At 40.7% G+C, this 72089-nt stretch overlaps 2 protein-coding genes across 2 annotated transcripts; one reads left to right on the top strand and one right to left on the bottom strand.

The window, feature by feature from the left end:
* Positions 1 to 16700: 16700 nt before the first annotated feature.
* Positions 16701 to 37451, top strand: NTSR2 (neurotensin receptor 2). The gene is made up of 4 exons (XM_053460449.1): positions 16701 to 17336; positions 23317 to 23602; positions 34314 to 34404; positions 37238 to 37451. Exons 1-4 carry the CDS (start codon positions 16701 to 16703, stop codon positions 37449 to 37451), a joined length of 1227 nt encoding a protein of 408 aa, XP_053316424.1.
* A 3448-nt stretch (positions 37452 to 40899) lies between these two features.
* Positions 40900 to 71606, bottom strand: GREB1 (growth regulating estrogen receptor binding 1). The gene is made up of 31 exons (XM_053460448.1): positions 71450 to 71606; positions 66525 to 66638; positions 65760 to 65936; positions 62580 to 62756; positions 61670 to 61801; positions 60554 to 60679; positions 59868 to 60008; positions 59498 to 59683; positions 58515 to 58865; positions 57761 to 57889; positions 57561 to 57656; positions 55497 to 55694; positions 55051 to 55231; positions 53236 to 53428; positions 52132 to 52268; positions 51286 to 51625; positions 51054 to 51169; positions 50397 to 50596; positions 49701 to 49790; positions 47909 to 48498; positions 47639 to 47741; positions 46868 to 47026; positions 45902 to 46044; positions 45501 to 45662; positions 45001 to 45205; positions 44288 to 44462; positions 43420 to 43638; positions 42883 to 43018; positions 42418 to 42618; positions 42155 to 42293; positions 40900 to 41321 (listed from the first exon to the last, which is right to left on the bottom strand). Exons 1-31 carry the CDS (start codon positions 71604 to 71606, stop codon positions 41158 to 41160), a joined length of 5637 nt encoding a protein of 1878 aa, XP_053316423.1. The 3' UTR covers positions 40900 to 41157.
* Between the last annotated feature and the right edge of the window lie 483 nt (positions 71607 to 72089).

Raw genomic sequence — 72089 nt, 5'->3', positions numbered from 1 at the left:
TGGTCCATGGTATCTGTCCAGCTCCTGCTGTCAGAGAGGAGACCAGCCTGTCAAAATACAGCCTTCTCCATGCAAGAAAAACATCTCTGGTCAGGGTATCCAACCAGCAGTGAAGCCATTCAAATACCAGCTACTTGACAACTTGCCGTCGCCTGTGTATACAGATCTGATAACCGTGTATATCAAGCATACTTATAGCGTGTTTAAAGACAAATTGTCATTTAATCGATCCTTTATTTTTTGGATGCATGTCTGTCTAACACTTGTTTAAGTTGTTTGGACTCTCATGCTGTCACACTCTTGGCACTTAGACGGGGACACAGATTGGCTTTTATAGCACTGACTTAATGTTCTTCCAATTTTGTCATGTTGCATCCAGTAAAATATTCCACTCGCTCATGACCACCAGTCTGGCGCTGATGGTTACTCTTAACTTTGCACTAGGTTTCTGATAAGCATTGTCAGCAATATTTCAGCCAGGTGCTGGCAACGAACCACGGACTTATTCTAAGCATCTGCTAAGAGGTTATGACCAATAAGTAGTCTTAAATATAATGGATCCACTAAGATCCACTAATATTTTTCTACCTTAAAGACTGTTGGCTTTAGAAAAAAATGGACTCACAACAGAAAGTTCTGCACAAAATCCACTAGTGTCTTAATGATAACGAATATTGAAACTCCTCTTGTGACATTTCCCTTTTTGATGCTGGCATTCCAGGGTCTATAAATAAGTATGGTATCAACGGGGCTGGAAATTTCCACTAGCAACGGATGATTTAAATCAAATCCATTAGATGAGTGAGGTGTCCAGTGTTCTAGATATTATTAGAGGTGGCTGCATCAAGGTGCAAGATACAGCCGTACAACTGCTATTGAATAAAAATGCACTAATATGTAATTCTCATTGCTGCTCACCAGGTGTTCTTTCTTTCTGCTGCTTCTTTTGTAGTCTTCTGGCATACGGGCTCATACTACAACTCACCTGCATCTCATTGGGTTTTTTATGTACTTAAACACAAGAAGCTCATTTTTGTGGGGCACTGCCCTAGGTCTGAGAAAGGACAGATCCCCGGGATCTACCCCTGTGTCTGAAGGCACAGATATTGGGCTGAGGAGGTTAAGAGGAGCAGTTGGGGTTTGCTCATTTCAAGGGCACCGGGGGATCCAGCAGAATACCCTCTCCCCATTCATGTGCTTCGCAAACGGTATTTGGCTAAACACTTCTCTTGGTTGCCAAAACGCACATTCTCTATACCCACCAACCAGCTACAATGCTGGCTAGCATGAGAGTTCCAGAACCCACTTCACACATGATTTCAGTGGGGCTTCTTTTCTACCACTATTTACATAAAGAATCCAAAAGGGGTGTAGAAACTGCACTATTGGGGTGGTGCAGTGCAGATCTGGAGCTGCAGCTTCTCTTAAAGGTATGTATTTTATTTAGTTTTTCCTATGTGCAGCAAATGCATATTAACCTACTTTTCATTTTTAAGGGTGTATGGGACACTAGACTTGCCCTTTAAGATCCAATAAACATGCATCAAATTCCTAGGAACCGCATCATATGCTGTCCTGGTCTTTTCTTTTGTGACAATCCATATTGTTGATGATTGACAGCTCATCTTCTGGAAGACAGCTAGTGAAGATAACTGGTCAACAGGACAAAAGGCGTATAAATGGCAGCTAAAATGTTGAAAAGCGACTACTTTCTAAATCAGCGTTGAGATGGCACAAAAGACAAACCTAACTTTAATTTATTTATCGTGAAAAAGTCACAAAAGAAAACACATCAGAAATGTGAAAAAGGTGATTTGTTTCTTTTCTTTTATCTGAAAATGATCTGTCATGTATTAAATCGTTATTTATATGTGGAACCCTTGTACTTTTGTATTGGTCACTATGACTTGGAACATTTAGTACAGTCATAGAAAAACATGATTCACCGGATTTATAAAGTTTTTATTCTTATTCCCTTCTCACCTTTTGTTTCTGTAAATTCAAATTCTTCGGTAACACACTATTTGTTGTGTCTTATTTAAACATTGTACAGGGCTACGGAATATGATGACGTTATATAAATCAATACATTTATACAGGGCTGTTTGATCCAAATTAAATTATGTTTTAAAGTTATTTTCTTAGACTCATGTTAAAGTTTAGGTTTTAAGAATAGGAAAAATAGTAGAAAAACGTTAAGCTTAATCCTGTTATCCCCAGAGGACCTCTATCCCAACCTGTATGCATGTATTCAAATTAGAGCATAAATAATGTTTCCAACAAGAACATTTTAATCAATATAATTAGCGGTATTGTGTATGCATGAACATTTTTTAAATTTTTTTAGTCTTTCTACTTAACAAACACAATAAGTATTTTTCTCCAAGGAAGAAAAAAAACACGTTGGCTGTTCTCTTTAGATTAAAGAATTCTACCAATTAATTAATATATAAATACATTTATGTTTAATCAGGACATTTATTTAAATAGAGATAATTATTTGTGGTTGGCAGACAAGAGAAAACATGACCGGTTATTTCTATGACTCCTTAGAATCAGGATCAGTCGTGGCTCGTTATACGTATTACACGGTAGGCTTTCAGAGCCCTCCTTCGCCTGGGGGCATGGCTTTGTGAGGGAGGCAGAGCTAGGCACAAAGGGGTGGGGCTAGCCCCTGACAGCCTTTAGTAGTTGGTGGGTGGGGGAATGGGTGTGTCCAAATGCGGTTCACCTGTGCAGAGAAAGAAGAAGACTCAGGAGACTCAGGGAAGCAGAACGTCACTCGGAGACTCTGATCAAGCTTAGATTGCTTCCAGGTATGATTATATTGATAGAATATTTTAACATAATTAAAATAAATAATATATTGCAGTTTCTGTTAATACTTTTGATGGGCATTTAGTTGTTAGAATGATCTCTTGATAGTATCACCCTCCCATCGTATGCTGATGAATTTGCTTACATTTTTTGATTTGTATACATTTGTTTTGTGGTTCATTTGTTTACAGAAAACCAATTTCCTGCCCTTTTTGCTCAAAAGAAAGAGAAGTGCAGGATACCGCTTTTTGCATTATTCTGGTCACTTGGAGTACTTCTGCAAAAGGACAGAGCCATGGAATGCCCCACAGCGACAGCCTCTCCCTTATTGCTCCAATTGGGGAATTGTGTGCGGAGGCTTTTCCCGTTTGAGCAAGCTCTTCGGGAGTCCGGGTAAACGGTGCAATTAGCAGGGAGAACCGGACCAAAAAAGAATACAGAAGAACAAGAAAAGGCAAGACAAAAAGCAGAGCTGGAGAAAGGGACACCGGTACATGGAAATAGTTGGCAGAGAAGGTAGGGCGACATTGAGAGGGAGCATGAGAGTAAAAAAAACTATGAAATACAAATGCAAATTTGAAGCGCCCTGTTTTGTTTGTTTCACTGGTAGTCCCTTTTTGTCCAGGGGGCTTGAATGCCCCCAATTTTGTACCAGTGGGAAGCCAGGATACATCTCATCACTTCTCATCCTAAAAATTAAATGTTCTAAAAAAGCCATTATACATGGTTTGCTTCATCGACTGGGCAGTCTGTAGGAGAGGGACATCTTTCTGAACATGTACAGTCCACAAATGGAGCCAACTAAGGTGACCACATCGGCCATGTTTTCCAGGACACATATCTTTTTTACATATTCCTGACCAGCCCAGATAAAACGCTGCCCTGCAGTATGGAGGGTAGCTGACTAATGGGTTCCCTTCCATGAGTCTTTACATCACCCATATGGCAAGGCAGCACTTTGTCCATGGGAAAACATGGCTGACGTGGTCACCCTAGACCCAACAGCACTACATCATACTATCAGGATGTTATTCTCATTGAATGAGTGAAGCCGACCAGTTCTGAATACTCTACATAGGACAGAAAGACTGAGAAGACTTGGACTTTTTAAATGAACAGCCAGTCAGGAAGGGTAAGGGAGACAAAATCTGAACAGCAATGGAAATCTTATACAATGCATCGGTAATGTTTACATTCTATTGATTAATGTCACCATTCTCTTGACAGAGCTGCTTTAAATTACAATCATGAATAATTCCATACATGTATTTTATTTCATAGACTCGGGATGCCATTGGCACTGTCAAAAGCAGTGCATATCCTGTAGCGTACAACTCTCATCACTGCTTGCCAGTAATTAGTCCCTGATGTCAAATTTGCTTCCCCAGCTGCTTCCAGGCAAAGTAATAATGGGCTTCCTACACACTTGTGTCTTACTTTTGCTTATTGGACAATCTAGGGGTTTGGTTTTTTTTTTACAGATGATTTATTTCTAGATAAATTACAGATATTTCTTACTGTGCCAAGATATAGAATCATCCCAGAGGATTTGTATATTAAATCGTTCCAAGGAAGTAAACACAGCATCGTTATTATTAGCCCCCCTACAGGCACATCATATTTCATGCTATACGCAATCATCATCCTTGTGCAATAATGTCATTTTCATGGATATTTCAGCCCCGGTTTAAGAATTTAATAGTTGCTTTCTAGGAAGCTGTAAGTGAACTGGAGATGTCACTTAGAAAAAAAAACATAAATCATTTTGCATCAAATACAGAAAAAATATAATTTAAAGAAAATGTTAACTTTCATCTCATGTAATATACAAAGATGTCAGACTAGATTTCATACATTTTGTTATCATTACTTTTAAATGCATGTACTTCGTTTTATAATGTTCTATGGTAATTAATTCAAATTACCTAAACATATCCTAAAGAGTAGTTGTATCACCTGTAATTATTATTTATTGTTTTCTATAGCACCATCATATTCCGTAGCGCTGTACAATAGTTAGACAAGGCATAACAAGTATGGTAGTATATAACATAACAATTTGGCTTACAGAAACAACTGAAAACATTTCTAAACCCCTTAAAGACCAGAGCTATTTTAAATGTAATTTTGATATTTGTCTTTATCCAACTGTAATGTCTCCCTTTCTCATTATTGAACCCACACTAAATAGGATAACTCATCCCTCATTTCAAGGGTTTTGTAATTACAATGGCATTATCATGACAGTGGACCCATTCCTTATTTGTGGGCACTGCTGTAAACTGGCCACACATCTTCTAATCTGGAGCTCAGATGACAGCAGTGTAAGCTCTTTAGGTGTCCAATTTTGCATTAGTCCCAACATGGACCCGTTTTAAACTACTACTTGAAGTTCTAAGTCAGCCAAAAAATCTAATCTCAAGCATTATGGAGACTGGAGGAAATGTTTTTGTGTAAGTCCAGAAAAATCAGAAAGTGAAGGACACCCTTGCAACACAGTAAGTAGGTAACTTTTCTTTTCATAGAAAACGGCTTAGAACGCATTGCTGGAAAACTACTACTGAACATTAAACTTGGGCGCTGGCCGAGTCTTTGTGTTCGTCTTCGTGTGCATCTTTGGGGAAAAACCCTCGTACTCCACAAATATTCGCCCGTTCCCGTGTTCGTTTTGGGCAAATATTCGTGTACGTTCTTCGTGTTCCTTTTTTTCCGTTTTCAGACAGTTTTCTAGCAGGGGTTAAAGTACGGGGTTAACACTGTAACAGTTAGCAGCAGCTTTGGTGCCAGGATTTTAAAGGTTCGTAAGAGCGTATTGGTCGCCGGCAGTGGGCTCCTCTGGCATCAACCAATGAAGGGCAGCTGTTCTTTGCCATAGGAAATCAAATCCCTATTCCACCGAGGCCAAGTTGTACAGAGCAACTTGGCTTACTGAAAATCCATATCGTCTACTACTATAAAGAAGGGAATAAAGGTCATACTTCATTTTTAATAATGTCAGTGTCCACCCCTAATCACAGGGCATAAAAGCATTTAAGTACTCTCAAGAGAACATTCCATTTAGCTAATTTTGCTTCCCTACGTCTCAGTAATTGTCTTAAGTGAAGTCACCACAAGTGGGGGGAGGACCAGTTATTTCTGGTAAACAGTGAAGAGGTATAAAGTATGGCAAGCTTGTGTATGCAAAGCCATAACCATACCTGGGAAGTCTCCATCTTTCGACTGGAGACTCTGGGTGCAGCTCCGGTTCTCCGGGTCATAGTGCTCAATCTCCGGCTTTAGACACGCCCACTTCCGTCCCTATTCCCCTCCCACGCCGTATGTGTTGGAAGCCTGGAAGCTCCCAAGTATGACCATAACTTGGTCTCATCCTAGATACAGGATATCTGTATACCTATACCAGGCATGTTTAAATTCCCTCACTGTATTAACCTCTTCCACTTATCTAGCCCCCTTACTAGTAAACCTCTGACCCTCTAGTCTACATTATGGCCTCTTGTTCTAACGTTTCTCCTCATCTGTAGTTTATTAAATCCTTGCATGTATTAAAATGTTTCTATCACACCTCCTCTCTTTTTCCTTCAAGCTATACATTAGTCTTAATAACCTTTGCCTCACAAACTATTCTCCATTTTAGTAGCCCTTCTCTGAACTCTCTCCAGCATGTCTATATCCTTCTGGCGATGGGGTCTGGGGATGGAGTACATATAATAATTGGTGAGGTCTAATCAGAGATCTGTAAAGTGGCAGAACCACCTATTTCTTTCTGCTTCTTATGCCTCTTGCTATAGAACCCAGAACCCTGCTTGCTTTTTCTGATGTTTTTTTGCATTACATGCATTATCTGCTTACCTTTAAGTCCTCAGAAATAATTATTCCCAAGTCCCTCTCTTTTGTTGTCACTGAGAGAACAGCACCCCCCAATTATATACTTTGCCTTGGGATTTTTATGTCCCAATCGCATTATTTTACGAAACTGTAGCTGTCACCCCTTGGACCATTCCTCTAATCAATTGCCATTTTTCTTGTTCCTCCAGGAATGTCTAATTTGTTGTAGACCTTTGTATTACCTGCTAAAAAATTACCGTTAAGACCTTTTGTAATATCACTAATAAGAATATTAACAAGTATGGGTCCCATAACGTGAATTGTATTGTGGGCAGTCACAGAAATCTGAGAGAAGAAATTGTAAACTTGTAACATTTGTCTTTTTAAGCTCTGTATCATTAAAGCATCAACACCTCATTGATACTGTACAAAGCAACTAGTGCAGTGTGTGCTTTCTTTAGTTATTACACAATAAAAGTACATCCCTCTCCATTTCAAACAGCTTGCATATTTAGTAAGTCCTGTTAAACATCACCTAGGACCTCTCTCCAATTGATGGTGTATTAATATTGCCTTTGCTGGGGAAAATTACTGTCATATTCATAATAATGGAGTTAACCTTAGCCCTGTGCAGACGGTACAATAAATCAGATTTCATTTTAACTTCTACTCCCTATATCATATTTTTCATTATGCAGTGTTATCACCGTGGCGACACACAATTGGTTTCACCTCCTACTATCTTGTTATTGTATCCATGCACCGCATTGCAATTACTTACGCTTTATAATGAGAATTCTTAGCCAAATGCAGCTACAAACTTTTAATGTATGAACCACTCTTGCCATAATTAATTGGTGGGGAGGGGTTGTGAATGGGCGACCTATATTCTGGTAGCGTAGGACCTTCTCAAGAGCCATGAAGCCAACCACTTACAAAGATAAGTAAGAATAAACAGACCGATGCCCCTATAAAAATAGAGCACAAGTTCTATAAATAAAAGGAGCTATATGCTCACGTACTGTAAGAAGAATGCCGAGTAAGGGACTCACGCTTTCTTTTATTGAGAAACGGCTTTAGAATAAAAACAGGCGTTTGGCTTTGTATACACAGCCTAATGCTCTAGTTAGTAAAATATTCATGTATGCTACTGAGTGAAAACAGGGTTTTGGCAGATATTGATTTCTTTATTATCCAAAAGAACAATAATCAGAAAATGTCCATGTGAGTGAAGAATAAAATGCATTCTATAGCATGCTGGCAGGGTCACGGTGCAACAAAAACTGCAAAGCATCAGTTGGATAGCAACAGAATACAACAGATACAGAGTATAATTATAATCTACAGTTATAATGGTCTTATACAATGCCATTTTAACTTTTTTACCAAAAAAAAAAAAGTATTTACTTTTTAGGAAAAACACTTTTAGCCCCCTGCATGTCTCACCAAGCCAGCCAGTCCATGCGGAAGGATATTGAAACATGTATGAGATAGGCATTAAGCTATCCAAGGACTCATTAAGGTCTGAGTCTCCCGGAAGCTTCCCTTCATTGGTTGATGCCAGAGGAGGCCCCTGCCAGCGACCAATAGAGTCACTCGTACGGACCTTTAACTCCAGGAGATCAATGGTGTCCCCAGGCCAAGTCAGGAGTTAAAGGTCCATATGAGCAACTCTATACAGGCTGCTCATTCTGTCTCACAAACCACTGCCCCTTTAGCCATAGCCGGGCAGAAAGTGCCCACTGCTTCAAGATCATTTTCATATGGTCCACTCACTGGAAATGTCCATACCTGGGAATGCTACAGGTTTCGCCCGGAGACTCCAGGTGAAGCACTGTTCTGGGTCACTACAGGGAAACTCCAGGTCACAGGTGCGGCATTGCAACGCGCTTCACTCTCCAACGACTTATTTTTCACAACATTAGTGGGCAGTCCTTCTGACGTCAGTGTGACATCCTACCCACATCCAGGTTGCCGGAGCCAGAAAGTATTGTGGAGCAGGGTCTCCAGAATACTTTGTGCTTACTGTGGGGTGACTTTTTGGCTCCGGAATCCTCTTGAAGACTTTAGCGGTCCCTTTCCTTGCAAGCAGGGACCACGGAGATTCAGCCCTCCCTTGGTTCTACCAGGGAGGGAAGGAAGGGGCTAAATATACCCTTGGGGGGTGTAGACATGGAAAAGCAAGACTGGGGACCTGGTGTACTCTGTGGCCCTATACGGAGCACAGCCATTGTCATGTTTTCCTCATGTATTAGAAAAATGCATACAGCTAAGTGATTTAGGAATCTGGTCTCCATTGGATGCAATGCTAATGTATGATTTTTGTTTTTTAGAAAGGAAAACATACCCCGGTCAGAGGAATATCATTTGATTTTTCAACTACTGAAATAAATGGTTAAAACAAAAATATCAGTTAACCTAAAATCATAAATACCTGGTTCACATAAAAAAAATCAATTTCAGGAGAAAAAAATAGGCATCCATATGACATTGAAATAAACCTAGGACCTGTCGAAATATATTGCTAAAATGTAAATTAAAATTAAAATAAAATGTAAAATTCAGCATCAGAAATAAAATGTAAAAAGGTCGTATTTTGGTGATCAAAAATAAATCACCAAAGGCTTAAAAACTGATTTTTTTTCAGGCCCTGGTGTGCTGAATGAACGAAGCATCTGCGAGGAAGAGTATTGAATTAGATAGCATTATCTCAACAGGAACCAATTATCTTCGACAGAGCTGTCAAACCTTTCCGTGTAGTGAGCCTTTGGACTGACAGCTAGTTAAGTCTAGATATAATATTAATATTTTAAAAAAATCTGTAATTTGCTTAAAATACCATACAACAAAACTAGTAATGTTGTTTAGACTCGTAATGGATTAAAAAAAGCTGTCACAAGTAATTTCTATGGTTCATTATAAATAAGGCCTAAGGTGGAACCATGATAAACACTTTAGTTATCCATTAAATCTGTCAGAAAGAAGTGTGTTGCATTAAAGTACTTCCCTTTAGACACACAGGAACCACAGGTGTTGGTGTTCTCATTTTTGAACATTTCGTTCCAATATTGCAAAAAAACAATTGCAAAAACAAAATTGAGCTGAAAACAAGAAAGGAATATTCTGATTTAGACGAATACATTGCTCAACATTCATCATTATGTAAATATCTCGTTGTGAGACAACCGAAGCCCCACTCTCCATGTGTCGTGTGAGAAAAATGACTTTTCCTCCACCCAATAGCTAGATAAATATATAATTATATAAATATATAATTTACAAAGTTTCTGTCAATTGAGCCTACTAAAAATTTCTATTAAAAAGAGCTTACGGGAAATAGATGGACTGCTCAAATATAAGACTTCAGAGAGCCTTCTACAACTACTCACATCTATAGCATAATAATATACGTCTCGGGACCCTCGGGGTGTCTGGTGCTGTGAGAGGGAGTCCAGTATACAGGGGGGTACGCAGTAGTAGGTATCCAGTACCTGTTTTTTCCCCTCATATTTATGCCTTCCATTCTCATGTTTGATAACGTTCAGTAACTGCCCTTGCAATATCCTGGCCCTTTATACTCTACCCAGTGCTATTTATTGTACGGTATTATTATGGTTCCTTGGCGGCACATGGTACTGAAGCTGTGGCTGGAGATTGATGTCTTACAATTTCCTTTAAAAAATATTTTTTCTTGTTGGGTGTTGTGAATATTTTTTAATATTGTGCTATTGATTCATGTATGACCCACATTAAAAATACATTTTCATTCCAGTTTAAACCCTTTTTTGTCAGATCTCCAAAAATACTTTAAAAACTTTAAATGTTTCTAATTTAGTTGTTAGAAACAATTGTAGGGATGTCTTGAGTGAATGATGAAGCATTTTTATTACTATTATCTATTTAACATGCTTGTAGTTTGCTTACAAAAGGCTTCACATGATTTCTGCATTTTTTGTATAACTATGTATTATATATGGATATTTTATATAATATCCATATAAATATAGAATCACAAAATCTCCAAACATTCAGATACATAGACAATCACAGTTGGATCTTTCCTTAGAAAAGGTGGGCACAGGTCCTTTGAAGAAGGAGCACAGGCTTAAATGGGGCCAGATAATAAGAATGTCAGGAAGAAGATGGAGGTTGGTAAGGCTTGGGAGCTAAACTTTACCTCCTGTGGCAACCCTTAGCCATCCCACCCAAAGCATTTGCACAGTGAGGAGTCCTTTCATGGTACCGCCTGACCAACATCATCATGAAAGTGAGCTCTTCATAGCAGAGTGAAAAATATAAATCAAATAAATATTTGGTGTGACCACCCTTTCCCTACAAAACAGCATCAACAGTTCTAGGTTGAAACACAATCATTAAGTGAAATAGAAACAGCTGTGTACGGGGAATAAAACTGGGTGAGGAACAGACAAACTATACCATGGCAAGACTCAGCACAGAAACAATACACAAGGTAGTTATACCGCATCAGCAAGGTCTCTCCCAGGCTGTCATTTCAAGGCAAACAGGGGTTTCCAGATGTTCTGTCCAAGCTTTTTTAAAGAAGCACAAAGAAATGGTCAACCAAGGCTGCCTAAATCCACAAAACTGTATCAGTTCCCCAAGATGTTTGGAACAGTCTAACTTTCTTTTGTGTGAGCATTCCTAGAAGAATTGATATATTGCTTTGATTTAGATCACTCACTGTAAGCATTTTTCACACCGTTAATCTTTGGCACAGTACTGTGTATATACATATACATATATATATATATATATATATATATATATATATATATATATATATATATACAGAAACAGTAAGCTGTTTACGAGGCTGTTACCCAATTGTGACTACAGCAAAACTGTGAAACTGTCCAGCCTCCTGTGTACTGTATATTAAACTAATAGCTCGTGATTTGATCTATACATCTGTAGCACATGTCAACAGGCAGTCATTCTTGCTGGCACTGGTTAGTTCATGGGGATGAGTTATAGACAAAAAAAAACCTGCGGGTCCCTAGGGGCATGATGATTAAATGCAAAACTATAATTAACCAAGAGGAGATTACGGATTCAAACGGCAGCATGGCTGTGGGTTTAGTCAAGGCGTCTGTTTCACACAGCGTTTATACTAACTAAACAGAGCAATCTCCTTCTTAACAGCAATTCATTTCAATCCACAATAGACAGAATCCCCAAATATCTGATTATCTGCAAAGCAAAAACCTTATCATGACACATAACAGGCCTGCTGCTATTGATTTAATTATCACTTATCACTTCATTAATTTGCACTACATCCCCATGAGATGGGGATTTAATAAAATTTGATTAATACCGCCACTAATTTCGTTTTAACCCCTTTGGTACTAGAGCTGAGCAGCAGATTGAAGTATCCAAATATTGTAAATTAAATAATAAATTGCTATTTAACCGATTGATCAGAACATGCAATTTGGGCAAATGAAGGGTTACATTTTATAATGGAAGCTAGTCACAGAGGGTGGAATGAATTTTACATGTTTGAAACGCCTGTTTTTTTTTCACTGATTGCATTCTACTGAATGCGAATTGCTTCTAAAATACAATAAGCAGTAAGGTTTGTTGAGTGGAACAGCGGGGTAGCATTCAATAATTTCCCAATCATAACTTATGCTGCAAGGCAACTTGATTACTTATCAATGTAAAATAACTATATATTGGGAATGCAATCTTGTCAAGCATTAGGGATCCCATAAATTGGCTTTCCTGACCAGAAATTTCCTTCTAAATAGACAATTAAATACCCAAGTCAGGAACAATATTTTTTGGGTTAAGGAGGATGAGAGGATACAGAAAATAAGATCAGTGAAAGGTTGGAAAGAAGCTGCTGTCAATGAAGGATTGAATCTCTGGTCTTAGAAGCACAGGGGCACAGCTTATTACCCCACATAAATCTTAATTCAAGTTAGTTGTTGAAAATGCGTGGTTTGTGATTTAATTGCAGCGTTCCTGTTGACATTGCAGGAAATACCCCCATTTAAAGGGGAAATGGGCTGCGAGTGGGGCATTCAGAACCACACTCACACCACCCAGGAGAACCTGAGAAATGGCGCAGAGGGTTCCCAGGTATGTACATCAGGCACAGGTGATGGGTATTAAAACCCCCTGGGAGCCTGACAATCAGAGAGACTGTGGAAGGTAGAGGAAGTTCTCCTGTGCTCCCAGGGTAAGGAGAAGCCCTGAAGAAGATCCCTGAGCCAAGTGTGGCGTTACCTGCCTGGACCTGTCTGTTCTGTCTAGGAGGATCCAGAGCCTGACATAGCTGGGTCTGGCAGGGAAGTGAAGTAAGTAGCTGGTCTGTCAGCAAAGTATAGTCAGAGAGGACTCCAATGGGAGCTAAGATTTTCTTTTATGATTATGACACATAAAAAGCAAGCCACTAGTTTATGGTAAGATATATATATATATATATATATATATATATATATATATATATATATATATATATATATATATATATATAGTTAATACTTAACTGTGTCAGTTTCTAAATTATTTTAGCTGCAAAAGCAAAATAAATCACACTAGCAGCTATACCACATTGGTTGCAATGAGCTTCTGCTGTGGCAAATAAAAGTTTAACCTTTCATAGCACTGAGTAAACCAGGGGTGTCCAAGTTTTTTCTGCAGTGGGCCACTTCATCAGAATTGTATACGTGCGCGGGCCGCACTCATTTTTCACTGTGACAAAAAATATGGCCTTTAATAAAATATGCAGATTAAAATAAAGTAAAATGACACAAAATCTTTACTCTTCCTCTCACTGATTTCTGGGCCTAGAAAGTTTTGCGACTACAAATTCAGGATTCCCTAGATTTATTCTAGGGATGAACTAAAATGAAAATTCTGGACCAAAACATTCAGGGTTCACTTAGCCAAAACCGAAAATGACACCCACCTTTAAAACTAATAATAAAAACTCACATTTTTAATAAAAGTAGGTAACACACAACTGGACAAAATTAGCAATATGACTTGGCAACCAGTAAATGCTGGCAACCTAGGCAACCAGTAAATGCTGGTACCTAGGCATGATGGGACTGTGCTCGCTGTGATTGCTGTTAGCAATCACACTCCTATCATGCCAAGTCAGCCAGTACATGCTGCTACAGGGTGGCTGTAAGTGATGTGGAGACCCCATACTGCTGGCAGCATCACTACACAAGGGGGGCAGCTAGCTAGGTTTCAGCATGTACTGGCTGACTTGGCATGATAGGAGTGTGATTGCTAACAGTAGTCACAGTCCCATCATGCCTAGGTTCCAGCACTTACACATCCATCCAGTAAATGCTAGAACCTAGGCATGATGGGACTGTGCTCGCTGTGATTGCTGTTAGCAATCACACTCCTATCATGCCAAGTCAGCCAATACACGCTGGTACAGGGTGGCTGTAAGTGATGTGCAGACCCCATACTGCTGGCAGCATCAATACACAAGGGGGCAGCTAGCCAGGTTTCAGCATGTACTGGCTGACTTGGCATGATAGGAGTGTGATTGCTAACAGCAATCACAGTCCCATCATGCCTAGGTTCCAGCACTTACACATCCATCCAGTAAATACTGGAACCTAGGCATTATGGGACTGTGATTGCTGTTAGCAATCACACTCCTATCATGCCAAGTCAGCCAGTACATGCTGGTACAGGGTGGCTGTAAGTGCAGACCCCATACTGCTGGCAGCATCAATACACAAGGGGGGCAGCTGGCCAGGTTTCAGCATGTACTGGCTGACTTGGCATGATAGGAGTGTGATTGCTAACAGCAATCACAGTCCCATCATGCCTAGGTTCCAGCACTTACACATCCATGCTATCACACACACACTCATTTATTCATATAATCATTCATTCACAGATTCATTCCCTCAATCACACACACTCATTCAAACACCCTCCCCACCCCCTTACCTGCACTGCAACTCCTCGATGCCGCTTACAAACTTCAGCAGGGGGCGCGGCCTCCCTCTGCCTTCTCTGCTAAAGCACAGAGGAAGTAGGATGTCACGTGAACTCCGCTTCCTCTGTGTGCAGTCCAGAAGACCCTCCCACAAGTAAGTAGCAGGGCTTGAGGTGCGGTTCGCGTGAGATCGGTTGCCCTGGCTGCCGATCTTACGCGGGCCGCACCTCGAGGTCTCGTGGGCCGCATTTGGCCCGCGGGCCGCATGTTGGACGCCCCTGGAGTAAACTGTTGGCACTATATAAATAAAAGATAATAATAATAATAATAATAATAATAGACGTCTAATTGTTAGGACATGGACACAGCTCATGCTTGTCTGTGGTACATGTGCTAAAAATGTACACAACTCAACTTCTTCCTGTTAGCCATACATTGCACAGGTCCAACTTTGCTCACTGGGGCTGACCCTTCATAATGCATTGTGTTATTAGGGAGGTGAAACGGATGGGTTAGTAAACAGACCCACGAGTATCTGCCCATGCCCTTCCTATGCAATGAGTACTGGTAGGGAGCGCAGCCCCCAAGCTGTCACAGCACTGCGCTAAGAGCCTCAGACTCGTCAGACAGGCAGTGTATGTGACTGTTGCACTCTCTTGCAGCTTACACGTGCTGTCACTGTCTAACAAAATGGGAACTAGCTTAATGTATGGGTGTAATGTTTGTGTGTATATAGACATATATATATATATATATATATACTATACATGTACAAATTTTTATTTATTTAGCGCTGGCAGATTAACTTTTCACTTTACAGTATAATAAAAGGGTAAGTGCTGTCATATATAAAATGTACAGAATACCCAAAGTGATCTGTAGTTCTCCTATTTGCGGGGGCCAGTCTTGCCTTGGAAATGCGTTAAAATGTTATAAAATGAATTACAGTGCAATGTACATTACTATTCCCAGAGCCCCACTTAGTTATTCTTTGCAGTGTTTATTTACCAAAATGGGGGGGGGACTTAACAATCAGTGCACAGTAGTTTCACATATTACTGGGAACTACACTTTTTCTACACATTTTCCATCATATGAGTATTTTTCTTGCATTCCCCACAATGTAAATTCATCAGGTTCTGCCCCAGTTATAGGCTGAAGTCATTATGGCTGAGGACTACAAGAGTTGGAATTCAACTAGTGAAGTGCCTCTTGGCTGCTGTAACTGGTAGAGATATTATCCTTGTATTTCAGTTGAGATCTCAACCTAGCAAGCAATCAGCTGCTTTGAAACAGCCATTTATAAAGGAATAAACCTTAGTCCAGTAAGTGTTTCTTGCTACCCTGTGTTTATCTGCTTATTAGTGATCCTAGAAAAGGGAATAGCCCCCCCCCAGCACTTTCAGACATGCTCCACACAGGCAGTGTGATGAAGAGACTGACACCAGGAGCACAGTCTCTTTATGTTCTAGACTGGCATAAACTACCAGCTACAATGAGGATTAGCCATTATGTTTCCAGGCAGGTGAATCGAGAAGATTTATTTATATTTTTTATATATATATTTTTGTATTGAAGCCTAAACGGGTGGCACTATCAACAGATTAAGCAGCTGCTTAGGGCTCCTACAGGTGTGCATTGGACTGTGAAGATAGATCTATACATAGACTTCTAATAAAACTTAAATATCACATTACTTATTTTAAGCATAACTGTTCTTTATATGAATTGTGTTAAAGATGGGAACTCTATATAATCATTTTGCTTAGGATCCCCAAAAAGCTTAACCAGTGCCTGTAAACATATACTGAAGAATTGCATCTAGAGAAGCAAAGAGAGGGAGAGGTGTAGACACTGCATAGGTGTAGTGGTACAGATACCCCTGCCTGTGGTCCTCACATGGTTAACAGTATTGTAAGTAATCTCCGGAGGGAGCCTTGGTTCTAGGTTTAATGAGATTTCTACAGCCACCCCCTGCACATGCCTCCCCTTTTGTAAAAGCAGATCATCACATTGACGTGTTGACCTACCTGATGAAGATACATCCCCCCAGCGCAGAGCTTCCAATCTTTCAGTGACGAATTATCAGGTAGGACTGCTCTCCTCTCTAGAAGGAGATATGGATCCACTGCTGAACTTCAGTTCCACCACAGCTGTGCCAAACTCCACCAGCACCGACCTGTCTCACGAGCTGGATGTGGACACCCACTTCTCTTCCAAGGTGCTGATCACTGTGATCTACATCCTCATCTTCTTGGTGGGCACCATAGGGAATGTGGTGACCATTGGACTGGTGCTGAAGAAGCACAGCGCCCGCAGCGTGCAGAGCACTGTACACTATCACCTGGTGAGCCTTGCGCTCTCTGACATTCTAATACTTCTCATCAGCATTCCCATAGAACTCTACAACTTCATCTGGGTCCACTACCCTTGGGTGTTTGGAGATGTAGTTTGCAGAAGTTATTACTTCCTCAGGGATATTTGCTCCTATGCCACTGTTTTGAACATCACCAGCCTGAGCTGTGAGAGGTATCTGGCCATCTGCCACCCCATGACTGCTAAGAGAATCATGTCCCGCATGAGGACGAAGAAGATCCTGTCTGCTATCTGGATCTCTTCCATAGTGTTTGCCATGCCTATGGCTTTTATCATGGGGGTGAACTATAAGAGCAGATCTTCAGAGGGAAAACCAGATCCTTCCTCCTTAGTCTGCACCAATTTGGTATCTACTGCCACCCTGAAAGTCTTCATACAGGTAATGCCGTTAAGGGGTTTGATCACCCCCTGTCTCTCTTAACCCCACACTCTATATATCTCCCTCTAACTCAATGTTCTCTAAAACAAACCGAAAATGTATCAGAAGGTACACTGATTATATCAATGTGTTTGATAACTGGCACTTAAAGAGTTAAACCCCAACAGTGTCTCTGTCTCTCTCTTTCCTTTCTCTCTCTCTCTCTCTCTCTCTCTCTCTCTCAAATACTCATATAAATTCTCTTTTTTAACCTCTTAATACTCACTACCTGTTTTTTCCACCCTGTTTTTTCTTCTTGGTCATTAAATTCTCTCTCTATCTCTCTATCTCTCTCTCTCTCTCTCTCTCTCAACACTCTCTCACATGTCATTGCTTATATTCAGTCACAAGAATGAGAATGTGTTATATATCAGGGTGGTGAAATACTTTACAGTTTATAATATTAGAAACATAATTTTCTTATTATTTTTAAAATAATGCATTTGCCATTTTAACTGAATAACTGATGGATTCCGGAAAGGCAATCATTAGATCTGTACATAATGTACAATGTAGGGCAGTTTTTCTATAGCAGGCGGTTTTGTAATTTGTAATTTTGTGACTTATGGGATAAAGACGAAAACCAACAAGCAGGAGAAAATAGCCCTAATATCATGCATTTAAGTGTAGTTTATTCCTCTGTGTGCCTATAATATGGACCTTATTAGGCTTCATATGTTGCACTTCGTTGGTGGCACTACCTTTTAGGTGTCTTAAGCAGCCACTCACATTGTCCACTGATCAATAGATACATCTGCTGTATTACCAAAGGTATGTGGACACCTGACCATCACACCTATCTGACATCCCATTCCAAAACCATGGGCAATAATATATAACAGCCTTCACCCTTCTGGAAAGACCATTTTTTTCCACAAGGTTTTGGAGCGTTTCTGTGGGAATTTGTGCCCATGCAGCCAAAGGAGCATTTGTGAGATGATGTTGGATGTGGAGGTCTGGCTCACAATTGGCATTCCAATTAATCCAAAAGGTCTTTCATGGAGTTAAGGTTGGTTCGCGTTCCTCCACACTCCACAAACTATGTGTTTAATGACACATAGTTTGTGACAATGTGTTTAATGCGTTGTACACAGGGGCACAGCCATGCTAAAACCGGAAAGAGCCTTTCCCAAACTGGTGCCACAAAGTTGGAAGCAAACAATTGTCTAAAATGTATGATGTAGCATTAACATTACTCTTCACTGGGACTGAGGGGCAAACCCTGAAAAACAGCCCAAAACCATTACCCCTCCTCCACTAAACTTTGCAGTAGACGCTTTGCATTCTGGTAGGTAGTGTTCTCCTGGCATTCGCCAACCCCAGATTCCTCCATCAGACTTCCATATTCCGGAGGACACATTTACTCTGCTCCAGAATCCAGTGGCAGTGTGGTTTACATCACTCCAGCCAACACTTGGCATTCCACATACTGATCTTCGGCTTGTGTGCAGCTGCTTGGTCATGGAAACCCATTTCATGAAGCTCTTGATGCACGGCGCTTGTGCTGATGTTGCCTCCAAAAGCAGTTTTGAACTTTGCACTAGAGAGGATAGGCGATTTTACGTGCTTCAGCACTCAACAGCGTGGTGGTGGTCTACTGCTTTGTGGCATAGCTGTTGTTACTCCTAGACCCTTCCACTTTAAAATGAATAACTGGAAATAATTTCATGATTTACGTGACGAGCGGCAGTGCATATATTCTTAAACTGACAGACCTGCCTTGTCACCCCCAGTCCAGCCCCGAGAGGGACAGTCCCTCTGTAGGGCACAAATCCTACATGTCCATTTTCTCTCGTTGGCCCTCTCTCCTAGTAGCTCTGAATAATGTGTATGGAAACAGTGAAACAGGTGTTTATGTATTAAAGTATGTACATGTACAATAAAAAATATTATTCTTGTGCTAAATCCCTTACCCAGTTAATTAAATAGATACCAATCTGTCACAAAGCCACATAAAGGGTCTTGTAATACTCCTAGACATCACTCTAATCCCACGATTTAAAAGCACTTGCCACATTTTAAATGTCGGGGTACACTCTCACTCCTACTGAGTACGCTAGTAGCTGTCACAGTATCTCACAAAAGTGAGTACACCCCTCACATTTTTGTAAATGTTTTATTATATATTTTCATGTGACAACACTGAAGAAATGACACTCTGCTAAAATGTAAAGTAGTAAGTATACAGCCTTTATAACAGTATAACTTAACACACTGCCATTAATGTCTAAACCTTGGCAACAAAAGTGAGTACACCCCTAAGTACCCTCTTGGGCATGGAGTTCACCAGAGCTTCACTGGTTGCCACAGGTGTCCTCTCCTTGTGCTCCCCCACCTTCCGTTTGAGGATGCCCCACAGATGCTCGATAGGGTTTAGGTCTGGAGACATGCTTTGGCCAGTCCATCACCTTTACCCTCAGCTTCTTTACCAAGGCAGTGGTCGTTTTGGAGATGTGTTTGGGGTCATTATCATATTGGATTACTGCCCTGAAGCCCAGTCTCCGAAGGGAGAGGATCATGCCAGGGGCGTAACTAGACGCCTCAGGGCCCGAGTGCGAGAATCTGTTAAGGGCCCCCCCACCCCCTCGGCCTCCCTCCGCCTTCTCTGCTAAAGCACAGAGGAAGTAGGATGTCATGTGAACTCCGCTTCCTCTGTGCAGTCCAGAAGACCCTCCCACAAGTAAGTAGCAGGGCTTGAGGTGCGCCTCACGTAAGATCGGTTGCCCTGGCTGCCGATCTTACGCGGGCTGCACCTCGAGGTCTCGCGGGCCGCATTTGGCCCGTGGGCCGCATGTTGGACGCCCCTGCGAAAAAAACAAAAACGGAAAAAAGATTTCGGGCGGCCCCTTGGCTTGGGCCCCCCTGCCGCTGGGGCCCGGTCGCAGTCGCGACCCCTGCGACCCCGGTAGTTCCGCCACTGGATCATGCTCTTCTTCAGTCACAGTACACGTTGCCATTCGTGGTTCCCTCAATGAACTATAGCTCCCCAGTGCTGGCAGGACTCATGCAGGCCCAGACCATGACACTCCCACCACCATGCTTGACTGTAGGCAAGACACACTTGTCTTTGTTCTCCTCACCTGGTTGCCGCCACACTCGCTTGACACCATCTGAACCAAATAAGTTTATCTTGGTCTCTTATCTTGGTTCCAGTAATCCATGTCCTTAGTCTGCTTGTCTTCAGCAAACTGTTTGTCGGCTTTCTTGTGCATCATCTTTAGAAGAGGCTTCCTTCTGGCACGACAGCCATGCAGACCAATTTGATGCAGTGTGCGGCGTATGGTCTGAGCACTGACAGGACCCCTTCAACCTCTGCAGCAATGCTGGCAGCACTCATGTGTCTATTTCCCAAAGACAACCTCTGGATATGACGCTGAGCACATGCGCTCAACTTGACCATGGCGAGGCCTGTTCTGAGTGGAACCTGTCCTGTGAACCCGCTTTATGGTTTTGCTCACTGTGCTGCAGCTCAGTTTCAGGGTCTTGGCAATCTTCTTATAGCCGCGGCCATCTTTATGTAGAGCAACGATTCTTTTTTCAGATCCTCAGAGAGTTCTTTGCCATGAGGTGCCATGCTGAACTTCCAGTGACCAGTATGAGACAGTGTGAGAGCGATAACACCAAATTTAATACACTTGCTCCTCATTCACACTTGAGACCTTGTAACACTAACGAGTCACATGACACCTGGGAGGGGAAATGGCTAATTGGGCCCAATTTGAGCATTTCCACTCAGGGGTGTCCTCACTTTTGTTGCCAACGTTTAGACATTAATGACTGTGTGTTGAGTTATTTTGATGGGAAAACCAAATTTACACTGTTATACAGGCTGTACATTCCTACTACTTTACATTGTAGCAGATTGTTATTTCTTCAGTGTTGTCACATGAAAAGATATAATAAAATATTTGCAAAAAACCCACTTTTGTGAGATACTGTGTATAGATATATATATATATCTATATATATATATATATATATATATATATATATATATATATATATATATATATATAAAATCTTTAGTTACCATAGATACAAAACTGAGACCCACAGCTCTTGCGAAGAGTTCTATCGGGAAGCGGTTATATTTAAATAGCAGAGGCCCATTTTATCCAATAAATGTTTGTCAATTTACAGACGTGAATAAATCCCATGGGCTGTTGATTATCACAGACTGTGCTGGATTTACTAAACAGCAAATAAGATTTAAGTTAAATTTATTAAGACACTGCTGCATTGTTGGCAAAGCTTATTGCACATTAGATATAATCAGATTCCAAACACATGAGCTACATACATAACTGGTTAAACCTTTGCAATACTGTATTTCGCTTTTTCTCCTTTAAAACCAGCCGTTGTACCTACTATATATTTATTACTGTGGTATATGTTGTCTGAGCTGGTGCTAGGATTTGCATGATCAGATACAAAGTAATTTGTTGACCAGTGTTTTTACTTTGTAATTACTAGACTTGGACGCTGGCAAACTCCTCATGTTCGCCTTCGTGGGGAAAAAAAATAGATAAGGTAGGCTAGATGGGGAATGGACCAGGGAGATTAGTACATAAAGACGAAAATTAAGATTCTTCGTGTTGTCTTCGCGTCACCCTATTGAGAGTACTTGGCATGGTGCGTGAGCTTAATTATGCTTTGGCCAATTCATATAGCCAAAACCTCTCATTTATATTATGTTTATATATTTGTTGCCAACTTTATTAGGATCGGAAGCGCAGACAGTTTTTGTTTTTTGTATACATTGTACAGCCGATACACTGTTTTTGCAGCATGCTTACACCTGTTTGGTAGGCCTCGTATTATACATTTGTATTATTTGAGCCTGTGACTAGCTTAGTGCACCGACATTTTTTCTTTTCCCTGTTTGCACATATTTGAGGTTGTTGGCTCCTCATCAGTCTGATTGCAGCTTGCTGTCCAGGAGTTAAATAGGAGGAGGTTTAATTGCACCTCCCCCAACACATTAATAAGGTTTTGGTAGCAGTATAAACTGCTTTGTGTGCCCACTATGTAGGAGGTGAGAGTAGGTTCTCACCCTATTGAGAGTGTGTCTTGACGTGGCGGGTGAGCTTAATTATGCTTTGGCCAATTCATATAACCAAAACCTCTCATTTATATTATGTTTAGGTATTTGTTGCCAACTTTATTAGGGTGAGAAACGGAGACAGTTTTTGTTTTTTGTATTCTTCGTGTTGTTTGTCTTCGTCTTCATATACGTTTTGCTGCCGCCATGTTCGTTTGTTCGGTATTCGGGCTGAACAACGAAAGCTCACCCTTCGTGTTCGTTTTTTCATGCTCATACGAATGCACAAGTCTGGTAATTACCATTATTATTACTTGTTTTTAAGACACAAAAAGAAAATGATTAAAATACTCGACATTCCTCTTGCTACACACCGTTGCTCATTTTTGTAGAAATAGTTCCACAAATGTCCTTGTTCTTGAAAGAAAATCAAATTCTGGCTATTAAAATATCATGAAATGGATCAGAAATACAGCACAGACGGGAGTTAATTTGCAAATGACTGTTGTAGCTGGAAACGGCTGATTTTTAATGTAATATCTGTATAGCCATACAGAGGTCCTGTATCACTCCCATCACTCCTGTGTCCCAATGGCATGTTGTGTTCGCTAATCCAAGTTTAAAATTAAAAGGCTAATTGATCATCAAAAAACCCTTTTGCAGTTATGTAAAAAGAAATAAGACCATGTCTTAATGTTTTTGTTGTTATTGCATAGTCTAAAGAAGTCCTATTTTATACATCTGAAGAATCTCAGGTCTTAAAAGCTTATGTGACTCTAATATCTGATTCTATGAATGTTGGTTTCCCAAAAGCTAGCACAAACTCACACAACGTTCTCAGCACCCCATACCCATTTTTATTGTACAAAATTGTTACTGTTTGTGTGCTTATCGTTACAGGTGAATGTACTGGTATCCTTCCTGCTTCCAGTGACGCTGATTGCCTGCATGAACTGCGTCACTGTGAGTCAGCTGGAGTCGCTGCGCTCCCGTTCCTGTCTATTTTTGCGTTCATCTTGTATGGGTCCTCAGACGTCACAGGAGATTCATGACTCCCAGGCGGTCGTCTCCAATTCTGCCAGTTGTAAAATTGATTCAGTCCGAGGAGCAACATGGAAGAGCAGTCTCACGGTGTCCAGCGAGCCTAACCGAATACATTCACTTCAACACAGCATTTACATGCTCAGTTAAGAGATTATCAGTCTATTTTGTGTTTGCTGTGGGGCGGGGGGGGGGATTATTGTGCTTTGTTTGCATGAGCAGGTTGGCAATTTCCAGCCAAGGGGACAAAGTCAAACCAAAAGACCCTTTAACAGGGCATCATGGGCCTGGTGCTAAGGATTTTGGTGGGCCTTTTTTGGAAATAAATAAAATAGACAGAATGGATAGAATCTTAACTTCTCGACATCCATGTGTACTGAATAAAGAGAACATCAGTGCTCGGCAGATAGTAGAAGATAGAATCTTATGTGATGGGATTGGGAGTACATCAGTACACTAAAAAAAAGTCATCATACACGGGACCCCTGAAGCCACAATTTAGTGCCACTAATCCTTTTTAATAAGATACGCAGGTTGAAATAGAGTAAATAACACAATACCTTTACTTTTGCTCTCACTGATTTCTGGGCCTAGAATGTTTTGTCCTCTGAAGTGACTACAAATTCAGAAGGGCGTTTTATCTTTGGATAAGTAAAATATAAATAGTTCAATTTATTCCTACAGAAAGTAAAGGGCCAGGACAGGCTCTGCCACCCAGACACACACACAAGGACAGACTCTGCCACACTGACACCCAAACACACACAAGGACAGACTCTGCCACACCGACACCCAAACACACACACACAACAGGACAGGCTCTGCCACACTGACACCCGCATCCGGAGGGTTTCCACAGACGGTTTCCCTTTTGTATTGATTTATGTGATGGCCGCAGCTGGCCCTCTTGTGTATTGATGCTGCCAGCCCCCACATGTATTTGTGAACTCCAGAGAGCCCCCCATTGTGTATTTATGCTCCCAGTCCAGTCCTTGCTATTTTTAATAATTTCAGTAGCAGATGAGAGGTTGACCTATGTTCATCTATGTGGAACACTAAAGATTTTTGTACATTGCTGCAGAAATAGATTTAGGATTATCCAAATATCTGGAATTTGGTTATCAGGGGTATTTGCAAGTAAACATTGTAAGGATGTCTGTGTACAGAACTATTGACATCAATCTATCTGTCTTGTTTGCAAAGATAGCTTAACAATTCTATTTAAACTCTAGGATCCTGAAGGATCAGAGATTTTTCGAAAATTCTAACAAAGTCAAGCAGTAAATCCATTACTTTTGGGTTTTTTGTTCCTCGATAATGCAGATGTTTCTCCATCGTCTGATGAAAATAATTCCAGCACACAACAGAAAAACCTCAGAGATGTTGACTGATGGATCTCTTTGACACATTGTTGTGGTGTTTTATTGTTAGAAATTAGGTTTTCCTACCAAGGCAACTAATAACTCCAGCTCTCCGTGGTGTAGAAAGCAGGGAAATAGTACAGGAATAATGTGTGTATGTTTTCCTCATCCTTGTTTACATATTATTTTAGGTTTAGTTGAATTTCATGCTGTAGACTAGCAGCTCAAAACTATTCAGCTCTTCTATTTTCCACAATTATGAAGGTGTTGATCGATGTTTATGATTTTGATGGTTATAATTCTAGGCAAACTTCTTAAATTAATAATCCCTCACTGTGATGTATTGCAATTATTTGTCACATTTAAATGTTTTAAATTAACTAATTTTAATATATGACAAAGATAATCAGAGAAAACTCAAAATGTAGTATTAAAATAATAATTTCATGTATAGAGGGAAAAAAGCTATCCAACCCTACCTGGCCCTATGTGAAAAAGTAATTGCCCCCTTGGTTACTAAATCAACCAATTTAACCTGGGCATGATTACTGCCAGCCCTGCTAAATCTAAACATCGAACCTGTCTTGCAAAGTGAAGTAGATTAAAAGGTATAAAAAGCAGCACACAATGCCACCATCTAAAGAAATTCAAGAACACATGAATATCAGTCAAAGTAATAAGTCTTTGAAATCTATCAGTCCGGTAAGGGTTACAAAGCCATTTCTAAGGCTCTGTGACTCAAGTGAACTCCCATAAGACCCATTATCTACAAATGGCGAAAACTTGGAACAGTGGTGAGCGGGAGCGGGTCGGAACGACCAAAATTCCTGTGTAAAGAACCGCAGGCCTCGCTTGCCTCAGTGTTCACGATTCCACAATAAGAAAGAGATTGCAAAAATGGCATCCATGGGAGAGTTGCAAGGCAAACACATTTTCCAAAAAACATTGGATGACCCCCAAGATGTTGATGGATAATATTCTGTGGATTGATGAGTCAAAAGTGGAACTTTTAAAAGTGTTGTCACATCAAGATAACAGCATTCCACAAGAAGAATATCATAGCAACACTCAACCACAGAGGTGGCAGTGTTATGGATTGGGGCTGCTTCAGGACCTGGGCAACTTGCCATAGTTGATAAATCCATGAAATCTGCTCTCTACCAGAAAATCCTGAAGGAGAATGTCCAGCCATCAGTTTGTCCCCTAAGGCTAACGCGCTGTTGGGTTTTGATGATCTGAAGCACACAAGCAAATCCACTTCTGAATGGCTCGAAAGAAAAAGAACATTTCAGAGCGGTCTAGTCAAAGTCCTGGCAATCCAATTGAGATGCTGCGACGTGAGCTTAAAAAGACAGTTCAAGACGCCAAGGTAGCTGAATTAAAACAGTTCTGCAAAGAAGAACGGACAAAATTCCTCCACAGCGTTGTAAAAGACTCATTGCCGATTATTGCAAATGTTTGATTGCAGTTGTTGCCGCCAAGGATGGCACAACCAGTTATTAGGTTTAGAGGGGCAAGTACTTATGTGATAAAGCCTTTGTTTAACATGCTGACAAGTTAGAATATACTATAATGTCCTATGTGAAGTGACCAAAACAATTACTAGGACATAGTACTGTCCTGCTTTTTTGCATCTATTACATCAGCGGGAGTCAGCATCACGGCCGGACTGGGACTGAAAAGCAGCCCTGGAAAAATTTGGAGACCAGCCCCATATAGTTTATCTCACGGTGAAGCTCTTATACCCACACGCACCCCTTATACACACCCGAGTCACACTATGTGCCATTCTTTTTATCTCATTATTTGTATTAAAATGCCAGAAAGCAAAAGTGTTAAAAGGCCCTAATAAATGAAATACATTACACATAATGGGATCAAAACATTTACTACTGCGAACATTTTAGATGAAAGAGTTCCATTTTATTCAGTGGAACAAAACACTGATCACATTATTCTTCACGATATTCTGGTAAGAAACTTTTATTTCTTTATTAATTCATGTAGACTATTTTTTTCCATATTTAATAAAAGCTATGATTGAGACATGTTTGGTTTTTATTTCCTTTCATTTGACAACCTACCCTGAGTTATGCACCTCTGCCCCCAGGCTTGCCACTCTGCCCCCCTGATATGCCTTCTAACCCCCTATATGCCACTCTGCCTCCAGAAATGCCTTATACCCCCTATATGCCACTCTGTCCCATGATATGCCTTCTAACCCCCTATATGCCACTCTGTCATATAGGGGGTTAAAAGGCATATCATGGGACAGAGTGGCATATAGTGGGTATAAGGCATTCCTGGAGGCAGAGTGGCATGAAGGGGGTTAAAAGGCATATCATGGGGCACTCTGCCTCCAGAAAAGCCTTATACCCCCCTATATGCCACTCTGCCTCCCTGATATGCCTCAACCCTCCTATATGCCACTCTGTCCCATGATATGCCTTTTAACCCCCTATATGCCACTCTGCCATATAGGAGGTTAAAAGGCATATCATGGGACATTTTTGTTTACTTTATATGGCAAGCCGATCCAGCTTGCCATATTAAATAAAAAATAATATATGCCACTCTGTCCCATGATATGCCTTCTAACCCCCTATATGCCACTCTGCCATATAGGGGGTTAAAAGGCATATCATGGGACAGTGTGGCATATAGGGGGTATAAGGCATTTCTGGAGGCAGAGTGGCATGAAGGGGGTTAAAAGGCATATCATGGGGCACTCTGCCTCCAGAAAAGCCTTATGCCCCCTATATGCCACTCTGCCTCCCCGATATACTTTATACCCTCCTATATGCTCCTCTGCCCCATGATATACCTTTTAACCCCCTTTATGCCACTCTGCCTCCAGATATGCCTTTTGACCCCCTATATGTCACTCTGGCATATAGGGGGTTAAAAGGCATATCATGGGACAGAGTGGCATATAGGGGGGTATAAGGCAATTCTGGAGGCAGAGTGGCATATAGGGGGACACACTTACATACAGACACATACCGATTTTTTTTTTTGTTTTTAACAAATACAAAAAACATTATACAGTACAAAAAATACATTATTTTACTCACCTTCTACTTCTCTTGACTTCCTGGTAGCTGCACACTGTTCTCCTCTATGCTGACAGGATGCCACTGACCTGACATCCGGTGCTGCAGCAGTCTGAGTGCGAGGGGGCGGAGCTTCCACCTCACGCTGCTCCCATCACTATGCAGCCATCAGACTGCTGGGAATGTAATCTAAACGGCCGGTGCGTGCTGATGCCGCCGGCCGGAGCTACTTTAACACTTTTTTTTTATTTATATGGTAAGCTGGATCGGCTCGCCATATAAAGTAAAAAAAAAAAGTATTAAAGCAGAGGCGGCCAGCGACATCAGCACGCACCGGCCGTTTAGATTACATTCCCAGCAATCTGATGGCCGCATAGTGATGGAAGCAGCGTGAGGGGTGAAAGGTCAGTGCGAGGGGGCGGAGCTTTCACCCCTCACACTGCTCCCATCACTAGACGGCCATCGCACACGGCTGCTGGGTGCTGATGCCGGCCGGCCGCATCAGCACCCAGCGGCCGCTTTGATTAGATTTCGGGCAGCCTGGGGGCAATTGCCCCCCGGCCCAGCCCGCCCCTGGCACCGAGGGAGGCGTTCAATGCCATTTGCAGCCGCTCAGCGGCTGTCTTCATGGTTAGTCTGCCGGCCGCCCAGCCCACAGACCTTCCGGCTCACCGGGAAATTTCCCGGTATCCCGGTGGGCCAGTCCGGCCCTGGTCAGCATCATTGGTTCTGAGCTGACCTCCTACAAGATACTCTCAGATACTTCAATCAAGAATGCAGGGCTGTACTGCCTTGTTTCCCGATCAGTGTGTGATCAGCTGCAATGGAGATCAAAAATAGAAACAAATAGTAAGTATTTAAAAAAATTACAATAAAATAACAAAAAATGAATACAGACACCAGGGATGTCCCCATGACATCATAAGGGGTACTGACTGGCTATGCTAATGATCAATGAAGTATACAAAAACGCTAATGGATTGCTATTTGAAAAAACAATGTTTGAAAAGTTAAAAAACTTAAATTTGTAAAAAGAAGATGCCCAAACACTTTGTACCTCTCCCAATAAAAATATATTTAAAAAAAATACTTTTCTGGCTACAACTAAAAAGTTTTAAAATTATGGAAAAACAGTTTAGTATATGTGTGAGCATTTTGCTGCACTCAAGGATGTTTGCCTACATAAAATTGCGCAAAAGTTTCTTTAGCTTTGTTCTTTATATTTTTAAATCTATTATTCATACTAAATAATGGACTATACATATAAAATGATATCAAAAGACAGTATGATCAGTCTTTGAAAAAAAATACCAATATATATATATATTGCGTATAGAAACACTGTACATGAAACAAGAAATTATAGTCTAGCAAGCATTTGAATTAAATAGAAAAACTTACATTTTTAGGGGAATTATATGGTGGGGTTAATAAGAAAAAAAGGCAATAGCTTTTTCTGTACTGTAGAACATATGGGATTTTCACAGATGGGTTCTATTTACAGGGGCTTTGTGACTTGGCCTTACGGATGGCGCGGCTGGCTAATTTCTCTAAACTCAATGAACATGCTGCAATCAAGCATTAGTGGGCTGCTACTGAGGACTGGAAGTGACAGGCGCCATCGTTACAGTGACATATAAAGGGAATTTGTCCTCCTTTAAGTGACATTTGTGTCAATCGTACATATTGCTCCGTTCATCTTGCACACAGAATACCGAGGACGAACCCAAGGGAGAAAAATAAAACTTGTGATTACACTGCAAACATAAAATACTTCTCTAAAACATATAACATTGTATCCTCCTAAAAATGTCCTGTCTTCAAATCTCTAAAGTTTCTGAAGTGGGAGGGGCTCACCTGGAAGTAGGTGGAGCCAACAGTTTTATTGTTACAGGGCAAATGACAAAATAATACACAAAATACAACATGATTCCACTCTGCAGCACTAACTCACCAGAGCAGTGCTGAACCACTAAACGGTTTATCAGGTATTCCACTTGCCCTGTAACATCCACACAATGCACCTGTGTTCAAGCCTCCTGGGGCTTCTGCCCTCACTGAATCCTCAGGGAAAACAACAACTACCCCAGCCGATTGCCTTCCTTCCATTATAACGGCACCACCCGAGTTAAATAGTCAGGAAAAAGGGAAGGGACCCAGCAATGCACTGGGACTTAAATACCTTCAGGTACCTCTGCCTACTTCACGATAGATAGATAGATAGATAGATAGATAGATAGATAGATAGATAGATAGATAGAATGCATTCAATGATACGGTAATAGTGAAAACATCGCCCCTATTTGAGGGCACTTGGAATCCCGTTGGCTTTACAGCCACAAACACAAGCTACACCAATAATCCACAAACCACGTATCTGGAATCACGGATTATTACTTTATATTTCCATCGTTGAGTCATTGAAATTTTCTCAGCAGAGTAACCTTTGGTACTTATGGTATAGTCCTCAGCGAGCGCACGCTCAAACACAGAGTTATACTGGGAAGTGGTGTCCGGTGGCACCGGCTTTCAGTGAAATTCAAAGGCTCTCTTTGCCTATCATCATAACATGCAGTCTCTGTTCCAACTACTGAAGTGTACGTTACTCTTTTATAACTAAATACAGCTTTTGAGAGAGCGTTCCTAATGCGGCTGGATGTCTAAGCCATTCCTAGAAACAATTCATGTAAACTTTTAAGAATTCTTCACGGAATGCTTGTCATGTGGCAGAAGGCAAGCAGCGAAAGGCGGTTGTCAGAGAAACTGAAAAGCATTTTAAAAGCTTCTGTTTTGTTTTTATTTAATCAAACCCTTGAAGGAGAGAAACTGCTAAGGTTAATTTGCCTAATGTGCCGGAAAGCTCAGTTATTGTATTTTCTAACTGGAACAGCACCTTTACATTCCGCTCTGGTTGCAACAAACCATCAAAACTGAAAAGTACCATCAGTCAGAAATAACACCTTTTTCCTTTCCCTTCGGCCCATTTTCTTCTAGCCTTTCTCTCTTTCTTGTCTCGTTTCATATTGTACTATTGCGTTTCTTTCTTTCTTTCTTTCTTTCTTTTTCTTCCCTTTCTTTTTTATTTATTTCTTATTTCTTTTCATTTTCTTCTCATTTCTTGTCCTTTTCTTTTCATCTACCCCTTGCTTTAAACCCCACACATTGTCTTGTCTCTATCATGCCCCACTTGTTCATAAATTTCCCAAATTTCACATAGTTATATAATCACTCAGGGTGGGAAAAAGTCCATCAATAACTATTTCTGCCTGAAAAAGGGAAAAACACCAATTGTTCCATAATCATGCAGGTCTTCCCCCATAATCACTGTCTGATGGACCTAATTCCAGCACACAACACAGAAACCACAGAGATATTGACTTTGTAAACTATCATTGATCTCCCCGCTTTGGTGTTTTATTCTTGGAATAAGCTATTTCTACAAATAGCACAAATAACTCCAGTTCTCCGTGGTCTACAAAGCCGGGAATTAGTAGAGGAACATTTTGTGTTTTTTCACCCTTGTTTATATATTATTTTAGGTTTTATTGTTATAATATTTTTCACAATTATGGAGATATTGATACATGTTTCTGAATCTGATGGCACAAATTCTTGGCAAAATGCAATCTCAAGGAACCACTAATAGTATCATCATCTTTACTGAATAGTTACTCAAGGCAACATTAAGGCATTCAGCCTTTTTAAAGTGAACCACCTCACTTGGCAGTGGATTCAACATCTTAACTGTGCTGACTGTAAAAAAGGAAAAACTTTACCCCTTCCTTCCCTATCTTATCATATCACCTTAGCAATTGCCTTCATGTTCGTAAAATACTATGGATGTATGAACAGGTCCCCAGACAGGCTTTTTATATTGTCCTTAAACATACGTGTATCTGGTAATTATTTACTTTAGGTAAGCAGACCCAATTTGAAAAGTACCGTATTGGCTCGGATATAGGCCGCCCCCGTATATAGGCCGCACCCTAAAGGTTTGGTGCTTTTTTAAAGAAAACGTTTTTTTCTTTAAAAAAGCATCAAAAAAACATGCTGCCACTCTGTCTCCCCCCCCCGAGATATGCTGCCACTCTGTCTCCCCCCCTGAGATATGCTGCCACTCCCCCCCGAGATATGCTGCCACTGTCCTCCCCCCCACCCCGAGATATGCTGCCACTGTCCTCCTCCCCCCACCCCGAGATATGCTGCCACTGTCCCCCCCCCCGAGATATGCTGCCACTGTCCTCCTCCTCCCCCCCGAGATATGCTGCCACTCTGCCCCCCCGACTTACCAGAGCAGACTCCCGGGTGTCTTGCGGGGCCGGCGGGGGACATCTACGCAATACGCGTATACAAAATTCCGGTGCCGCCACTCAGCGGATGTGCCGGCACCGGAAGTTGTATACGCGTATTGCGTAGATGTCCCCCGCCGGCCCCGCAAGACACCCGGGAGTCTGCTCTGGTAAGTCTTGGGGGCAGAGGTAAAACGCATTGTGCGGACGGTCACCGGCTGCGGTGATGCGGGTAAACAACCTCCGCTGCCGGAGGCTGTTTACCCGCATCGCCACAGCCTGTGACCGTCCGCACGATGCGCTTAGACAACCTCCCGTGCCGGCGCCCCCCCCCCATGGGAAGTGCTGGCAGGGGAGGCTTTCTGAGCGTATCGGAGAGTAGGATGCATGTCCTGGGCGTCGGGGGCTAGACCCCCACTTTAAAGACTTAAAGTGGGGGTAAAAAGTCTACATTCGAGCCAATACGGTATGTAGCCATAGCTGAGATCATCCATTGTTCTGATTTCTGGGTTATTGACCACTGCTGGAAGATCCATGATTGACAAGTACTCCCAGATCCCTCTCTGTAGAGGTTTTTAACAATATGTAGCTTGTTTTTCTTACTTTAATAAATAATTTTACATTTTTTCATGTTGAAAGACATCTGACATTTATTATTATTATTATTATTATTAGTTACTTTTAGAGCACTATTTATTGGTAAATAGAAAAAAAAGAGATAAAAATTGCAAATGGTAATAGACAACTCCAGGGGATTTCAAAAGATGAAATATTCATGGGACTTCGATATTTTTATGACATTACGTAAAACATTTTAGTTTATCCATTGTAAATTACAGTGATTATATAGCTAATGCAATTTTGTTTTATAGAAAAAAAAATGTTTAAGCCACAGACCTTCAAAAATATAGTTTAAGGGCTTTATGTTCCTTTTGTGTATCACATTCACAAATGTGCCTTGACATGATCATCCGTTGTGCAGAATATATTGCTTATAAATATTTATAATTCCATATGGAATCAGTCGGTTCAAAATTCACTGACGGCTATAACAATGGCTTTTTATATTTCAACTTACATGCTGAAAAGGGCATTTCTAAATCTGAATTATTCAGCAAGAATTGGAAATAGAAATATGTAACCTGTACTTTAAAATATGTATTCCCTTGAATATAACGATTAACATGTTGATCTGCGGACTCCATAACGCCATCGTGAGGCAGGAGGAACGTCTATGATGTCCTCCCTGCGTACAAAATGGTCCAACTCATAAATTCATCAAACTGAACATGACTGCCAGTACCCAAAATGTTTGTGAGTTGCTAAATTAACTCGCATGGACTCAACTGAGCTCAATGTCTATGAAAAATATAGCAACTCAATTGGAGTGGACTGCACTTGAGTTGATGTTCAAGTGACTCGACTCAATCAATTATGGAGCACCCTAGTGCAGTTTAGAAGCAGTTTTCTGATTAAAATGATCACATGTACTTCTGACTCAGAAATCTGGACAGCCATCTGGAGATGAATCCAAAATGGCAGCTTAATTGACAGTTTCTGGATGCCACAGTCACTGTACTGCAATACAGTTACTATGGCAACCAATTCCATCATAAACTTCCCCAAGTCCTCTCCCTCTGTAAATGGAGGGAAAACGTAAAGAAAATAATGTTGTTTTAATGTCCATGCAAACAAGCTAAAAGGCTGTTAGTCAGAATTGAGAACCTTATTTACAAACTTCCCCCTTCATAATGCCTAAATATTACACCGATTAATGTATGTCTCAAACGTGTGTATTTTATGATGCCATACAAGGTGGGATATACATGGTGGGATATACAAGGTGGGATATATAAAGCAGGGAGGCTGTTCGCTATGTTTTTGGACACATTCAAAATGAGTGGTGACGTCTCCAAAAAATAAGTATATTTAAATTTCATAGATACCAAAAATTTATACTTTTTACAAAAGTTATACAACATGTTGTTGGCTACTGCTAGATAAGCCAAGACCGCGGTAACCAGAAAGCAGATAAATCTCTAATGAGCGACTTCTTCAGGGGCAATGTGGGAAACTGTTTTGGCGTGTGTCATTTTAGTTGTATGTAAGGATCATGAATATGTTATAACAATAATACTTTGTAATTCACATAGGGGCCATTGTGATTGCATACGTTGTGTGCTGGTTACCATACCACGCAAGAAGATTGATGTTCTGCTATGTTCCAGATGACAAATGGTCTACGTAAGTATTCATTAGTGTACATTTTATATAAAAAAAGTATTTTTAAAGATACCTTAAATAAATTATTGTTAAATTCTCTGAACCTACCTAACCAACATGACCTAGGTTATGTTAACCCATGGACCCATGTTAACCCATGGACAGATCCAGGAGGCAGCATGGCAATTGCCCCACCCAGATCGATGGAAACATCCTCTGGTTGTGGGCATAAAGGGGTCCTGATTAAACAGGATTTACCTCTTTATTCCCTTAATTTGGAGGTAGAGTTTAGCAGGGTCATGTAATGTCGCATTGTGTGCCAGCTACATTAACGACAGGTAAGTGCTTCACCAGTTGTGTGTGAGTCAAGGTATGTTAATGTCTTTGATTGTCGGTGACTGTGTGTATGTGCATATGTGTGTGTGTATTCAGGTATGATAATGTGTGTCTGAGTATGTTAGTGTGTGTCTGAGTATGTTAGTGTATGTTTGAGTATGTTAGTGTATGTTTGAGTATGTTAGTGTGTGTCTGAGTATGTTAGTGTATGTTTGAGTATGTTAGTGTATGTTTGAGTATGTTAGTGTGTGTCTGAGTTTGTTAGTGTGTGTTTCTGGGTATGTTAGTGTATGTTTGAGTATGTTAGTGTGTGTGACTGTGTGTCTGAGAATGTTAGTGTATGTGTCTGTGTAAGTTTGTTTTTGTTTCTGGGTATGTCTGTTCATCTGGATATGTTAATATGTGTGACTGTATGTGTGTATGTGTGTGTGCGTGCATATGTTTAAGCCATGTCCATAGTAAAGAGCTATGACCCCATGTTACAGTTAACAATGTTTGTGTATTTGAGTGTTAGCGTGACTGTCTGAGTATGCTGGTGTGTGCATGTGTGTGTGTGTCTGAGTATGCTGATGTGTGCATGTCTGTGTATCTGCATATAGTAGTGTGTCAGTGTGTGTGTCTGGGTATGTTAGTGTGTGTTGGTGCGAGTATCTGGCTGTGTGTGTCAGTGTGCATGTTAGTGTTGAGTGCTAGGTTGTGTTAATGTGAGTCTGGCTGGTTGTTAGTATGATTGTTTAGATGTGTGTGTCAGTGTGCATGTGTGTTAATTTGGAAAAATTAGTGTATATATATATGTAGTTAGTGGGCGTGTCTGTGTACATATGTGTTAGTGTTGTGTGTAGTGTGTGTGTTAGTGTGACCCCCCCAAGATCAGGCTCTTTATCCACCCCTGTGTTAACCTAGGGTGGTGGAATGGTAGTCCCTTGAATTTGTATGGCAAAAGACAGATTACTAGATATTTCTTTTCACCTCAGATGGAACATTTGCATGCTGATTGTTTAGGTGCCATTTTAGAGACATATGTAATATTGTTAGGTGGTAAGTATAGTCTAATAAAGGCACCTGTATTCAAGCAGCACATTTAACTGTGATATACAGCGAGAAAACCCAGCTGGGATGGCAAAACTTGATTAAATAAAAGTATGAAGAATAGGCTCAGCTCTAGAAATTTGGCCATAAGAATCTTACATTTGCTCTGATACCCTTTGGTAAGGCTGCAGATACACAATAACACTTTATTGCCACATTGTGTGCTCATTGTAGCGCACTACCTCCAATACTTTAGTATCGTGTGCAGAAGTGCATAGCAAAAAATAAAATAGAAGTCATCACAGTTTTAATTTATGCGCATTTATTTCCTTTTAAATATTTTATCTTTTTAAGCACCAGATAATTATCAATTGAAATGCTTGTTAAGCGCATTAATAGAAATCTAACCATGAAGTGATGACCAGATAACCTCTTTATCTGTATTTTTAAAATTATAAACTTGCCCTGTAAGTAAAAAAATCAGCTGTCATTTAAAAGCTCAGGGAAAAAAACAAATTACTTAATTAGAAAGTGTAATGCCTCTCATAAAATAAATCAGCTTGTCTGACTCACACTACATTACCCATTCCCATCTCATCAGATTCATCCAGCACTCTAAATTCAGTTCATCATGGACACGGTTTTGGCACAGTTTTTAACCTCTAAAGATTTATCCATAGGTGGCTTAACCCCCCCCCCGAAGTAAATGTGCAGAAAGTGCATTTCTGGGCAGCCCTGGCGCTTTAAGGCCAGCAGCCGTACTCGTGGTCGAAGACTGAATATGCGCGGCTGCATGCTACGTCTTTACGCTCACGTAGAGTGGGGCCAGGCATATCCAGCTACTGACCACACGCTACAGCACCCGATCTGTCACTCCAGTGATTGTGCGGTGCTGTCTGCCACCGGCCTCATTGTCTGCCACCGGCCCCATAGTGCCAGATGGGAGGTCTGGGCCTGATCCTATTTATTTCAATGAGAGTGCTTTCCTGACACTGATTGGCTGTTTCAAGCAGGCCAAACTGGCACGATAATAGAACACTGCTAAGTGCACTTTTTTTATTTGTTTTTCTCTTTCTGCAAAACATGCATTTTAAAGAACTTACAAAGTACTTTCTTGTGTACTCATTGTGGGTGTTGCTGTATGGGGCACCGGAGTGTCCCTTTAATGAAGCCTTTATAACACAGGCGGGATAAGATATCGAGTCTGTGGAAAAAAAAAGTTAAGATCAACGTGAAAAATCCTGATATATATTAAGATCTAAGATCCCTTCGATCTAGGATTAAAGTATTTTACAGCAGGAGCCGACCTTGATTGCTTTCTCCGTGTAGACAGAGCAGGTCTATCAGGGAAACAACTTGTGAGGGGAACTTAAAGATAAATTGGGCTTCTTTACAGTATCTAAAGGTTCGTGGCCTTCAGTACGGAATCTTGTGTAGCGTTTAGTACTTTGACATAACTTCTCACAAAATGTCCTTTTCTTTCTTGCAGATTCCTCTATAATTTCTACCATTATTTCTACATGCTGACTAACACACTGTTCTACGTGAGCTCTGCTGTCAATCCAATCCTTTACAACGTGGTTTCATCTTCCTTCAGACAGCTCTTTCTAGAGACTTTGGACTTCTCGTGCAACAAACATAATATAGCCCTTTCCGTAAAGCACACCACCCACAGCCTGAAGACTAACGCCTGCGGTAACTAATCGCTGAGCGTCCAACGTCGGGTTCAGATCATGCATGCCATAGACAATAACGTTCATAAAACTTGCATATCATTGTTATACTGATTGATGAAAAGGCAGTAATTCATCCCATGTTGTCTTTCCCTGCGTCAACTGACCTGGAAGGGTTTTTGTTTAGCATAATAACGCTATCCAGAAGCGCAGTCATGTGGACTCAATATTGATGAATATAAGGATGGAGATGAAATGGACTGGAAAACCTTGACTAAAAGAAGCACAACTCCCAACATTTGAAATGGTCAAACTAGGGCAGAGTTATTTTGGGGGGACAGGACAGATAAATGTAACTTCGGTCCCGAATCCCGCTGTCCCACCAAGTTCTTCCTAAAACGCGGACAGAGGTAGACCTCGTCGGGACAGCAGGGTAGCGTGGCCTGTAAACACACTAATCTCCTAACTTTTTTACCCTATGGAGGCTCTCTTGTTATGTTTTCTTTGAAATTTTATTGAAAGCGGACGTAAAGTATCAAAGGAACCCCGGTAGTGGAGAGGAAAATGCTATGGCAGAAGAGAATGGGGAAAACGCGACACAAGGAATATGTGAGAGGAGAGAGAAGTAAGAGAGGAGAGGAGGACATGATAACTGGCCAAAGAGTTAAGGGAGGAAAAGTAGGAGCCGAGGTGCCAATGAAGGGCTGGGGGGTTATATGCAGTCATCCCGGCCCAGAGTAACAGTTCATTTTTCTTGTTAGGTATTGTTACTGGTAATTTGGTTGTAAGACAGATTTATAAATTAGGGGAGGTTAGTAGATGCCGAATCTCCGGTCAGTTATCACTACGGCTAAATAATTGCCCTTCCGGACACGTAGGATTTTCTTCTCCATTTTGTAAATACCGGTATTGTACAGGAAGCCATTGATATAAGAAAAGTGTATAAGTAATAAAAAGCCAATAACTCACTGCCGAGACGTCTCTCTGTGTGAGCGTGAGGGGGTCACAGAATTGAAAATAAATCTCCCCCTATTTCTATCAAGAATGCAACAGATCCAGGCTGTGGATGCATGATGTTTTATCTGTATTTGTAATAAAACCGTAAAATATAAATACAAAAACTGAAAAAACGCGCAGTGCTTTAAAAATGAATTCATATAAATGTTATTCATAAACTAAGATATATATATATATATATATATATATATCTTGGGAGAGAATGAGAATGAGAGAATGGTTTCTATAGGAATAAGAGCGTTACTCGTTCCGATGTTTGCCTCTTCCTGCCAGGTAACCTTTCCAATATCCTTCACGCAAAAGCACTTAAAGGTCAGGGATATGGACATTAAGAAAACCCTTTTTTATACTCACTTCCACACACTGTTGTCAAGTATGCTATGTCTGTAATGGAGAAAACATTTTCTCTTTGTATATGTAAATTCCTCACTGTGTCAATCTGTACCACTTCTGCTGGAAGACCGTTCCCTCTAATAACTCTTCTTCCCTGTCAAGAAATACTTTTTACACATGCCGCCCTCTAATGTTAACAGGGATAGTTTAGCATCACGTATGTGTGTAGCTATATTTATATATATATATATATATATATATATATACACTTTTTTCCATGGAACATTCATAAGGTGGATTTTTTTTTTAATGAACACACAAGGCCTTAAATTGTTTTTACATGAACGTTTATTTTAAAAAAAGTTTAAATTAAACATGACATAAAAATTCCACACACACCCCACCTCCTCTATTTACAAGACAATATAATACATTTCAAAATCAGAAACCTAAAATACATAAAGTTGTTTTTCAAAACAAAACAATTCTTATTATTGTATTAAAAAGAACAATCATTTTACACATAGTGTGGTAAAGGATATCGGGCCAAGATTGGATAACTGCTACAGTTAAAAATAATATTTCTAATTTATGAATAAACATACTTTATTATCTTACACAAAATGAGATTCGATGTGTAATGTTTTATTGGGTGAAAACTTGTAGAGCTGTGGAAAGTATTGCGTTATTACACAATAGTCTACATTCTATGTTCTAAATTGTAATGTTTCTGTCCAGGGTAGTACTTTCCATGTAAATAAAGGAAATAGAGAGTTTTTTCACCCAGAAAAATGGCTCTCTCACCCAGTCACAGCATTTTGACCGTCTCGGCAGGTGTATCTACCAAGGCTGTCGGCTCCAGTGATACAAACATTTTTCCAGGGCCACCACCATAACTTCTAGTAACCTCCAGGCCTCCTACTCCATACCACTGCTTGTTAGGAGGAAACATGCCGGTGGCGCCCCCTACCAGCTCAGTTCCCTATGCAGCCGCCCAGCTTGCCTATATGGTAGGGCCGGCCCAGGCTCCACCGACCTAATGGTCTGCATGCGCAAATGTATAACGACAACCGAACACATGAATGTACATCCGGATATAAGCTTGGATTGTTCAACAATACCTGTGGGCTTAACCCTTTCTTTATTCTTCAACAAACAAGAGTCCCTATAGGTAAAGGCTAAAGATTCACTTACAACATAGTAACTTCTCAGGAAGAAGGTCATCTCATTTATTAGTGGGTCGACACAGGGCCATATTTACGCCCAAGGTGTCTATGGCTGCAAAGCCAATGGAGATCCTCAAATCATTGTATGGGGGCTCGTCTTAAATGAGGGGGGCATTAGTAGTAAACGGGGAGAAGGGAGGATGTATTTGAATTGCAGGAGTTCGATGGGTGTTAGTGGAGCCATCTTTAGATTGTACTGATAATCAATCTATAATCTCCCATTTGGCGCATTACTCAAGGCCAGCCAACAAGGCTAGGAAAAAACGAGCCCCCTGGCTATCTAGCATCACAGGCACATACTCCCCACTGCACACTGCATGAGAGTAATGACGTAGCGTGTGGTCGCGAACGCCCTTACACTTACATCAGGCGGCTGCTGGCCTTAAAGCGCCAGAGCCGCTCCATTATTGCTTTTCCAGCCTTAGCAAAACCTGATCTGTTTTTGGTATATTTTTTAAATATAAATGAAACCTCTATAACAGATTCTTTACTTCAAATTAATACAAACTTTTGTTGTACGCTACATCACCCAGAGGAGACAGACTCTAAATGTACTGAAGTCACTGTGCATACCGCACCTGTGTTCAAGCAGGTTTCTAAATCACACACATATACTAATGCCTTGCGTCTGTGTATAACTAGATCTGTAACACACACAATCTAGACACAAAGCCCTAGGGAAAATAGGGCATGTATCAAGTTTCCTGAAATAGGGAACAATGTGAAAAGTATACATAAAACTCAAGAGTATGTTTGGTAAATGGCAAATAAAACAAATAAAAAAAGATGAATATTTACGAAGATGATATAAATGCATGGTAACATTTTGAAATGCATTGTAAGAATAAGATAAATGTTTACATTTAAAAAAAAAATACAAAAACTTATTACTTCTTAGTGCTCAAAATTATATACAAATATATTAAATAAAAGACGAACTAGAAATAGGTAAACGTTTGGTCCATACATCCACTGTCAAGTATCGCCATTCGTATGTAACAAATGGGCAGATGAAGAGGTTCCCGTCTTTGGCAATAGTACCATTGGAATCCAGCGCAGAAAGAATTGTTCTCATTCTCCACCAAAATTTGTACGGAATGTATATGAAGATAAACTATTATCGCTCTGTCCAAAACTGTCATTTGCTTGAATCTCCATCTTTACACGTGACGTCCGGTCAAGATAAAGAGCGGCTTGTCTTCTTTGGCATTGGCTGTTTGAAACTCATCTCGCAGCCGAAATTGCCATTCGTCCTCTAGCTCGAGACGGACAACCGTTTGGCGGAGCGAGTTCCGATCTTGGCACGTTACGCACAAAGTAGCATCTAAGCAAGAGACGAAGATGTTTGCAATTTTCACTAGACATCTTAATTCAAATATGATAAAACATTCAGAGAATCATTAACATTTACAGACAAAAGAGCAACTGGATATTCAGTGATAAAGGGACACATAGCGTACATTCTACCCCTCTGCTAAAAAAAAGTAGAAAATGGACGATGACTGATGGTATGAATTGATAATGCAATGACAGCTTCGCTGCATCTTCTCAGATGATGGATCGTCGGCAGCATCACAGTAGAGCCTCCATAGAAGATCTTAAATTCTTAACGCTGAAAGTGTCTCCTAGTCACCTAGGTCTAATATTTTTAGTGGCCTCCAGAATAGCAACAGATAGAGAACATCTGTATTTTACGCATTATAAAGCCTTTTTTGCCCATAATGCCTCAGTAATAGGTGCATGTAGGATAGCATTGGGTAAAGGCTGTTTGAGATGGAAAGACTACTGGTGGGAATGGAGCAAGATTGTGATTAAAATGATGTGGGGCCTGGAGATAGTGTGACAATAAAGTAACCGGTAAGAATATTAACAGTTCAGTAAATTAAGGCAAATGGTATCAGAAGGACAGCCTGAAAAGTTTTGACTATTTCAGCAGGTATATCTACCAAGGCCCAGGGCACTGAATCAGGTAAGACAAAGGTGGACATGGCTGTACTTTGTATTGAATCATCTAAGCATGGTTTAGAGCTACATAAACGAAATAAACTATTATTACTATTGTAAGACTTGACGTCTGATAGCAGCGAGGACTGTAAGAATCTTTTGAGACCCTTATTTTCCTTTATGAAAGAAGCATTATGGTAGAAGCTGACTTACCTTTAAGGAACTGGAACTTTTTCAGAAAGCTGGCGGAGACAAAGGAGTCACACAGATGCAGAAGAAGCCCGCTGAATATAACCTCGGAGCAGTTAACGTTGACCGAGTGAGGACGTGAACTCACATAGCACACTCTTATCTGAGGAAGAAAGACATAGGAATTATTCATACAGACGTACAGGTAACGTTGTTGCTTTAACCTTTTTGTCTAGGATCAATGGTTGGAGCTGGAAATATAAAGCAATAACACCCGGTCTTCTCACCTGGGGTCCTAGATTCAGGTAGCAATCCACAATGAGCACCGGATGGGGGCTGCTGTTCAGTGATAGAGGGAAAAACCGGTGGCTGTGGAACTGGAGGAACTTCTCCAGCAGGAGCTGTGCTGGGGCAGCCAGGATCGTGTGTTTGCTATCTGGAGCGCATATGTAGTGAGCCGTGGAAATAGATACAGAGGAGTCCAGTACCTGTCAGTGAAAACACGGGTTAAACTGGCAAGAAACATTCAGAGACGGGGATAGATGGATGGATGGATAGATAGATAGATAGATAGATAGATAGATAGATGGATGGATAGATGGATAGATAGATGGATGGATGGATAGATAGATAGATAGATAGATAGATAGATGGATAGATAGATAGATGATAGATAGATAGATAGATAGATAGATAGATAGATAGATAGATAGATAGATAGATAGATATTCTGCATCATGTTTCTTGCTCACCTTTGATTTTATGTGCAATGATTTATGGCCGCCCACTGCAATTTGCTTCTTCATTACACTAAATCTGTTGAACCGACAAATCAGCAGCCCTGAGCTATTCACACGGAGATTAAAGTCAACATCATCACACGTGAACCTAAAAAATGGAAAAGATCATTGAGTTTCCAGGCACTGGGAGATCCAAACATCATTATTTTTCTCATTCTATCATACGTAATCTCTTTTATTCGTGGCTTATAAACATTCTAGAACTCTGTCACTCGCATGTTCTAGGGAAGTGCTGTATATCATTCATATTGGAATGTAAGGGTCCTCTTGATGACAAATGACCCACATGTTTGCATTCATGGGGTCATCTGGTCATATTTTACCCATGAGCTTCTCAGCGAACAATTCACAAAAGCAATTTGAACATTGTCTAGGCCTAAACGAGCACGAGCACATGTACAGACTTCCCACGATGATGTGACATTGGAAGACGTTTCCTTTGCAGAACATTTTGGAATCTTACAGTTTGGCGCGTTTTGGTTCACCGACCTGTTTTGGTTGTACTGTACATCGTGAGTCAGGTCCACGTTGAGTAGGATGAAGTCATGAAGGTGACAGCGGGAGAAAGGCTCTTTCTGGTGTACGCTTTTCGCTTTACTTGTCCATTTGCGCATGCCGATCAAAGCATACTGCGTGACGTCCTGCGACGCTTCTATATGTTGGAGGATGTACTTTAAAGAAACGTTACGTTCAGTCCATGAATATTCTCTGTGTACGTGAACGGAAAAAAAGTGGGGAAATACTTTTATGACCAAATAATTCCAAAAGCTTTGAGCTGTAATCAAACTTGCACAGTCAGTCTGATCTACTACTAAGAACAGTGAAACTATTCCTTTTCAAAAGCCGAGTACACTGATGAACTAGGGTCCTAGAGGACAATTCTTTTTCAAGGTGTTTATCAGGATAGCTGGTGCTGTACGTGTTATCATGTTGACCATCCTGTGGTCAGACAGGAGCCTCAGGTGTCTAGTGATGGAAGTCTCAGAGACACTTGGTGTCAATTCCTTCTGTTCGCTATCTTTAGACCCCGCAGCTTGTCTACCCCCCTCCAACCCTCATAAAGACAAAGAGGGTGGAATATCCAGAGCAGCATTACTGTAACATTCCCAGGTAACTAGGCATTTAAATAATCCACCATCTGTAACTGTGTTAATGCCTTCAGAGGAGAGGCTTCTACATTCATTCCATTAATGGACAAGACACAAGACACAATCTGTGCTTGTTTGTGGTACGGACGATGACCGCAGCAACACAAAAACTTGAAACTACACAAATCAAAAAGAGACAAACACTAGGGAAAACCTGACATTTGTTTAAGGTCAGAAAAGCATCATGACGTTTGTAAATGCCACCCTACCTGGATTGATCGCCTGACCCATGAGCATCCACCGCGTTCCACATTACACAGGAGTCGTCGCAAATGACTACGAAAGGCCAGATGTCTTGGGGCCTGACTCCCAGTTCTCCTTGTCTGTTGCGCTCCAACTCCAAATTGTGATACGACAACTCTTTAATTAAGAAATGGGCAGCCCCTGGGATTATAACGAACAGGACAACAAACTGTTATTGTGCTGTAAGACAACACTACACCGCGGCAAACAACATTAAGAAACAATAACCTGTTTAATTGAAAAAATATATTTAAAAAAATATTTGCTGGTTTTATCAACTGCAGAACAAGCATATATATATATATACATTATACAGCGTATATACAGGTATATGCAGGCACTTTTGTCCCCAGTAATGGATGTTAAAAGCCAACTCATAAGCCGAGCAGTAGCGCTTTGAAGCTCTAAAGGCACAGACAGCGCACATAATAAGTCTTTATAATTAGCTGGCCTTTACATTCCAACTTCTTAATGAATACCACTGGGTAAGAAGGTCATCCGTATAATACCCTTGGATATGACAATTGTTTTAATTAGTCCACAAGTACTCACAGGCCTCATTTTACACACTATAAACATAATAATGAAATGAGCTTGTAAATGTCCACAGAAGGAGAGAATAAAATAAAGTCTGTTTGCGTGAAATGACGCGACTCCATTGTTCATGTTTAAAACTCACCTACTCCGGCATTGTTGAAGATACTCGGAAGGACCAACATGATGTGGTTCGGCCAGTACTTTTTATAGATCGCCATCTCGTATTCTTTGACAACTAGAATATGTAAATGACTGCTTCCATCCATAGCATGGTAGAGATTAAAAAGGCCATGCTCGTGACGGCCCGTGGTGGGGGTAAAGATGGGACTTTTCACGCAATCTGCACTCTAGGAGCAAGAGGAACGTTCAGAACATTACAAATGTAACACAGTCTATTCAGTCCAGAACATATTTCATTCAGGTTCTAAGCAGCCAAAACGAGACAAGGAGGATTTGGATAACATATTATATAGGCTGTCAGCCTATTCACCAAGAAATATTTCTATCTATTCTGTACACAATGTCCTCTCAGACGCGTAATGTTAACCTTCAACGTTTTCTCAAGTCAACCAAATGACTACTAGTTCTTCTTTCTTTATCTGTTTTCTTATTAAAAAATTGTCATTAAATACTGCAGTTTACCGTGTCTGAGACAAGTGGCAACCTCATGCTCTCCAGCTGGCCTCCTGGTTGACTGAACACGAAATGATGTTCTTTGGACTTTGGTATAATGAAGTGAAGCTGGATTTCCTCCCCCAGCATAGAGTATGAAAACGCAAAGGCGTGTAGAGTTGACTCATACATCTAAAGAAAACACATTAACCTCAGAAAAATGCTAACGGTATTGGGAAAAATTCCACTGGAGAAATGTCAAGAGCCATTATCATTGCAGAGTCCGCCATATTCAACCAAAGATGTGAAATTGCTCATTGGCCTTACCATTTATCAAAGTTATAAATACATTCATTTCAAAGATTTTTTTTTAGGTGGCCTGGTTCACTGGAATAAATAAAAATAACTTATCGGGTATGTATTAGTCCTACCTGAAACCGGGGATTGTAACCCATGTATTGGTGGCACTGTTCACAATGATGGTACGTGTTGTATGAGGCATACTTGGACAATCTCATTCGCGTTGTTGGCCGCCGAACATATATTTCTTCTTTTTTGCTGTTTGTTGGTTTATCTATTAAAATATTATTATTAATATAAAATGTTCTTTTTAATTTTGTTGTAACTATTTATTAATATACATCATTGAGTATGGTTTGCAAAAAAAAAAGAAACTATTGTGCACAAAGACCTTTTTTTTTTGTTTTTTACAAAATAACAGCAGTTTAAAGGATTTTTACTTCTTCTGCTTAAAACAGAACTTTTGTTTGAAGTTGAGGTCAGCCAAAGTACTCTTCATCTGAGAGGAGTTTAGACTACCAAACTATAAAAAGACATTCTATTTTCCACATTCCATGTTCTATTTCTCACAAAATACTTGGGTGGGAATCAGTTCCCCCCAATACTGGCCATATTGGACTGTTATTTTGTAATAAATCTCACCCCATTCCCTCTAGATTGTAAGCTTGCGAGCCGCACTCTCTCTACCTAATGTATCGGTTTGTCTTAGTCTGTCAATTCTCGTCTTGTCAGACCCCTTGAATATATGTATTGTATTTAGCGCTGCGTAAACTGTTGGCGCTCTATAAATATATAAAAAGTTAGAAGTTGTAGTTCTTTTTAGCGACCCAAAAGACATATTCTATTTCCAATATAAAGACACATCATTTTTAGTATTCTTAGCTAGGCTTTGCGTTATGGTCACTTTCACAGAACTCAATATATTCCCTCCATCCTACTGGTTGTGTCATTGAATGGTTTACACCTGCTGGAACTTGGTATATATAATATCATGATTGTATTTATTATTAAAGCATCAGTACATTTCTTGCATCTTAGACGTTACTCATTAACTGTATATATAAAGAATTGAGAGATTCACAATAAATAATCCTTACTTTCATTGCTGACATTCTGAACGTTTGAACAAATGACACTTGCGTCTTCATACTTTGGATCGTGTAGAGTGTAATCAAAATCCATTTTTCTCATAGTCTCCACATTAGGCCATTTATCCAAAGTCTGATGGAAGCCAAGATCAGACCGGTCTCTGAAGTCTACAAGACATGGATACAAAATATGCAGTTTTATTAGGTGTATCATACAGTTTTAGCTTCGTGTTTTAGGTTTCCATGGTAACAAAGATTAAATCATTCTCTATTTTCTCTTTGTCGTGTAGCAAGGTTCTAAACTTGGCTGGTACAGTAAATTGCCAAACACAGAACGTCCACTAGCTTTATCTATATCTGCCCGGCACGACTTTGTGTCTCAGACAGATAAATAATAGTCCATCAGCCGCAGTGTTCATGTGCTAGGAAGAGGTGTGCTCACCATCATCAAAGCAGTATTATTCTCTTGAAATTGAACTGAAAAATGGGAACCCTATGAAACGTGGTGCTGTGGGGAATGCTTTTGCGTCATCCTGGAATGAAGACATTCATGGAAAAAGAGGACCTTGGGGTCTTATCTCTGGAGTACATGGGGACGGTTGGCATTGGTCTATGGATCTAGCAGAGTAAAGTTTCTCGCTGCATGATATTAAACTGGGTCTGTGTAAGTTAAAATATTACATAGGCACCTGCATTATACAGTGTAATATTTTTTTACCCATCACATGTTTTTACACCAAGTGCACAAACACAATTATTTATGAGAAACAAAAGACTTACTGATATTTATCTCCTGCTCATCGTAGACGTCCACCTCCGTCAGTCTGATCAGCATTCTGGACAAGATGCTGAGGAACTGCAGATACGCTCCGGTTTTTCCTACCTGTAAAAGATCATTTGACTGTTAATGTTGCAAATGGTAGACACAATGTGTGTTTTTTAAATAAGTAAGTTTCTTATATTATCAGTAGAGAAATATGAAAGGTTCATACCTAGAACATCACTGAAAAAATATACAGTGGGAGACAAAGGAAATGAGTGATTACTCACCTGTGGTGCTCCGCTGAGCAGAAGTCGCCTTGGATGGAAGGTATCCATTCTTCCTTCATTGACATTGCTGTAGTCCATGTGGCTTTCTTTGGGTACCGTCCATTGACGGTAATATAAAGACTGCTCTGTACTGGTCATCATCTTACTCAATAACGGCCTGAAAGAGCTGGCCCAGGCGACATCGCAGTGGGGCAGGAATGAGGATGACTTAGACAGTCCACTGCTGTCTGTAGAGGTAATGATGTCATACACCAGCTTAGGAAGAAATACCACCGGTGGCTGTTTGCAGCTCTTGGCCATGGAGCACTGGGATATCTGCGGGGCAGGTCCGTTGTGAAGGCACGTCGATGAAGACGACGACGACACCGAAATGGAGCTGGGTAGGTTCTTTGCCGTCTGATTGAAGCTGTTGCCATCTAGATGTTCACATGTTGATGGGAAAGGTTTTCTTGTGCTTTTATCTGCCGTGGGTTTCTGACTCTCCAAACTGGTCGCACTGTCTTCGGGGTTAGAGAACACAGACTGTTGTGACGCCTCTGCTGTGTCTTCAGCCATTGCTGAAAATGACCCCTCGCTACAGAGAGCCGAGCCTGGATGGGAATGTATAAATATTTCAGGGGATTAATGCAATAAATTATTCTTATATCTATACAACCTTAGTACCATAACTATATGGATCAGATTGGGGCTCCTTGTGACTCTTCACCCTGATGACGTAGGAGGGTGTAGGGAGAATTCTGCCCGAATAAACAGTAAAGCCAAGATGACTAGAGGGGATCGGAGGAGAAAGACGTGTGCGCATGGAAGTGAGCTGTCTGGAAACTAAATTATGCAAAAAAACTAGAATTGCTTTAAAAACAAAACAGACTTTCTCTACCTGTGCTATATGCATTCCTTGGGAATCCCAGCAAACATGCATCGATCCTAGAGATTTATATGCCAATAAGACAAATCAATCCTGCTCACTGACACCTTCTAACAGGAGGAACATATAGCTGCCAATAGGAAATTATGTTGCTACTATCTATAGATATGTTAAGTATTTCTTGTATTTTTAACATGTGGCCAGGTTTTAGTTGTATTTATTTTTAAATTTTTAAATTGCAATTATTATCATAATTCATGTTTTATTATCTATTCACGATCGATCTCTGGATTGCCGAATAAGTGGCTTCATGGGTCTGTTGAGGATAAATGTTTACTCCTTAAAAATATAGATCAGTAGATATATTGTACATTTTAGCTGTTTATTCATTTGAATGTAGTATCCGAGACACTTCAGAAATAGCGAAGCATTACACAGGGTTATTCACTCACATTTCGATTTTGTAATACAGATCGTTTCCTAAATCCCCTGAGACTGAATTACTCTTTTATAATTCCTGAATTAGCAAACAGAATATATTTTACTTTTTCTAGGCAAGCGTCTCTGGCTGTCAATATTAATTTAACAGGGATCTATTATATTGATAGATCGAGTCTAATTGGACAATTGCTTCTGTTTTTTTATTTTACATTATTATATTTTTAGGTAAAATGGCCTTACCATAAACGACTATTTAAAAGTTACATTTAATCATTGGACAGGGTTAACCAAGTTATTTTTCTATTTTATTTGATATTAAAAAATCAAAACTTCTTTCATGACTCACAAGCTACCCTTTGATAATAAAGGTGACATTAACTTGGGGATACGCTAAAATTAAACTATTTCTATGTAGGGGAAAATATAACTTGACAAGTAAACTGTATAAATCCGCTGTGTTTTGTGGCTGTCAAGGCGGACTCTTACCTGAAGCCTTAGAACAGAGAGAAGAAGAAGCGGAGTCGTGCGAGTGAGATCGCTGTCTTTTATTGACGCTTGTTTTTTCATAATTCGAACCTATTGAATAAGAAAAGAACATCTATAGCGCACACTGTGTAGGTCATATAACGCTAAGCACACTGCTGTCCATTTATCACAGCACCAAAACATTCGTAATTGATTTGGTAGTCAGGGGCACAAAGTTGGGAGGGACATGGTCTCGCACCCCTCGCAGGAGATAAAGCAGCCTGGATTTAAGGCTTCTGAGTAATCAGTTATGACGCAGGGCCAGGACTGGATTAAAGAGTCCACTTGGGCACTAGGTAGGGTACCAATATGACAATACCTTGGCCTCTTCATTCTTGAGCCCTCTCTGATTTCCTAGAGCCTTATCCTTTATCAGTTAGAACTTTGCCTGGAAAGGCAAAGACTTCTTTTCAACGTTGGTCTAAGAGTTGGTATAGGACATCATACCCTGGAGCATGACGGGGCAATCGTGGAGGTCTGTGTTGATTTGCACCACCAATAACAATAACTTAACATTTGGATCTTCAGTTGTTAGACCGCGGCTGACATGACCAATACTGTCATTTATCATAATTTCTCTGGTCCCCGACTCCTAAAACTAAATCTATGGGCCTGGAAAACGAGGTGCTCTGATGAAGTCTGGATGCGAGTTCATACCATCAGTCACCACCTCCTCGTCTTCGATGTCGGTGCTGCTTAGTTTTTCTGGATCGGCGTCATGGACGCCCCTGCCTATACCTTTATCCAACGACATGGTTGTATTGATAAAGCAGGAGGCTAGTCCAAGCTCTTGTTCAATCATTGTTCTTTCCCACGTGGAAAACTGTACCAAGCGAAGGTCGCAGTACCTCAGTGATCTAGATACAGAATACAAACAACTTAGCCTATTTATAAAAAAAAATAAAACACGGATAAAACCCTTTTATGAAGATACAACATGTATGTGTATGTAATAAATATAAAATAGACATATGCAACATGCAATGCATTGTGGCTTTTATGTTGGCCATGAAAGAACCAGGAAATCAAAATCAGTGTAAGTAGTAAAGTTGGTATGGCCCATCCAAGGATTCATACTTGCTCCTGCATGCATCAGACCTTAGCAAGATTGGGGCATCAGTGCGCAAGCAGGGAACCTTAGATTACACTGAGTGACGCCCTAAAACTGCAAACATCTCAAATATATGACAGGCCTTTTAAATGACTACAAAGAATGCAACCCAGGACCATCTGGATATAAGGACTAAGTAAGACTTGTTATCTTATACACTTAGTTTTTGGTTCTTCTTCTATGTCACCTGATTTCAAGGCTACCTTGGAAAAGACTCCCCGAGTGGTTCCATCCCACTGTATATCAGTATACACGGCAGGCCTTCCAGTTCCATGAAGGTCTTTGGCTGCCAGTCTTCGACGTCCCTCTTTTGCCAGACCTGTCAAACAATGACCATGAGAATTATTGTTCTGCCTCCAATTCAGAAGATTTACCATTTCTCAATTGGATACATCTACAGGGGATTGCTAAAAAAATCTGTAATATTTCATTTACCTTCAACTGATCAACAAAATGCTTTCCAATTGTGACCGCAGAGCTGGCGTTTCCCAGTATAATTTCGAAACAATGCTGCAGACCAAGCCGTTCCCTGACATGGCACAGGCGCTCGTACGCCAATGTGGCCAGCGGAATAAACGGGATCCGTAACAGAACCATAATTCCATGGCCGCTCGGACATTGCTTTGGAGAGTTGAGAAGGTTCTGTATAATCTCCAGAGTCTCGACCGATGTGTGATTCTTCATCTGTGATAAGCCGCATACGGCCATCATGGCGGCTGAGTAATGCTGGATGAGAAGAAACGTCCGGATGACTGCGCTGTGAACCTTGGAAAACCTAACGTGATACAAAAAAAAATTATAAAAATGAGTGGACTGTTCAAAGGGTTATCTATTACATTATCTATCGTTGGAGCAGCGTCTCTAGATAATTGAAGAACCATCGAGTTTAGGGAAAAGTCAGCCCTAATTATACAAATGGAGAGGTTAATTAAGAATGAAATGAGCCCATTAGATAGGCAACGGGCCACATTATAACTGAAAAGTCAGGGGCATATGGATCCCTTTAATATCACGTGACACACAAGGTGTCCCAGGAACTTGATGGGATCTCAAAAACCTGGACAGTTGGCTAGATCCCACCGACTATAGTAAAGGATACCGACTCTCACACAATATATTATATACAGATGTGAGTCGGTAACGATTATAATTTCAGAGTATGTTTCTTCTCCCAACAAAATACAGTAGACTTTATACACAGTGACAAATGAAATGTTATTTCCAGCTACCCTTTTTAAATTAAATGGGAATAATATGCTTGATTACACACACGTATTGTACCTTTTTCCTAAAGCCAGCACAATGGCTTCAAAGGAGCTGTCGTGGCGTAGCAATGGGAGGCTGTGTCCGGAGACCGTGGACTCGACAAACTCAGACAAGCCGAAGTACTTCCTATTTTCATAATACAATTCCATGCCCTATAACATGAATAAGACAAAAATCATGATCTATATGCAACTGACAAAGTAATACATTCTAATTACGCACCAAACGGTTTTCTTGTTCACGGCAGCGCATACACATGAACATGTACACACGCTTATACATACATTATACACGTCAAGAAGCAAAGGGGTGTTAATGGAGATGAGGGTTTCTAAAAACAAACATTAAATACGTAATTAATATATTATTAATTTAAAAAAAAAATCTAAATTAAAATTACTTTCCCTTTTATATTTTATATACATACATTTATATACAGTTCGACCTGCAATTTCTCATTTCAAAATATAATAATAATAATAATAATATTATGATTATATTATTATTATTATTATATATTTACTACTTTTCATCATGACCCTTAAAAAAAATAATAAATAAATAATTTTTAATTTCGTAATTTTTTTCTATTTTTGCTAAACCAAAGTTTCATTTTATGCATTTCTTTGGAATTAAATGGGCAGTATATGGTAGCTTTAGCTTCTAAACTCAAGCCTGGGTATATTTAAGGCTTGACGAAGACCCAAAGGGGACAAAATATTGCCGTTTGTGCATTAAAGATCACTAAAGGCAGAAAAAAGGACGACATCTCCTCTCCCCACTCATAAAATGAACACAGTGTCTGTGGGTTATTTCCTGAGAGTCAGAATATAATAAGGCACTGGATGTATATCTCTCTCTCCTATTCTTCTCGATCCCAATAAAGTTATTGTAGATAAGGAATTATTGGGAAAAGCTGTAGAGATAAGAATTCTTAACACAGCAAGCGTTCCAATGTTATTAAATTCGCAAATTACACAAATCTGCATTAATCCTATTAAGTTACATATATATAATTTCAATCATTTTTCCTTTAGTCCAAGAAAAATCATTGTTTTTAATTTTTTAAATAGCAGGAATAATGGCTAAATATTTCTTGTTGAAGCATCCGATACATACATGGCTGTGCGACGAAGGCCAGTGTATTTCATTATAAGGGCTGACGCGGGTGTTTTGTGTTTGCAGGGCGTACGGGAAGGACGTCACGTGCAAAACCAAAATGTTCGGGGCGTCCGTAACCTCTCTGCAGTTCAGCATTCTATCCACAAGCCCCGCGGGGGAGTCACTCGGGGGATAAGGGCTGCAAAGGGAGCTGCCGAGAGAATCAAAAAAATATAACTTTAAATCCACGAATATTCAATATAACAAAAATCCAATATGAGAGAAGACAGAGGACGCATAGCACGGCATTTTAACTAAATCCCTGTAAATTGAGCTTGAGGTTGGACGTGCCACTGGCCCCCACGAGCTGGTTAAAGGTTGCCCGTGAGCACCGGCGGTGAAGTGCCTCTGGTATAATTGAGTCGGCTTTTCGTTGCGATGTCGCTGTTTGTGCCTCTGCATTAATACGTGGGACTGGCGCTCTCAGATATCGTGACTTCTGTCTCCCTAACGTGGCGTATTTAATGGAATCTTGTGTATTCCACGCTCCTTTGTCTTGTGTCTATTTGAGACCGGCATAAAATCGCGCTTGTATGCATTTCATGTGATTTTATGTTATTGCCATGTTTGATTATGTTACGATGTGTTGTACTCGAGTGCTATCCAACTTTTTGATGTCTTCCTGCAGAATTACAGACGGACGGATACGCGGCTCTGGCCACAGAAATAAAATACGCAATATGTGTACAGAATCACGGATTTTGATTTCAGGAAGAAAGATGCATGGCTCCTAATTCATTTTGAAAACATTTCTATTGTATTTAAGACACAGCTAGTATGTCTACCCCTTGCATTCGCTAAGTCTCTAAGTGTTGCTCCCACCTCTGTCCTAAGGCTATTCCATGCATCCACCAATTGTTTTGTCTAAACCTTTATTTATTAATGTTGCATCATCACCCTTATAACCTAGGTTGGTGGGCGCTGTAGGCTACAAAAGCTCATATTGACTTTTTATTGAAATAAACTTTATATATATTTATATAACTCATTATTATTATTAATATTATTATTTAATTATTTGGACAGGAAGGGGTATTTGACAAATGAGGGGTCTTGGTGTTGCACCTCTGATCCGTACAGCCGGGATCAGGCACATTTTATTATTATTATTTATTGTTTTATATAGCGCCATCAAATTCCGTAGCGCTGTACAATGGGTGGACAGGACATAACAAGTAGTAAGTAACATAACAATTTGACTTAATTTTCCTGCATGCTGACCAGTTGATATAACAATAGATCAGCCGCCAGCATGCAGGGACATTTGTGGTTCCTCTGGCGGAATGGTTATAGGCAGCCATATTGTCACCCCTTGACCTGAGAAACTGGTTACACGTTCATAACATCCATGTCACGCATCATTCTGAGTAAGGCTGGACTTATCTACAAGGTGCCAAACTCCAGTGGGACTCTCGTGTTTAGAGACATTGGTATTAGAAGACAATTGGCAATGGTGGGGCATCTAAGGTGAAATTAGTATAATATAGGAGGACAGAACACAGGTAGCTTCTGGCAACCACTATGCACCTCCACCTATGAGGCACCCCTTGATACACCCCTTGATACATGGTATTATAGGCCTTGTGCGCCTAATTGGAAATCCAGCCCTGACCCTGTGGTCTCATCACTAGCGCTATCTGTTAAACTCACCCGAGACCACACAGACTTTGTATTTCACATCACTAAGTTGGCTTGGGGCAGAGTATTACTTGGGCCCCTAAGCTTTGTTTAAAGTTATCCTCTGTGGCAAAAAAAAATGAAAACACCAAATACCTGGTGAGATCCCAGTGGGCATGGTCATTAATGAGGACACACAAGGTGTGGGGGTTCTGGATGGCTCTTTGAATGAACGTCTTGAATTTGCCCGGTGAATCAACGTCCAGTTTCATGATGTACTGTTCCAAACATTGCTTTGTGAGTTGATCTTTTTCAAGACCGACTTCTAGTAGGACACCTGAATGTTAAAAAAATATATATATTAATGTTTCTGTATTTTAAACTTTTTAAAGAACTTTTTAAGTACTCTATATAAATTGGTTCAAGGAATATCTAACATGATCGTACAAAACTAAAAACCACAGAAAAATCAAATACGTGTCTGTATCTATTATGCAATGTATACAATGTATGCAAGATAAGGGGCATTTTGTGACAACCTGCTTTAAAGTAGTTAGAATATAGAACAGGTGCTTTAAATATTAGATACACTTAACTCATACCTGAGTTCCAGAGATAGGACAGGGTTTGCTGATATGTAACCTCTGATGGAGGGACACAGATAAGAAAATCTACTTTCTCAAAGGATCCCAGATCCAGGTTCTGAGTGCTGGAGTCCGCTATGGAGCACACATGGGATAATAGCTTCTGAGCCACCGCAAGCTGCGATGGACGGATCTGGTGCCACTCCACGCTATAGCCTGAAACGGAAAAAGACGAGATATAAACGGGGTCAAAACAAAGCTAGCGAGAGGTCTTAATCTGTTAATTTAAAGGGAAATAATCACACCATGATACTTAATGGTATAAGGTGTAAAATTAATATTTTACAGACAGTATAAAGGCTGATAATTTTGCTTATACATATAGGAGGCACAAGCGTGATCTTACATATTGTCCCTATCCTACATTTGCGGTACCGTCACAAATGTCTGGATTTTGGAGTGGCAGAACACAATAGTATCCCTTGAAATATGTGCCTTAAGATAAACATGTGATGGATAATTCTGACGGCAGCTGCCGCTTAACTCTACGTTTACTCTACGCAATTGCTCTATAAATGCCAAGATCGGAGGTTGCGGAGCGATCTAAGGATCACAGGACAGCAGTAAATTATACTTTGACTATTTCACAAGTTGCCTAGCAGATATCAAAAATCAATGATAAACAAAATTCCAACCTGCAGCGCCAGGGAATATGTCAGCGCTGAGTAAACAGGTATATTCTAAGAAACGGCTTCATTGAACACAAAGCCCTCGCTTGCTGGTGTGTTGGCGCCACCTCCTGGTAACAGAAGAGTATGCAAGCGGGAGGGTTACATGGCTGTTCACAGCACATAAATGCTGGGATTTGGGGCTTTACCAAGATTATGAAATCTCAGTTCTAGTTAAAGAGGAAACATTCACAGGTTTTTACCAACAAAAGGTCACAGTGTCTCATAGCTGCCAACAGTCCTGAATTTGTCTTATGCCCTGGCAGATGTTTCTACTGTTGTCACAAACAGCAGCTCTACGTGCTCAGTTCCCTTAAATCGGTCTTTGTGAGTAAAAAACGCCGAGATGGGGCACAAAACAACACATCCCGGGAAAAGGATAACAGATTGGGAAGTTAAATCACTTCAGGGCGGGAAGTTAATACCGTAATGCTAGTTTTATCACATTCAGATAGAAATCACAGCCTTCTTGAGATTAACTTTTACACTAAATTGCAATTACGGCAATTGACAAAAACAAATCACATGTTCCAGGTAGTTTGAATAACTAAGACCTACGATGGCAACACTTCAGCTTTAAAATGGAACGGATTCCGGCACAGCTTTAAGCATCACTAAGCGGATTAAAATTACCTACGGCTTGTGCTTCTCCGGGGCGAAATATTCCTTTAAAAATAAGGGGCTATTTTAACTCAGTACAACCAAGGCTGTGGCATGTATTGGCAAAGCGAATTAGTTTTATGTATTGAAACCGCTCTCTCTTTGCTGCACTCCACCCTATTAATCAGATTAAAAAGATCAGATAAAATAATGGAAATTATGACAGATGGAACCAAAGATGGACCTTCTTTATATATATATATATATATATATATATATATATATATATATATATATATATATATATTATATATATATATATATATATTACTCATCTGAAAATAAAACAAATATTTGATGGCAAATATTTGATCCTGATATAAAGACTCAGATGTTAATCAGTCGTTGGTCTCGTCTTAGATCCAGGATAGCCATATGCCTACCCCATGGATGTGGAAATTCCCTCTCTGCATCAGCCTCTGCCGTCTACTAGAAATAATCCAAAATAATCCAATGACCTTTTATGACCCTCAAACCACCAAAAGCTCCAGGATATCTTCACAAATGCCAGGGTTACTCTTGAATTGCCCCATATCTGGAAGTCTACGTGATTTTACTGCTTGGGGGTGAATGGAAGGGATACCGAAAACCTAAACAGATTGAGGGGGTCTCAAATTGGAGGTGATTGCTATAAATATTGCTGCCTACAAGATATACCTGGACATTGTGTGTTGAACCCTCCACTTTCACTTACTGGAACAAGTTGAAGGCTTGGTCTCTGTAGTTGACGAAGAAATGGCTCCTTGGCGCTCTTGGTGGAAATTATCCAGTAGAACATCTATATCGTCATCTACAAAGACAAAACTGTTATCGTTCCAATACCCACGTGATTACCGCTACTGCAAGTTTAAATCTCTACCCATTCTCCAAAAACAAAAAAATCAGAATATATACCTGAACACAAAGCGGTGAAATATGCCCCCAACGCCTCCACCTTTCCGCTCACTAATTCACGGTTAACTTCTTTCAGGCAATCAGCTGGTGAAAACATGTTTTCTGCTAAAATCCGTGCTTGGAACTTCCCTAGGGAGATAAAAATAACAATCATGGCAAAATGGCTAGTCATTTAACAAATAGGGTCACAAAGTACTTATTATTATTATTATTATAATTTTTATTATTACATATTAACCCCTTAAGGACAATGGGCGGTCCCTAAACCCATTGAAAACAATGCATTTTGCCCTTCCATGTACAGGCTTTGTCATTAAGGGGTTAATTATAGTGCGCCAGCAGATTCTGAAACTTTTACCACGAGGGAAGATACAAAATTAACAATAACATTAAAACTAACAATATACAAAATTATCACATACTGGAGGGGGGTCTTCATCTTTTGAAGTTGAGTCACTCAAACCTAAGGTTGTGTTCACCATTTTTACCTCAGCTTCTTTCAAGACAGTGGCCATATTGGGGTTTTATCGTCCCAGTTGGAGGGACATCATTTTCCACTCATCTCCTAGCGTCTACCTTTGAAAAACCACCCCAAAGCCATCAAAGTCTTTTATCCCATATGTTCTAGAGCCCCATTAACCGGTAAAAGAAAGCATTTGTAGTACTTCACGAAACCTTTTCCCCTTCTAAATGGAATGGGAAGAGGATCTACTAATGTTTCCACAGAACTCCATAGCAATGACCAGGCGGTTACCTGTTACTACCACGCAGGAGTCAATGCCGGTGTGTCTTGAAGTGCAGATAACGACCACGTAGTTTGTCTGAGACAGCTTCCCCTCCACCAGCAGCTTAAACATTTCAGAGAGCCCCTCGGCTAACGAGTAGCCGCATTCCATGATCCTGACGCTTTCGTTGCAAGAACTGGCGGCGAGGCCAGCCAGCCACGGGAGCTGAGCGGCCGTCACCGGGGTTATGGGGCTCGGGAAGTGAGGGAATGACTGGGACACGCTGTGCTGATACTGGCGAATCTCCGCAAGGTGCGTCTCCCTCCACGAACGCATGAATATCTGCTCTAAATCCTCTATTAAAGGCACCTGGCCTGGAGCTGGGAAAAAGAAAGAAGGATGAGACAGGGAGACCAGCGATGCACCATCTACCCAAAACACACAACGGAAGATAGCAAGAAGCAAGAAATACAATAAAAAAACATTAATAAATATATGTGAACCATACCCTTAATCCCAACCCGGCACAAGAAAAAACTTTTATTTATCACAGCGAAATAAAAAGAGTGTAGAAAAAACCTACTGAGAGAACCCTGACACGGGTAATTCCATCAAATGATGGATGTTTTTTGACTCTCTAGTTTCGCTGATTTTTGTAAATAACTTGTTACTTGTTTTTTTTCAAGTTCTAAAAAATAAGCTATTATGTAAACGTAGCTAACTTAATGTTCTACCTCCAAATTTACTAAAATGGCTTTAAATCAATAGCAGAAAATACAAGAGAACTCAAGCTCCAATATGACTCTCTGCCATTTACTAGTGGCTTAGTCTGCCCCGCAGAACAGCTAGAATTGCCCCTTTTTCCATGGAGAAAGGGAGTCCTTTGGACCACGTCCGTCAGTACTAGATAAACACCCATAGACCTCTTAGTACAAGTTCTTCTGGAGCAAATCCTTCAAATAAGATCAAGCCCTGGTCTTTAAGGAAGACAAAGAGGACAGCGTCCACTCACCCAGCTGTACCAGGTAGTACACGGTAAGCAAGAGCTGCATTTCTTCTGAGATGGGCTGTATGGAGCTGGGTCCGTACTGTCCGTACGCTTTGGGCATAGACTGAGAGTTTCTGTAACAATTGTGTAAGAGGTGGCTGACGGTGACATCGTTGACATTACCGCAGAGGTAAGGGAAGTTTCCATGACCTGCGAGGAATGGGATAAATAATTAGCACTAAAAGAAAGGAGAGGGGCAGAAGATAGACGTGTGAGTGAGTCCTTTGGTCATACGGAGAGCGTTGAGCACTTGGTGAAGAATACTCTTAAAGGCTTTTATATACGGTTTGGGTTACAGACCCAGTATTCACGAATCATATGGTGTTTCACGTACCTTTAAAGATGACTGGCTTAGTCATGCATGTTTTCAGCAGGTTTTCTGGCACCGATACAGGTTCCCCTGTGGCCACCATGGTAGATGACGGGAGTCCAGACCCTGGGGTGGGCTGTGGAGCGTAGGCCTGACCTGGACTATCTGCATCAGAGGGGGGGGGGGGAACGAACTATCAGTATAATAAAACATCTTATTTCCAAATATTCCTCCATTAGTGTAAAAATAACATGGGAATTCATTTGTAATTAACCCCTTAAGGACAATGGGCAGTCCCTAAACCAATCAATGATCAGTGACTTAAACAAAAGAGCAGATATAAGTTAAAGTAAAGGAATAATGAACAGGAAGATGATATTTTCCCCCCTCGGTATACAAACTTTTTATTAAATACTTTACTAAATAATTAAGTAAGTCTGTTGCTCAACGATCCACACACTGCACAGCCGACTGCTATCTAATGCACGGATCTGGATTATTGCCTTTTAATTTCATCTAGTGTGAAATATAGCAATTTCTACACATACTAAATGTCGTGGAAGCCCAAATAGTGTGAAAATGAATAAATCCGCACTCTAATTATAATTAAAGGAAAATGAGCATCAATGTAATGCGTGTATCACATATATGTGTTTTGTTACAGGTTTTGTAGCAGGTACTCGTAATCGAACGCATACGCGTGAACTCACAGTCTTTTCCAAAGCCGCTGGCGTTAAGCAGGCTGTTTTGCTGATAGCTGGTGTCTGTTGAAGATGGAGACTCTGGGGACCAGCCTTTGAGGCGCTTTTTGGGAGGGCCAGAATTTGTTAAATTGCCTGAAAAACAAAATATGACAATAAAGTCTACACGCTCAGTCTTTCCTTACAATGGGAACGCTAATTTAATCAGATTTGAGAAATCTACTTTAAAAACAAATCGTTCAGACATTGCAGGGTTAAACAGCAATTGGATGTGGGGCGTAACAAGTCAGCAAACCACAAGTGAAATAAATACCTAAAGGCAATCCCCAGTGATGTCACCATGACATCAGAGGTACCCTCTAGTTTTGAGAAAGAAAAGTTTAAACTTTATAGAATAGAAGGAGATGGACGCCTTTCAGTAGAATTGACATATAGTATATATATAATTCAATGAAGGCAAGCAGAGCGCACACTAGCGGTCTATACCATAATCTCCACTAGGTGGCAGCAGATATGCATAATGTGTTTGACCTGTAAGCAGACATTACTAAAGCCAGCGTATGCCCCATCGCTGTATGCAGGCACTATTTTTTCCTCCCCCTATTAATTAGCGTATTATTGACAGTAACGAGCGAGCCATCACCAACCTAAAACTGAAGATCTGGGTGGTGCAGATGGATTCCCCTTCACTGATTGGGAGCAGAGGGATCCGTTAATATTCTGGGTCGGAGTTGGTAAAAATGCATTATCTGTTCCGTAAAAACAATTGTTATTAAGTTGAGATAACTGACTTTTACATATCATATCGCTCTTATCACGCAGAATACATTTAATCTCTAGATGATGTGTTTTTATTGTTCATCCTATATTTAACCCTTTTAGTAAAAGGCAGATGATGCACCGTAAAGTGAGAACAGACTACAGGGATAAAAAGCATTAAAAATAATAATAAAAATAATAAAAATATAATGAAACCAGGGGGAATATCTTTCTTAACATGATGCGCATCTAAATATAAGTGGAGTTTCATTCCGTGTATACAGTCTCTGTTTTCACTTTCCTCCAGCCGGCGTCACCATTTGTTATCGCTGATTACTTGCAGGGCCGTAGAATCTTTTCTCTTACCTGTAAGCGGATTTCCACCAAACGCTTGCGGATTTGCTGCAGTGATCGGATCCATCGCCCTGGCCGTTACATCGTGAGTGCTGAGCCCAGTACTGGAGCACAGGCTGGAGGATGAGTGCCGGCTTCTCATCTCTTAAAGGAAACACAACTTGTTACTCACCTGTAACACGATTTGTGCTCTGTTGTTGTGCGCGCTACTTTAACCAACCAGCCAAATAATGTCATCTCATACTGCAACAGTTATTACTGCTTAGAATTCCTTTATTCTGGGTTAGGATTCAACTCTAGATCAGGGGTCTCCAACCACCGGTCCGTGGCCTATAAGCAACCGGCCTCACGGCAGTTCCGGGCTCCAGGCAGGTGTTTTTTTTTAAAAAAAAATGTATTTAGCCGTGCTGTGGGCAAACAGTGACCTGGATCCTCCTCTCCGGAAGCCGTGGAGGTCTGTACGATGCAGACAACCCTGCTGCTGTCGGCCCTTCCACCGGGCCTTCTATGAAGGAGTGCCGGTGTTACATGACCTTCAGGTGCTCCGCCATAGAAGCCCCGGCAGCAGTGGAGGTTGTCTGAGCGCACAGACTTCCCCCAGCTGTCAGAGATGAGGATCCCACTGCAGGGGACCTGTATCCTCCTCTCTGGCAGCCAGGGAAGGTCTGCGCGATGCGCGCAGACAACTTCCGCTGCTGCCGGCACTTCCGCCGGGGCTTCTATGACGAAGATGACTTTACAAAACAGCCCAAATAAGCCAATTACCCCAGATCATGTTCCCATGTGTGGGCAACACTAGGCGGATGGGACAGGTACCCCCATTCCCTTACAAAACCCACTGGATAGGGAATCTAACAGTTGATGGTTGGAACCGCTTTACACGCTAACACTAGTGTTCTGATCAGCTTCCTCTCACCTGTGCCCTTCCAGGAGATGGGGGCTCCTTTCGCCAGACACCCCTGTGCGTTCCTCACGAGGTAATACTTCAGGTGCTTCTGCTTCTTCGGCTGGGTCGTCAACTTGAGATTAATGTGATTGGAAAATTCCGTGAAGTATCGGAAGCCTTTCTCTCCGCATCCAACACAGTTACCAGAGAAACCTTCCGACAAAGAACAAATAATAGCTTTAGTTTAACCTCACCTTATATGATCAGGTTATTCCATCATCAATGCAGTATTACTGCCAGCTATTGTAAAGGGACATAGAAACATATTCACAGCAGACAAGAACCGTCCGGCCCGTCTAGTCTACCCATTATTCCTGATGTAGAGACTCCGACCTTAATCTTGGTTTGTCTTAGATTCAGGATCATCATATAATTATCCCATACATGTTCCGATGAGAGGCTGTTCCACCTATCTACCACTCTCTTCGCAAAAGAAAAATATATTTTTATTTAAAGGGCTTATATTAAAGATATATATATATATATATATACATATATATATATATATACATATATATATATAAAACATAAATATTTATACAGTATATATATATATATATATATAGTAGGGAGGTTTAAAAAATAACACAGGGTGCCCTTTCCCGTTTTCACGGTATTTTAATAAGATTTCATTCATCCGGCAGCCTGTCTGGTTTCTATGGGTACGGGGAATCTTCTTATGAACGGGCCAAGGCAGGAGGTAGTCTATTACATCACAGGCTCTGGCATACAGGTTGCTAAAGGTCGCTGTGACTTTTGAGGTCAAGACAACTTGGCTGCATGAACAAAACACGTTCGTAATCAAGGTATTTGTCAGACATCTGCTTAACGTCCATGAAATTCGGCAGCAACACAAGAGGCTTTGATTGCATGATTTAAAAGAAAATCCCGCGTCATAAAAAAGCATGAAAGAGAAAAAAAACCGTGACATGAAATAGCAGCCTCGTCCCGTAACCCTACGAGTACCAGGGAGGAGAGCAGAGTATGCTGTACCTATAGGGTTACATACATAACGAAATATTTAACAATGACGCCAAAACTGACAATATATACGGAACTGACAACAACACACAAGAGGACATAGTGAGAAGGAGAAGAGCTTGCAATCTATTAGTAACTGTATAAATTAGACCCCTAGTAACGAATAATTCAGTCTAAAAAGATAAAGAAAGCGGAGAAATCTAGAATCTGATGTCAGATAAGAACCATTATCTAGTCTGCCATTAAAAAGCCCCCCCCCCGCGCGTAAAGAATCCTTTTACCAGCCATATATAATATATATAAAAGTAAAACCCAATGAGCCGCATCCATAATGTGTCCAATATCAATAAGGTGGTTTTTCCAAGCTGATCGTAACACACAAACTGAAACAAGGGGCGATATGCATCTCGCCATCAGCAAAAGTCAGGGGAGAGATAGCCTAATGGGGAGGAATAATCATGCAGATCCTAAAAAGATAAAGCCGACATACCTTTCTCCAAGCAGGGTCAGTTTTAATATGCAATTATTGTTTCATTTAATCTGGAAATACCATGACGCGAGTTCATTTAAATGGTAGGATTTGTGAAAACGTGACTTGATGGTGCGATATAAATGAGTCGTTATGTAAATTATAAAGCAAAACGTTTTTTAAGGAATTAAAATCTGGAAGAATAACCAAACCCGTGGATGTTTGGGGGCCAGAGCTTCCAGATACCCGCTTATCACACAGCATTGTTTAACCATTAGCCGGCATTGTCTGCTCAAAGGAAAGCAGGTTTATTGCAGGAAGCAGAGATGGGATAAAACTCCATGTAATACAAACCCCTTTCCACCAACTATGATTTATGGCTCTTTTGTGCTTTTGTCCGGAGTGCAATTAATTCCAAACACTTCCTCTGCACTAATTGTTTGTTCTTTCAAGTCTGAAACCAGCCTTGGAATGTTCTGTCCGTCTGTAGGAAGGAGCAGCTCTTGTCTTGTAAGGTTATGTCTAATAAGACGGGGCAATTCCCTTTACAAATACCCAAGTCCTCCGCCGATGGTTGGGTTTTAGCCCTTTTCAGATTAGAATTGCCGCTGTTTGGGGCCACTTTACTATACAATGTGTAACATTTTACTCCCTTTGATGTCAAGTATCCAGCAGGAGACAGGAACATGACAAGAGAAGACCCAATGAGGTCAATACATCTACCCATTCCATACCTAAAAACCCCAAATTATATATTTCCTGCTCATGTTGACCTCCTACTTATCCTATTGGTAGTAGATAAATCCCTTCGCCATTATCTCCTGTATAACTCCATAACTTGATCGAATATAATAATATTAATTATAATATAGATCCTAACCTTTCTGATCTCTCAAGCCCAACTTTTATAAACTAAGACAATCGATAATTATTTTGGGCTTTTCAATGGTGTTTAAAAGTACATGCCTACCTAAACTTATATAATGTAAATATAGCGCAGAACCCCTGACTGCTGAAAGACCAATATTCGGACGTACCTGTCTAAGCATTGCATTGTTACATAGTTACATTGCGTATGAATTAAGGCGTATGAATTAAGGCGAGGAATGAAAGCCAGAGCAAATATTAACAAAAGATAAAGTGGTGGATAATACAGTTTAAATGCCCCAGTTTAAAGCCCTCGTATGTCGGCACAGCCTAAACAAAGAAATGGTGGCTTTAAGTATGTTATAAATCCCAGCTGATCCTAAAAGGTAAGCCTCGAAGTAATTATTATTATATTTTATTTATTTGTATTCTTATTTACGTGGCGCTTCTTACAGTCTGTACATTGTTTGGGTCTGACAAAACTAGAAATAACAGACTGAGACAAACCGATACATTTGGTAAAGAGGGGCCCGGCTCATAAGCTTACAATCTAACATATTTTATATATGTGTGTACTATAAGGTATACCTTCTTATCATAAATGAATTAAATACTTTGAACGTCATTGTTATTGCAATCGCTTTCTCACCTGCTATAAATTACCTACAGGCGTTCTGCTCTAAGTGGAGACCAGCTCCATCTCCTCCAAACTGCCTACCTGACTGTCAAAAACCTCTCCATCCTATCGCTCGCCAGTGTATTGGATTCTTCATGCCTGCAGTAATCTATCTGCCAGATCACATTTCCATCACAAGACAGGATTCCAAGTACAGACTTACCTAAAAGTGCATTGCGCCCGTTATCGTCCGGCAAAAATCTTTTATCGACGGCGCAAACTAAAATTTGATCCGGTAAGCTGGGAGACTTCGCGCCGACCAATAAGAACCCGGGAGGCAATTCAAAGTGATCTGACGGCATCGAGGAAAGTCTCAAATCTTTACCAGCCTGGCAAAAACCTTAAACACGAAAAACAAAATACGGCTTACTTAAGTTACTTAAAATACTTAAAATATTTTATTTGTATTTTCATTTGAGATACACAGTAGAAATCTTATTTAAAAATAAATATTATTTTTTTTTTAAAAAGGGAATTCTCAAATGCATGTATTAAAGAGTCTGGCCTTAACTATTTTAACCCCTTAACAACAAAGCCTGTACATGTGCGAGCTCACAATGCATTGTCCTTAAGGGGTTAAAATGGCACGTTTGTTTGTTCCTTGAAGAATGCGGAATACTTCTCCACATTTCTCACTTCCTGCGTAGCAATGCTGCGGAGATATGTAACAGGAAATGAAGAGTAGAAGGAAAAAATGGCTGCCCACATGTAGTGCTTTGTGATATAAAGATATGAAAAATATTTCCCTTAAATATTTCAATTGAAGGGATGTTAGATCCCTTCATAACATATAAATTAGAATAACATTATAGCCACAAAGCACTGAGCCAATCAAATTCTTTTTTTTTTCCAATAAATATTGTAGACTACAAAAAAATGAAGAACTTTTTTAGACGAGTTACAGATCGACTAACATAAAAGTTCTCACCGTCAGTTGTACAACAACCTTCTGGAGGAGGCTTATTCTGGTATGATAGTGGTGGGCTGTTCGATCCGGAGCCATCATCATCATCCTCGTCATCATCATTGTCCGCTCGGCCACCTGCAGAAGAGCATACCACATGAAGGATCAACTGCAGACACAAACAAAAACCATAAAGCCATCAATCTGACATTATATGTACGCAATCTATACGTTATTGAAAAATGTTAAATGAAAGATGAGGCGACAGCAGCGAGGCCTTCATATAGCCGAGTATGTTCTGTGTTCAAGCAGATGCAAGGAAGCCGGTGTTAGTAACGCGTCTCGCTGAGTAGTGGGGGACAGCAAAATATTACCGTATATAAGCTGAAAACACTAAATATAAACAAAGAATTTGACGGCAGCTAAGAACCCTTTGGCCGTTGAGCCTGCTCCTGACTCGGACCTTAATCAGTCTTTGGTCTCGTCTTAGAGTCAGGGTAGCATTACGCCCGTCCCATGTATGTTTAAATTTCGTCATCGTGTAGGATGGATCTTTCTAAATATAACATTCCCAAAGTAATTATCAAGGAAATGATAGAACAGTCATAATATTGCTATTTAGGCTCTTAGCGTTATGTATTAGTAAATCATAATATTTATAAGAAACATTAAAACATAGATCGGCTGCTAGAACCATCCACGGGTTTCTGCCCAAAGCTCAACACAACTTAATAACTCTTAATGCAAATACACAATTCTATACCCTGCCCTGACAATGCCACACTTTGCCTGGGCACGCATTAAGGATTGTGTATGAAAATATATTCTGGTGCAAATAGTGGTCTTATCACCATGGCGGCCACATACCAGGAACATTCTAATGGTTGCTATGGTAATTGGACCACTCTATAAACTTTGGATCAGAATCACATTTTGTACATGCTGTGCGCAGGGCAGATCCAGCCTGATTCTTCTCTGTCTGGTAGTATCTTTTGATGTTGATCTCCAAACCTGGGGACTCTCAGGGTTGGACTTGAGTCTAAGGGTTTTTGCCCCAATCTCAGGGTGAAGGAGCAGATTCTCGGGGTCACACAGTCTGGAGCTGACTCCTTCCTATTCTACACGGCTGTGATCATATATAAGACTCCCTATTGGTGCCTGCGCCGCCAGTATGTTATGGTCAATATCCCTGCTTGAATGCAGGAGACTTAATTAAGTGTTTCTTTAAGTAATGACAAGTCAAGGTATTAGATCCATTAGGTTAACACATTTAGAGAGCTACTACATAGAATCTTCATGAAGGGCTATTAAAGGGTTAATGTTTCAAGAGGCGAAGGGTCAGCTCATTTAGAAAGTTACCGGGTGTGCTGATCTTTGACTCCAGGTTGCCCCTAATAAACCCTATTAGCCACCCCTTAAAGTTAACTCTAAAAACAAAAAGAGTGGCCCTCCAGACATAACAGTTTACACAGCATGACTCTCCGTAACACGGAAAGCATTCGGCAGACGCAGAGTCATGTGTGCGGGTTCCAATACACACAAAGAATGACATGTGTCACTTTAACGAGTTCGCTTCTGAGAGATCAGATATATAACGCCAATTCTTCTTAATGCCTCTTGCTTTCTGCAGCCTCTTTTCCTTTAGTTTTGTGCCAAAACCCCGACTAACACCAGTTAACACGGAAACATAGAATTTCCCCATTATTCCTGACTTAAAAACGCAGCCGTTAACCAGGCCTTGATCTTGTCTTAGATTCAGGATAGTTTTATCCCTCACTGTATTCACCTCTACCACTTCTGCTGGGTGACAGTTCCACTTATTGACCACCCCCTCAGTAAAGTAGCAATGCAGGTGGACGTATTATCTCTGTATGATCACAATAAATGATCACGCTCTGTTGGGCTCCCTGGTTTGTCAATGAATGCCAGACCCCTGGCAGTAAACTCCACTCACCCCGTGAAATTGCCCTCCTACACTTGTGAAAGGACACATTTTGTTGCCGGCGCTCACATTTCCTTTTCTCTTTCCGCCTGTAGGAGTCCTAGTTTTACGGGCTCTAGCAGAAAGCGCTTTGTGGAAATGTGCTGAATGAAGGGAAGCGGCTGAAATGAGTATCGTGATGACATCAGCAGCTCTCGCTGTGTAAGCTTCGGGCTGTGAAAAGGAACGCTAATCCAACCTCAACTGTTACACACTTTTTGTGAAAGAATGAAGGCTTCTCCGGGTGTTTTAAGGGCACAAAGAATTACTGGCCATGCTAGCAGCTCCAAGAAACGGGGAGAGTACATGGGAAATCAAACTTTATATGTTATAAATATGATTTTATATTATTATGATGATATGAGATTTAGATTATTATATATGATTTAATCATTCATTTAGGGCTGCAACTAACGATTATTTTAATAATCGATTAATCGGCCGATTATTTTTTCGATTAATCGATTAATCGGATAAAAAAAACAATATGCAAATTTTTCGTTTATTTAAAAGAATTTAATGAACTGGATGTTAAAAAACAACTTAAAATTTACATTAACATTCTTATTTTGTTATGATGTAATAAAAAACAATATTTTCAAAGTACAAGAACCCAAACACAATATTTATGAAACAAAATAACCCCAAACATTCTGAAAAGAGGTGGACTATTACTGTTCAAGAAACTTTGCCCCAGCACTTTGCACTTTGCACCCAGCACTTTGCACCCAGCACTTTGCACCCAGCCCTGGCACTTTGCACCCAGCACTTTGCACCCAGCACTTTGCCCCAGCCCTGGCACTTTGCATCCAGCACTTTGCACCCAGCATTCAGCACTTTGCACCAGCACTTTGCACCCAGCCCTGGCACTTTGCACCCAGCACTTTGCACCCAGCCCTGGCACTTTGCACCCAGCACTGGCACTTTGCACCCAGCACTTTGCACTGTGCCCCTGCACCCAGTCTCTAACTCTGCCCTGCACCCAGCCCTGCCCCCACATTCTGCCCTGCCCCCACACTCACACTCTGCCCTGCACCCACTCTGCCCTGCACCCACACTCACACCCTGCCCTGCATCCCCACCCCCACTCTGCCCTGCACCCAGTCTCCCACTCTGCTCTGCACCCACACTCACACCCTGCATCCCCACCCCCACTCTGCCCTGCACCCAGTCTCCTGCCCTGCACCCCCCACCCCCACTCTGCCCTGCACCCCCACCCCCACTCTGCCCTGCACCCACACTCACGAACCGCTCTGTGCGAATGGAGCCACTCGCACAGAGCGAACCGCTCTGTGCGAATGGAGCCACTCGCACAGAGCGAACCGCTCTGTGCGAATGGAGCCACTCGCACAGAGCGAACCGCTCTGTGCGAATGGAGCCACTCGCACAGAGCGAACCGCTCTGTGCGAATGGAGCCACTCGCACAGAGCGAACCGCTCTGTGCGAATGGAGCCACTCGCACAGAGCGAACCGCTCTGTGCGAGTGGAGCCACTCGCACAGAGCGAACCGCTCTGTGCGAGTGGAGCCACTCGCACAGAGCGAACCGCTCTGTGCGAGTGGAGCCACTCGCACAGAGCGAACCGCTCTGTGCGAATGGAGCCACTCGCACAGAGCGAACCGCTCTGTGCGAGTGGAGCCACTCGCACAGAGCGAACCGCTCTGTGCGAGTGGCTCCATTCGCACAGAGCGATTCGCTCTGTGCGAGTGGCTCTGTGCGATCCGTGCACATAGACATGAAGAATACTTACCTCCGGAACGCGTCACATCCGTCACGTAGCTAGAAGGCGGAGACTGCAGAGCGTGTAGCAGAAGCGGGGAACGCTCGCGGAGGTAAGTAAAAGGAGCCGAGTGCTCCAACAACGAATTGATCACTCGATTAATCGATAACGGAAATCGTTATCGATGATTTCCGTTATCGATTATTATCGATTTTATCGATTCGTTGTTTCAGCTCTACATTCATTATTCGGTATATATTTAGTTAACAGATTACAAAGATGGGATAAAAACATCAATAATTCCTTTTTTATTTTGATGCATTTTGTCAATGCCTCTTTACTATGTATATAATCTTTTATTTACATTATACATGCATATATAATAATATATAATATATTATTATATATAATATAATAAATATATTATTATATATAATTATAATAAATATTATATATATATATCTAAAAAAAATAATGTTTATGTCATTTTGACAACATGAGTTGACATTAATCTGAGTTTAAAATGAAACAGCAGAGAAACAATCATCACTACAAATCCTATAAGATTACAAACTATACAGCGCTACAGAATCTGCCGGCGCTATATAAATATATGTAATGTCATTTATTTAAATGAATATAAGTTTAATCATTTCAGAAAGACAGGTTTAGGTTATCTGTACAACGACCGCAATGATTTTCACCCAAGTCACAAAATATGTTATTAGGGCTTTCGAGACATTCATCTTATTATCTGGAGATATTTAGATTTTTCATACGTTTTCTAGATTTAAAATGTTAATAATCCTGATAAGTGAAGACAAATGCGAAGACTGGTCAGATTTTTGGCTAAAGTTACTTTAAATGTTTTTCCGGATGTAAAGTCTTATCTTAGGTTCAGGACAGCTCTATGCCTATCCCATACATGTTTTAATTCCCTTACTGTATTAGGCTCTGCCACTTCTGCTAGGAGGCTGTTCCACTTATCTATCACCCTCTCGGTAATTTAAGCAGATGGACATATTTTACAATGTTCTGGAATCCTGTGCTAATTAAGAGCTAATATGGATACATGATATAAGAAACTACAGAGACATCAGAGCAGGTAGTGTATAAAACAACATTTCCGTTGTAAATATCTGTGAAAAAAATACAGTTTCCTCTTTCTAGCGTTTAACAAAATCCAATCCATCCCACAGCTAGTAATTCTTTCCAACTCAAAATCTAAATCATTCCAAAGAGCCCTTACCATCCAGAGAGGACAGCTGCTGTTCTGCTTCTAAGTAAAGCTGAGAGAAGATGGGTCTGGGGACGAGGGTGTTAGATCTCAGCGATGCTTCGATAGAATTGTGGAGGACTTCTTCAAAACGGGTTGTCTTCAGTTGGCCAGCGTAAGAATTTCCCATTTTCCATAGGACTTAAACAAACAAAAAACATAGATTTCCATTAGAAAGTAAAAAACGATCTTACTGGTTCCATTTAAAGAACAAAAGAAGGATTTGTGCCCCAAACATTGTTCAATATCCTTAAGATCACCCGTATGTCCTAGACCTACGGAGACGCCGAGCTTCTGAAAAGCTTTGAGGCTCAGGGAGAACACTAAACCGAAAGCCTTCAATGAAGCAGAATGTTCCTCCTCCTTTAACGTGTGATCTGTCCCTGCTGCCGGTATATTGCAGGAAACAATCCCACTAGCAGACAAGAGAGACCTCAGTCTGTCACCTTATAAAGGATGTTAGCAGGTCTGTGATGTCCCAAGACCCCTATGGTTTCCAAGTACAATACATTCCGTCTGGAAGCCCGTTCTGTTTGTGCTTTGAAAACAAGGAACAAACATTGAGCGTGGAAAGACTTGCATGGCTGCTCTAACTCACTATGGATCGACGTAC

The sequence above is a fragment of the Spea bombifrons genome, chromosome 3 (genome assembly GCF_027358695.1).
Source record: "Spea bombifrons isolate aSpeBom1 chromosome 3, aSpeBom1.2.pri, whole genome shotgun sequence".
Lineage (NCBI taxonomy): Eukaryota > Metazoa > Chordata > Amphibia > Anura > Pelobatidae > Spea > Spea bombifrons.
Note: the sequence above shows the minus strand (reverse complement) of the source record. Positions and strands in the feature narration are given on the sequence as shown.

Coding starts and splice junctions, on each gene's coding strand:
- NTSR2 (XM_053460449.1), top strand. CDS start 16,701: ATGGATCCACTGCTGAACTTCAGTTCCACCACAGCTGTGCCAAACTCC. Junction 17,337..23,316: donor CCCTGAAAGTCTTCATACAG/GTAATGCCGTTA, acceptor TTATCGTTACAG/GTGAATGTACTGGTATCCTT. Junction 34,405..37,237: donor CCAGATGACAAATGGTCTAC/GTAAGTATTCAT, acceptor TCTTTCTTGCAG/ATTCCTCTATAATTTCTACC.
- GREB1 (XM_053460448.1), bottom strand. CDS start 71,606: ATGGGAAATTCTTACGCTGGCCAACTGAAGACAACCCGTTTTGAAGAA. Junction 53,429..55,050: donor GCCCACTGGGATCTCACCAG/GTATTTGGTGTT, acceptor TTCTCTCGGCAG/CTCCCTTTGCAGCCCTTATC. Junction 51,626..52,131: donor GTGCTGGCTTTAGGAAAAAG/GTACAATACGTG, acceptor GTATCACGTTAG/GTTTTCCAAGGTTCACAGCG.